At 34.3% G+C, this 63847-nt stretch overlaps 6 protein-coding genes across 9 annotated transcripts; 3 read left to right on the plus strand and 3 right to left on the minus strand.

Annotated features, from left to right (window-relative positions):
* The first annotated feature begins 5511 nt into the window (after positions 1-5511).
* Positions 5512-12715, plus strand: LOC21399357 (OTU domain-containing protein 5). Of its 3 annotated transcripts, none has more exons than XM_024169278.1 (9): positions 5512-5721; positions 6525-7505; positions 8090-8251; positions 9459-9536; positions 11020-11098; positions 11237-11382; positions 11615-11680; positions 11780-11954; positions 12252-12715. In XM_024169278.1, exons 2-9 carry the CDS (start codon positions 6837-6839, stop codon positions 12467-12469), a joined length of 1593 nt encoding a protein of 530 aa, XP_024025046.1. In that variant the 5' UTR covers positions 5512-5721; positions 6525-6836; the 3' UTR covers positions 12470-12715. The 3 variants fall into 3 exon arrangements, with proteins under 3 accessions (XP_024025046.1, XP_024025047.1, XP_024025048.1); XM_024169279.1 differs by having other exon boundaries at positions 6628-7505; XM_024169280.1 differs by having other exon boundaries at positions 6638-7505.
* A 3205-nt stretch (positions 12716-15920) lies between these two features.
* Positions 15921-20003, plus strand: LOC21399358 (cell division control protein 6 homolog B). The gene is made up of 15 exons (XM_024169301.1): positions 15921-16136; positions 16244-16331; positions 16413-16633; positions 16731-16805; positions 16878-16987; positions 17126-17232; positions 17336-17395; positions 18011-18084; positions 18293-18343; positions 18455-18504; positions 19000-19108; positions 19373-19462; positions 19574-19636; positions 19714-19809; positions 19908-20003. The coding sequence occupies exons 1-15, from the start codon at positions 15921-15923 to the stop codon at positions 20001-20003; spliced, it is 1506 nt and encodes a 501-aa protein (XP_024025069.1).
* Positions 20004-22276: 2273 nt separating this feature from the next.
* LOC112092652 (DNA-directed RNA polymerase V subunit 7) lies at positions 22277-24972 on the minus strand. The gene is made up of 2 exons (XM_024169296.1): positions 24870-24972; positions 22277-23084 (listed from the first exon to the last, which is right to left on the minus strand). The coding sequence occupies exon 2, from the start codon at positions 23061-23063 to the stop codon at positions 22524-22526; it is 540 nt and encodes a 179-aa protein (XP_024025064.1). The 5' UTR covers positions 23064-23084; positions 24870-24972; the 3' UTR covers positions 22277-22523.
* A 1154-nt stretch (positions 24973-26126) lies between these two features.
* Positions 26127-34352, minus strand: LOC21399359 (nicalin-1). The gene is made up of 14 exons (XM_024169290.1): positions 33967-34352; positions 32869-33038; positions 31499-31602; positions 30578-30644; positions 30363-30452; positions 30121-30285; positions 29874-30014; positions 29665-29742; positions 29002-29114; positions 28853-28913; positions 27986-28153; positions 27291-27392; positions 26993-27082; positions 26127-26549 (listed from the first exon to the last, which is right to left on the minus strand). The coding sequence occupies exons 1-14, from the start codon at positions 34235-34237 to the stop codon at positions 26487-26489; spliced, it is 1683 nt and encodes a 560-aa protein (XP_024025058.1). The 5' UTR covers positions 34238-34352; the 3' UTR covers positions 26127-26486.
* A 3914-nt stretch (positions 34353-38266) lies between these two features.
* LOC21399360 lies at positions 38267-44520 on the minus strand. 2 transcript variants are annotated; one of them, XM_010103716.2, is made up of 10 exons: positions 44269-44520; positions 43485-43661; positions 42095-42258; positions 41153-41257; positions 40985-41041; positions 40525-40605; positions 39836-39870; positions 39327-39416; positions 39026-39185; positions 38267-38897 (listed from the first exon to the last, which is right to left on the minus strand). In XM_010103716.2, the coding sequence occupies exons 2-10, from the start codon at positions 43627-43629 to the stop codon at positions 38793-38795; spliced, it is 942 nt and encodes a 313-aa protein (XP_010102018.1). In that variant the 5' UTR covers positions 43630-43661; positions 44269-44520; the 3' UTR covers positions 38267-38792. The 2 variants fall into 2 exon arrangements, with proteins under 2 accessions (XP_010102018.1, XP_024025062.1); XM_024169294.1 differs by having other exon boundaries at positions 43485-43671.
* Positions 44521-47759: 3239 nt separating this feature from the next.
* On the plus strand, positions 47760-52781 carry LOC21399361 (leucine-rich repeat-containing protein ODA7). Its single transcript, XM_024169291.1, has 10 exons — positions 47760-47922; positions 48008-48079; positions 48173-48265; positions 49546-49627; positions 49751-49807; positions 50633-50697; positions 50779-50874; positions 51078-51164; positions 51268-51348; positions 51439-52781. Exons 1-10 carry the CDS (start codon positions 47824-47826, stop codon positions 52204-52206), a joined length of 1500 nt encoding a protein of 499 aa, XP_024025059.1. The 5' UTR covers positions 47760-47823; the 3' UTR covers positions 52207-52781.
* The last annotated feature ends 11066 nt before the right edge of the window (positions 52782-63847 follow it).

A 63847-nucleotide genomic window follows, 5' to 3' on the forward strand; every position in this document is an offset into this window, starting at 1 on the left:
GACAGCTGGTATGGCCAATTGAAGTTACATAATTTTTGGCGACCTCAATAAAAGCAGATAATCCATTCCAATATTCATCCGACAATCGGTTCCTCAAAGAAGTCCAACTTTTGTCAATCGGCATTTCAACTATAAACGACAACAGACATAACAGTTTATTAATGTGTTCAATTAATTTTAATTTTATTCTTAATTAACACAATTAAGTTTTATTAATTAAATTGTGTTAATTAACTTATTAAAATTATGGTTTCCTAACTAAATTTCACCTAACTAAATTTCGGCAGCATAACGACTTATTTTTCACATAATCCAAAAATCAAAACCTGCAGAAAAATAACTTTGAAAGATTTCGGCATACCATAGCTGTAAGATGTGCCACCCAGAACAAGAATCATAAACATATACTAAATTTCAACATAATCATGAATTCATACAACTACTACAATTTTAAGCTAAATAAATATAAAAAACTTACAAAGTTCAAACCCACTAAACGGGGGCTGAAACTCAAACGGAGATTACGTCGGAGGAACCGTGCAAACAAGGACGAAGGCGAAAACTCAAACGCCTACATCAAATTAAAACATCAAACATAATTTTTAAACACCAAAATTAATATTTTATTAAAATCTAGAGAAACATATAGACACAATAATAAGTATAATGATTCTAAGTCATGAATATAATCTAGTCATCTAATTCTAAATTCTACTCATCTAGTTCTAAGTATAATCTAGTTATAATAACAAGTATAATGCTTAAGAAAAAAAAAACAATATTGTTAAGGAAAAAAAAAATATATATATATATATCTATCTATCCGGGCGGCGGCAGGGGGCGGCGGCGGCGGCGCCAGGAAAGGGAAAGAAGAGAGAGAAAACACGGAAGAGTGACAAGGGGAGAGAGGGAAGGGGAGGGCCGGGCGGCGGCAGGGGGCGGCGGCGGCGGCGCCAGGAAAGGGAAAGAAGAGAGAGAAAACACGGAAGAGTGACAAGGGGAGAGAGGGAAGGGGAGGGCCGGGCGGCGGCAGGGGGCGGCGGCGGCGGCGCCAGGAAAGGGAAAGAAGAGAGAGAAAACACGGAAGAGTGACAAGGGGAGAGAGGGAAGGGGAGGGCCGGGCGGCGGCAGGGGGCGGCGGCGGCGGCGCCAGGAAAGGGAAAGAAGAGAGAGAAAACACGGAAGAGTGACAAGGGGAGAGAGGGAAGGGGAGGGCCGGGCGGCGGCAGGGGGCGGCGGCGGCGGCGCCAGGAAAGGGAAAGAAGAGAGAGAAAACACGGAAGAGTGACAAGGGGAGAGAGGGAAGGGGAGGGCCGGGCGGCGGCAGGGGGCGGCGGCGGCGGCGGAAGGAGAGGGGAAGAAGAGAGAGAGAGAAATAAGGGAAGAGAGAGAAAGAAGGGAAGAGAGAGAGAAAGAAGGGAAGAGAGAAGGGAACAAAGAGAAGAACGGCCGGCAACGGGAGCGGCGGCGGCGGCGACGGTGACGGAAAGAAGAGGCGGCGAGGGATAGGAGAGAGAGAGAATCGGGAGAAAATGAAGAAGAAGAAGGCGAGGAGATTAATTTAGGGCACTTAGTCGTCGCAAATAAATTTAAAATGTCGTCGCAAATAAAAAATTATTTGCGACGACATTTTCGTCGCAAAAAACACAAACATCGTCGCAAATAAATTTTTTTTCCCGCCCATACTTGCTCGTCAACTAGATTATTTACGACGACCATGAAACAATGTCGTCGCAAATAATCTGAACTTATTTGCGACGACAAGTCGTTGCAAATATGGCCAATTGTCGTCGGTAAAACGTGGGTTACATTCGCGCCAAAAATCCGCGCCATCAAAATTTGCGCGGTAAAATTATTTGCGACGATAAATAATTTATTAGCGACGACATGTGGATTTTTTTAAATGGGAGTTATTTGCGACGACATGTCGTCGCAAATAGTCTACTTTTTGCGATGACAAATGTCGTCGCAAAAAATGTCGTCGCAAATGGGCATATTTGTTGTAGTGATCAGATCAACAAAAATCCAATGTTTTTGGAATGTGTAATGAATTTCTAAGGTGATGGAATTTACATCGAGCAATCGTGAGCTTACATTACTAGGAATGTGTTTGATAGCATCCCAATAAGGATTATTAAATAATTTATGGTTTCTTGTTATAACACATGAATTTTAAGCGATGTTAGTAAGAATAATAAATTAAATTAGATAATTTTAGTGAAATCGGTTGCCCGGGACCGTTTAGTTTGCTGATTCGAGTTGAGATATGACTGGTCCCATTCACTTCACTGATTTGAGTTTAGAATTTGAGTTTTGCTATAGTAAAAAGTTCTCAGAAACAGTCACATCTAACTTTTTTACTACAGTAAAAAGTTCTCACATAAAATCACATATCAACTCGAATTACAAACTCGAATCAGCGAAGTGAACGTTTATGTGAGAGATTTTTACTATAGCAAAATAGTTAAATATGACTGTTTTTTTATAACTTTTTACTGTAACAAAACTCAAATCGGTGAAATGAACGGGTCCCTATTTAAAGCTTAGTCTTGTTCAATAGTATGCTTCACTTACTATAAAGTGATATGGATTATTTGTGCTATTTAACATGTCCGACGTTCATTATGTTTCCAAGTTAAGATCTCAGGTTACTATGCCTCATGTGATAAGTCTGAACCTTCTCGTTGCATTTTTTTCTCTTCTAATCTATTTGAATTTTCAAGAACTTTATTGTTAATGCCTTTTTATTAAACAATGCAGATCATCATTAAATCTGAAAATTATATACTATGCAGTGCAGTAATACGTTTCCATACATCTCCTTTCTTCCAAAAAAAAAAAAAAATCAATCGACATTTCAATTAGAAGTACCTAAATTCAAGTATTGTACATAAAACTAAGTCAATTGATCACTTAATTCAAGTAAAAGATACATATTTGAAAAAATAGTTACGTTTATTTTACCGATTTGAGTTTTTAATTTCAGTTTTGTTATCGTTAAAAATTCACAAAAATTCATATCTAACTTTTTCTAAAATCACATCTTAAATTAAATTAAAAATTCAAATTAACGAACTAAATTAAGGTCTCGTTCATTTCACCGATTTAAATTTAAAATTTGAATTTTATAACAATAAAAAGTTATTAAAAATAATCATATTTAATTTTTTATTACAGTTAAAATCTTTAATATAAAATTATATTTTAACTCAAATTAAAAACTCGACGTGCGGTTGCATTATCGTTTCAGTTAAAATTCTCCGCCGCTACCTATCCATTTTCATATTATTAAAAATAGAGTAAATTACGTTAATGCCCCAAAACCGAATAAAATAACTTTCTTTCCCATCTGCAAGACTGCAACCCATCTGACCTCATCTCCACCTGTCCTTCTCTCTTAAAAATGAATCTGCTACGGCCCCCTGCTAAACACCTCGCATTTCCACAAAAAACTTGTAAAAGCTTCCCACTCCTAAAAAACTATCATTGTCAATTATTTTAATATTAAATAATAAGTAATATAAAAAACAAATGAAAATCAAGATCAAAATTATGAACGGGGTCTTAAAAACTCCGTCACCAATGTATACAAATGATAAATGTCTCCTGCCATTATGAAATCAATATCCACGTACAATCATCAACTAACTTTGAGGATGTTCTTTTATTGTTTTTGAGTCATGTGACTTGAATGTAAATTTTAAATTAAGTTTGAGTTATAATTTGAGTTAAAATTATAACTTGAGTTTGTATTTTATTGTGTACATTTGAGTTATAGTTTGAAATAAGAATCTTTTTGAGTTTGTGTTTGAGTTAGTCAAAACTTGAATTTGTATTTAGATAGTATTTTAATAAAAACTCAACGTTGATGAAAAATTTTAATAGGGTATATAGGTTGGGTTTTATTTGTCTTTTCGTTGTCAACGCATAGAAAAAAAATCATCTCAATTAGAATTAAAATGAAAAAGTTATAGCATTTTTAAGAATAGAAAAAATATTGTTCGGGCTCGTTCAGTTCGTTGATTCAAGTTTTTAATTCGAGTTGAGATGTGACTTTATGTGAGAGCTTTTTACTGTAGCAAAAAAGTTAGATGTGATTGTTTCTGAGAACTTTTTACTGTAGCAAAACTCGAATTCTAAACTCGAATCGGCGAAATGAACGAGGCCATTATTAATTTAAGTTTGAGTTTCTAAACTCGAGTTGAAAGGGAAACTGAACTCTAGTTTTAGTCTCAAACTCGAGTTCAAATTCAAGTTCAAACTTAAAAGAACATGAACTAACTCATGGGCCCGTTCACTTCACTAACTCAAATTTTATGATTCGAGTTAAAAAACTAGATTCGAGTTTCAAAAAAGTTGAGTGTAATTTGAAATTTAGAGTTTAGTGTTTAGGTGTTGACTATTTAACTTTTGAAACTTGAGTTTTGTGTTCACTTGCACAAATGCCAAACTCCAATTAATTTCAACATTGGCATGCATTTCTGTTATGTAAAAAACGTGAACATGGTGCATTTCCCACATTGGCATGCATTTCTGTTCTTCATAAGAATATATATATATATAAATGTATATATATATATATAAAACATATATATATAACAATCTGGGGAGGGCAATTATAAAGGCAACCAAGTAATACATAAAAACTAATCTATCAACGCCGGTTGTTCTCAACCAAGTAATACAGAAAAACTAATCTATCAACGCCGGTTGTTCTCATATGCAGCCCACATACTATTAGTTATTTCATCCCCAAAATGTGCATTTGTCGTCAGTGTGGACGGTTTTGATGTTGTTGGCTTCCCCGATCAGGATTGTGATTCTGATTCACATTTTGCTCTGTGTTGAGTGGATCAATTTCTGCTACCGGAATGGCGTCTCTCATGTATTGGGTTAGTAGATCATCGTTGTGGTTGTACATATGTATGAAGTTGTGTAGAATAGCACAAATAAGTGGAATATCTATTTGTGTCTGTATCGGATAGTTATTAATGCACTTAAGAATACGAAACCTGGCTTTCTAGACGCCGAATGTGCGCTCGATACAGTTTCTGAGGGAAGAATGAGTGTAATTAAATAGCTCACGTTGAGTTTGGGGCCGACTCCTCCTTGCCCGATACTCTTGAATGTGGTAATTCAATTCGAGTGGGCTGTATTTGAGTGGGATACATGAAGTGAACGGGCCCATATTCTACAAATAAATACTTACAAAAAGAAAAAAAAAATAAGGAACAAGCTTTTCTTGAAGAAAAAAATAATAATAAAAAAAGAAATCGGTAGAATGACTGGCGCGTGTAACAGTGTAGTCAGACTGGTACTCGCGGGGTTCACCACTCGCTTTACAGTCAGTACTGGCCCAATCCCATTCCCACGTGCGAGCAGCCGTGTCTGTTTGCCACGTGTAATCCAGCCGTGGCTGGTGAATTCCACGTCACGTGGCCGTCCCTCGCCCTCCCTTAAAAGCCAGCCTCCCATTTCTTCTTCTTTCTTCTTTTTCTTTCTTCTCTTTCTTCTCTTTCTCTCTCTAAAATACTCTCCTTTCTCCCCAAGTTTTTCTTCCTTCTTCTTTTCAGGTGCTTCGCTTCGCAACAATTCAAACCTGAAAAAAGACTAATTTATGTTGGTTTTATTGGGAAAATTGTTTGAATTATTCCTTTCTTGCTGCAATTTCTCTTCGGGATTTGCGGATCGAGCCTTGGGAATCTCTCTTTCTGCTTCTTGGTGAGTCGCCCAACTCGTGCTGAGTCAACTCTAGGGTTTTCGCAATTTCTTTTTGGTCTCCATGGGGTTTGGATTTTTTTATTTTTGTTTGGTTGCTGAGAATATGGTTGGAAATTGAAATTAGGAGAGAGCGAGAGTAATGCGTGCTTTTACTTGTATGTTTCATTGTTTCCTCTCTTTTCGACTTTTTCTTTTTTGGGGTCAGAAAATTACTTTCTTTGCCGACTAAGTAGATTTGATTCATCAGCTTTATTTCTTGAAAATTCTCTTTTCCCGATCGTTCTGCATTTTCTTCTTTAGGAATTAGGTTGACTAGTTGGAATTTGCAGAGAAAGTTTTGTTTTTTTCTTGGTTTTCGTCTCGTTGCGGTTTGATTTATGCTTTAATAAGATGCTGTGTGTGGAATTATTGGAGACCTTTTTTATCTATCTGATTTCTTTAGGCAAACATGGGTTCATTTTTGTTTGGTTGCTGAGAATATGGTTGGAAATTAAAGTTAGGAGAGAGGTAATGCGTGTTATTACTTTTTTTTTTCTCTCTTTTCGACGTTTTGTTTGTCAGAAAATTACATTCTTTACTAGCTAAAGAAGATTTTATTTATCAGCTATATTTCTTGAAAATCTTTTCCCGATCTTTCTGCATTTTTCCCTTTGGGAATTAGATTGGCTAATTGGAATTTTCAGAGAAATTTTTGCTCTTTTTTCTTATTTTGCTTTCGTTTTTGTGGGGGGGTATTTTTTTCCTATCAGTTTATTTTATTTTCTTTTGTTGAATTTGGTGGAAATATATGGTTTTGGTTGCAGCTTGGAATTCTGAAGGGTTATTTTGCGATTTTTTGGTAAATTAAAGTCCCTTAGAGGCTTTTATTGTTTAAGTTGGGGGTCTGGGTCTCATGAGAATTGTCAGGGGAATGCAGAGATCGTTTTGCGAGGAGCACAAGGCGCTGGGAAGGAAGAAATCTTTCAGCAAAGGGATTGGCGTGACGGTTCCTAAGGCCAGAACGCGTGACAAACTTATGAATAGGCTTTTGGGTCTCTAAGTTTGGGGTTCTGTTCTGCGACATTTGGGACCTAAGAGTTTTTGCTTGACACCGATAATAATCATCATCAAATGCAATGACTCGGATTCTGGTTCAGCGAGGTTCCTCCAGCGGTTCTTCTTCGAACCCAGGCCGTTCTGGATCTTCCTCGGCTCGTGCTGAGCCCCAGGTTAATGTTCCTCAGGTTGTTCAAGCTGTGAAAGATGAGGAAAGTGTAGAGGAAGTGCAGGAACAAGAGGCTGTGGATGAGGTCATCGAGTGTTCTTCAAGTAGCAACAGTAAGGCGGCGAAGGGTGATGATCTAAGCTGTCACGCTGATCTGAAAGATACTTCAACTGATGGGACTGTTGTTACTGAGAGAGTTGGTAATGATTATGTTGTGAGTCCAGGGGAACCGCTGAAAGGTTTGAGTGGATCGAGAATTTTGGAGAGGGGGACAGTAGAGAATGAAGACGTGGGTGGCGATTCAACACAGAATGTCAGTGTGAGGTCACAGCCACCACCTCCTCCCGTTCCACCCCCAAAGCCTTCTGCGTCAAACTCAAATCCAAGGAGATTTATCTCTGGAAGTTCGCATGCTACGCGGATTGGACCATCTAGAAGACCAATTACATGGCCTCCTGTTTCAACCAGGACCTCACCCACTGAGTCACGGCCTTCTTCTCCCAGGTCTCATGGTGAAAATGAGGGGTACAATAGTGCCGATGAACAAAACCCGTGCTATGTATCTTCTTATGATGATGTTGTAAGTTTCCTGCTTTTTTTGTGCTACAACGACAGGAATGCTTTTGGCCTTTTTTTTTTTTTTTTTTTTGTTGAATCATATGGCACGATTTCGTTTCTGGTTTAATTAATGAGTATAAAATGCAGAACAATTGGTTAACAGTAGATAGGTTTTTCTCGTTGTTATATTGAAGATCCTTCTTTAAGTCTTATCAGTTCTTTTTTAGCTTAGAAATATGTAATCGACCTTATCTTATAAACTAAGTTTTCTATCCATTTGTTCTTTTCCAGTGACATTTCTGGTCTTCTGGATAACTTCGCTTCTTCTCTTTTCCCTTTTTCTGTTCATCTTCTTGTATCTGTTCGCTTGACTTCCGGTATTCATGATCACATCCTGTTCCTTCAGTTTCAACTCGGAAGCTTTTCTAATCCGTGCTCCTTTTCTGTTTGAATATGTGTGTTCAATATTTATCTGTTTACTCCATTCTATATCTATCTAGGGTTATAATTTTTATACTCTCCTCCTGTGAATTGGCTGTCATCATGCTCTAGCTGTTGGTTAATTCGGAATGTATCATAAACTCACCATTTGCTTATCTATTTCAGGAAAGAGAGCGTCAATTTGAAATTGATATAAGACGTGCAAAAGGTTTGGAAGTAAAAAAGATGCTGGAGGATGGGAATTGTCTCTTTCGTGCTGTTGCAGATCAAGTTTATGGGGATTCTGAAGCTTACGATGTGACCAGACAGATGTGCATTGATTATATGGTAGGTCTTAATATGTGATCCTTGTCTTAGTGCTATACTATGAAATGCAAAACAAGTTGTTTCTATGCTAATCTTAGTTGTTATATGAATGCGATGCGGCAGCTTTTATTTTATGTCCTTACATTCTCTACAACTAACAATTATTTAATAAAAAAAGAAAAGAGGATCCTATTTTTTATTGCTGTTCCTTTTTTATTATGAGGTTACTGGATGGATGCCATATTGTTGCCGTACTCTGCCATGCTTCATGTTATTTATTTGGTAGAAAATTTCCATGTGGCACATGCAGTTATGAATAATTTTGAATATTTGACTGGTTGAGTGAGTGTAGGATGCTATGACCGGGGGTTACCTCAACCACTTTTGTTCTGTTTTGTGGAATCGGATGTGAGTCGGATTAGATAACTTAAGAATTAATATAAGGCTGTCCAGTAACTGAAAAACAGACAAGTGGGAGAATGTTAAAGAAAGAAATATTGGGCATTCATGTTTGAGCTATGATGAGATCATTTGTGATTTTGATCAAAAAGCTATTATGAGATCATTCAACAAAAAAAGAAAAAAAAAAACTATTATGAGATCATTTATTCAGATATTGTGTCCTACCTGGAAAATCCAAAATGGAATCTAATTATATGTACTAGATTGGAAAGTCCTATTCTTCTCTTTCTCCGTCTCTATTTCTCTCTCTCTCCACCATTCTATCTTCCCACGTTCTACATCACTTGTTGTATAGTTTCGGATACAATAATGTTTGATTTTGTTTTCTAGTCTGTAGGCAGTAACTGTTTATCAAATTCTTTTGTTCTTTTTCCCGCATACTTTTAATTTACTCTCTTTTTTATTTTTTTTCCTTGCATATTCGTACTCTTTCTACCCAAGTATACACTGAAAAAGATTTATTATGAATAATTGAGTAGTATTTTGTATGTAGATATACTTGACTGAGGTTCCACTTTCATTTTGTATCTGCACGCTTGTATTGCTAGCTTTTGGCTACTTGAACGCATTTCAAATATCACACCATTGTATCTATTGTACTACCATATTATTGTTAACATATGAAATTCTGCTTTTATTTTTCTGAAGGTCCTTATATAATTCGGGATTTTCCTGTTAACTTGAGTCTCTTGCGTTGTGATTTATTGGTGTTCCTGACTACTAATGTTGCTTGTGAATATAATACTGGAAATCTTTTTCTATCCAGGAGCAGGAGAGGGACCATTTTTCTCAATTCATAACCGAAGGCTTTATGTCTTATTGTAAGAGGAAAAGAAGAGATAAGGTATGCAGAACTGTTACCTGGAAAGCCGTTTCCTCAATTTCAATTTGAAAGGATGGAATATTATATGTGTTGCTCCTTCCATTTGATATCGTTACTGTGTATTCTTCTTGGTTTGTCATCTTTTTAGCTCAAGCTCGTTCTTTCTTTTCATCCTTCTGTCCTCCCGGTTCATATAACTACTATTATATGTTTCCTGTACTAAATTACAAGAACGAAAAAGGACCTTAATCAGGAAACTAACTATCGAGTCAGAACAAAGGAGTGAAATAGATACGGACCCCAAAATCTCGATAAAAGAGTGTTTCCAGTATATGTAAAAATCGATGAAGGTACTGACATAGACCAGGAGCGATAGGTCTGGTAATCTTGACCTTGGGAAATGTCATCTCATCGAGATGCCGGAAGTATGGCGGTTTTGTATCAGTTTTATTTTCTTGATAAGAAACAAAGAACTTCATTAATATAATAAGTTACAAATGAAGTTCTCAGATGGATGAGAAAGCCATCTGAAACAAAAAGCAAAGAAATAACAAGAGGAGAACAAATATCATTTTTATTGGTTCCAGAGGAAATGTAAATGTTTATATTTCTTAGCATATAATATTGGGATGGATTTTTTTTGTTTAATTTCCCACTTCATCTCAAATATAGTTTGCCCTCCCTCTTCGAGTGGACAATTATGTTAATTTCTTAATGTTGACAGCATGGTAAATTTCTTATCTTCATTGCTGTTAAAATATGTTGAGACTTGAGAGTTAAACTAGGGGAGTAGGGAGGCATTTGAATCAGACTAGCGTAACTCACATGATAGTCAAATAAAGACTTCACGAATAATGCCATAAAACAAAGAAAAGAAGGGGAGATCAATACTGGTCTTCAGCTGTTTTAACATTTTGGTTTGAAGAGAAATAATCTAAGGTTTCCTAGTTTAAGTACCTAGTGTTAGTCAATCAACGGAACGGTCACATTGATTCTGATCAAGGGATGGAAGGCATGGAACTTACAGATGTTAAATTATGGTCATATGGGTAAGTTCCTTATGGTAATGGTTGATCGAAGTTTATGCAGATTAATTGTGAGACGTGTGAAGGTTTAGAACTTGCAAATTAATGGACACAGAGATGATAAGAGCTGACTAATAGGAGAAGCCACCATGGTTTTTCAATGATGTGGGTGCAAGTACAGATTGAAGAACTGGCCTTTCAGTTTCCTCATGGGCCAATAAAGAGAGACTCCCACCCCCCCTCCCTCCTCTCTTTTCATTAACTTTCAATCATCTTAGGTCATATTAGCTTACTCAATAGTCAGTATTATTGTTAAACTTATTTTCAAGATTTCCGGTCTTCGAGCAGCAATATTTCCACGTACATACTTTTTTAATTGAAATTTGTTTGTGGCTGGAATTACCTAACCCTGTATGCTTTTAACATTGATTTTCTTTTTATGTGTGGATGTATTTTGATATTTGTGTCATCTGTGGCAGGTATATGGAAATAATGTGGAGATCCAAGCCTTATCTGAAATGTATAATAGGCCTATCCATATTTATTCCTATAGCACAGGTGCGGCTTTATTTACAATGAAAATTGATTTTGTTCTACTTAAGATGATTGCTGATTTGAGCATTATACCATTTTTCCTAACCATTTCCTTATATATATATATATATATATATATCTATCTATCTATCTATCATCCAGAACCTATCAACATATTCCATGGAAGCTATAACACAGACACACCTCCCATTCGGCTAAGTTATCATCAAGGAAATCACTACAACTCTCTTGTTGATCCACGTCGATTAACCATCGGTGCAGGGCTTGGGTTCAGTTGTCTTCGTGGGGTACGTTATATTTCTTTCCATCTACACTTAGTTTTGTTTATATGTTTCTTTGTCGTCTTGTGTTTGTGCATGATTTTGGGGATCCCATGAGTTGTGGGGGAGGGGCATGAGAAACATATGGGGCAAGTAGCTATCAGAGTTTAAGGACTGCCTGCTTTGTTTAATACCAAGCTAGCATTGTATTTTAGTGGTTGACTTCCAAATGACAATTTGTTTGGGGTTTTCTGTGCAGACAAATGTTGACAAGGATCAAGTCAAGGCCGCCATTAAAGCTCAGCAAGACCAACAGATTGATAATGCATGTGCTTTGAATGTTTTGCAATATGGTTTTTATGTGCATTTGACCTATTGTATTAATGGTTTTCCCCCTCTTCCCCGCGCCTTTCTTTTATGACAGGCACTTTTAGCTGAGGGCCGATTTTATTCAGATCTCGAGCTTACTGAGAAGGAAATTGAGCGCATGGTGATGGAAGCATCAAGAGCCGAGTATCTTGCAGATGATACGTTTAAGCAACAAATAGGCCGCATAGAGTCTTCTACATCCAATGCTGAGCCATCATCTTCTGGAGCTAGTGAGTATTCATTGTTTTCCACACAAGTTAAAACCATACCTATGTTGGGAAGTTCTCGTTGTTTTTAAAGACTACAGAGTTAATATTGTTGATCTAGTTTTCTCTACATAATTTTACAGGAAAGGATTTGTTTCGGAAAAATAAATTTATTGAAATTCAATCATTAGATGTTTTCTTTCTCCTGTGAATTTGAAGAAAATTGTATTGCTGTCATAAAGATGCATGGACTCTGGTCAATTTTCTGCTGCTTACTTTGCGAATTAGGATTGTCTTGCTGACGATAAGTCTAAGTAACAGGATCGTCGGGCAGCGATACAAAGGTGGAAGGAGGAAAGGACAGTGGCTTGCGGGAGTCTGTCCTTAGCAGCAGCATGCAGTTGGTTCTTTCAATGGGGTTCAGCTACCTGCAGGTGATTGAGGCATACAGTATCTTTGGGGATGATGCTGATTCTATGGTCTGTTACTTGTTAGAAACAAGCAGCAGCAGCAGGCGCAAAGGCAAGGCAACTGAATGAGCAAAGCGACGATTGTACCGAGTTCTTTGTGGCTAAACTTTGGCACAAAATGAGAAGGAAAAAAGTGACTCGTGGCTAATGGAAAGTCTATGATCCCGTGAGAGCTATAAATAAATCATAGTATACTATTAACAATTCTTGCCCGAAGTTGTATATCATTTGGTTAGTTCAATCAGCAAATGATATATCGATCTCTAGCATTTTATCATCTAAGTTTATATCTAAAAATTCATCTGGTATGATTTATGATAAATCAGACGGCTGGTTAGTATTTAGAAGTCTTCCAAGTATGTGACTATAGGTTAGGATTTAAGGGTAGGAAATTACACTAGTGCCGTCTAGTTTTTGTCAAAATTATCGACGCCTTTTGACCAATTATATATTTCCGTTAACATCCGCTGATACCAACTCCGGATAGTTATTGGCCGTGTTTGAAATTGATCCCGTTTTTATTTTTTATGTTTTTTGAAAAAGAAAAAATGAAAACGTTTTTAAAACGGCGTTTAGCGTAATAAAGATGAAAAATGAAAATGAAAATAATATTTTAATTTAGTGTCAAATGTGAAAAAAATAAAAAATAATTTTTAGTCGTTTTTTATTTTTTATTTTTATTTTTTCATCTCTTGAGAGAGAAAGAGAGACATTAATGGGTTTTTTTACACTGAAAATAATATCTTGATAAAATTGTCAAACACATTTTAAAAATGATTTATGTTTGAGATTGAAAATGTTTTTATTTTTATTTTCATATAAATAAAATTATTTTAAAACGAGCTCTAAATGCGTCCATTAATTTTCGTAGTTTTGGAAATGAAAAGACCAAAAACCAGAATATTCTACTCAATTCCAATGGATTATTACTATTTATCTAACCCTACATTGTCACTGTCAGTTAAGTTATATCTTTGTTTTAAACATTTAAATATACACCACCAAACTTTCGTTCATTCATTGATCATTCAGTTATGCAATGAATTCTTCAATATTCAAAACAGAAAATCCTCTCTCAATGTAGCAATTGTAAGAATGAGTCCCAACTTCACAAGTATATAAATAAATAATTATTAATGAAAAATGATCATTAAAATATCTATCCACTGTTTGAAAATGACCATATGAAGTAACAAATAATTTGGATTTTTTTTATTAAAGTAATTGACGATTTAATTGATGAGGACATACGTGTTTAATTTCTATAGATGAAAGGGAACATAAATATTTTAGATTAATCCGTGCCTTTAAATTTTGGGATTATTTTCACTCTACTTTTTAAATTTTAAAAACTTAGTTTGCTTCTTAATTTTGAATTTATCTCGTTTAAGCTTGTTTGTAAGAATTTCTGCTGAAATCAGATGGAAAATAAAAGGGTTAAGTGTGATCATATAATTTTTATTTATTTATTTTTAACAAAAATTCAAACACAAAGACTACGTGATTATATTACTCTTCTTTCGTATTTGTTTTTATAAAAATTACAATATAATGAGTTAAGCATGAACAATTTAAAATTTAAGAAATAAAATGAGAGTTTTAAAATTCGAATGACAAATTGAAAATGACATTAAAGTTTAAGAGCACCAACAATAATAATCCAAATATTTTTCTTTTCCTAAGGATTACAGGCAAAGAAAAGATAAAAGAATCCAGGCGATAAGCTCCGTCTGCCACGGCAGGCATAATGTATGTACACGAATTTGGAACAAAATGTACATTAAAGATGCATGAATTAAACTAGAACCATGCTGGTTACCATGCAATCTATTACCAACTCATGCAATTTGAGAAACCACCGTTCATTTTACACATTCAAGTTTAGAATTCGTGTTTTGCTACAGTAAAAATCTTTTAAAAATAATCATATTTAATTTTTTTACTACAGTAAAATACTCACATAAAGTCACATCTCAAGTCGAATTAAAAATTCTAATTAAGTATTGTTTATTTCACCGATTCGAGTTTAAGATTCTAATTTTATTACAGTAAAAAACTCTCAGAAACAATCACATCTAATTTTTTTGTTACAGTAAAAATTTTCACATAAACTCACATCTCAACTCAAATTAAAAACTCGAATCAACGAACTAAATAAACTCTTAAGGCTCGTTCACTTCGCAAATTTAAATTTTTAATTAGAACTGAAATGTGACATTTTTTAAGAGTTTTTCATTGTAGCAAAAAAAAATTTCGATGTGACATTTTCTGATAATTTTTTACTATAGAAACTTAAAATTGAAAACTCGAATCGGTGAAATGAACGAGACCTTAGTATGATTGAGAGAGAGATTGCTCTAAACTCAACAGAAAATTCAAATTACCCCAAATCAACCCTTAACACAAGAAAATCTATCTCGCTTTCTTCCTTCTCCATGTGGCACACTTCTGTCACATAATGACAACGGCTATCTCTTCATCAACAATAGGTATGGTTTACGCCGGTTGACTCTTGACGAACCGCTCGATGTCGGCGTCTAGTTTATCGCCGGCCTCAAAGCTCCATAATCTCGCTGTGCCGTAAAAAATCAAAACAAAAAAAGAAAATCGGTGGAACTGATCAGTGTTGGTTGATTCGACATTTTTTTTCCAGTTAAAGAGTGCGTTTAGGATAATCCCATAAATAAACTGGCGGAGCCATATTCGGCCTAGTGGGGGCAGCTACCCCACTGACCTAATTGGCTCATTTATATTATAACACTAAAAATATATTTTTTTACAATTTAATATACATATATTTCGAACTAGAAATACCAATTAAATAAAAAATCAATCATAAAGCGTAAACTACAAAAATTAAATTAAACTGAATTAAAATAATCATAAAGTCGTTTTAGTTGAAAGTTTTTGTTTAATTCTGGCTCCGCCACCAGGGTGGTGATAGAGGCTAATCTCATGGAGGAGAGCACGACGTTGTCCGCAAGTACGCCTTCATCGATGTTTGGCCTTTCCAGGTCTGTTTGGCTGTCGGGAAAATACCGACAACAACAAAAAATTTAGGCAACAATGATTTAAATTTAATTGATTTAGATTTGGCTTTTGTTGTTTTTTTTATTTTTCTGGAATTTTTGAATGTCTTTTGTTGATCTATTTTGTGTTTCCTTCGTTCTGGATTTGATTTCGAAGTTATTCTTTTGTTTAACGAGCTTTTCATGATTATTGTTTTTTTTAAATGAAATAAAAAGGTTAAATTAGTAGACCTTTGGTTTATAAATTCAGAATTATTTTTTATTTATGTGTATTTTTTATGTGAAAAAATATTGTATCGAACTACGAATTATAGTACGAATATATCAACCAAACAACCCATGTCTTTTTAAAAATTGGCGCGAAATGAGTTTGTCACGATTACGCTTTCCCGCTAAGAAGGTCGCGCTGTTTATCTCTTTTGCGCTCTTATTTGTTTTTCTATTCCTCGCCATCTATCACATTCCCATTTCCCTCCAAAACCTCAACAACCATGCCCGCCTTTGCCAAGCGCAAATCTTCTCCCCTCGCCGCCGGGGCGGAGCTTCGCGACTCGATGGATCTCCGTTCAGAGAACACCGGATGCTCTCCTCAGAAGCGAAAGCTGAGAACTAACTCATCACCAATGAAGGCGAGTTCGATCTCCACTCCGATGAAAAGGACGTCGCCTCGCCGATCTGCCAATGCCAACCTCAACTCTCTCGAAAACGTGAGTTCCAATGATAATCACTGGTTAATTGAATAATTGACGAAGATTAACTTAAGTGCTAATTTTTTTCGCTGTAATTGTTATTTTTTTAGGGAATTGAGAGTAAGATCTGTGAACGGCTTCCTAAGTTGCGGAAATCTCCAGTGAAGTGTTTGTTGAACGATTTTACTGCCAAGCCGAATTGGAATCCGACAGGTGAGAGTGTGTTTAATTGAGTTAATGTGTTGGCATTTGATGAAATCCGAGTAATTGATTTGACTGGAAAAAAGTTTGTAGATGCGGAGCAAATTAGGTCTGTGAAGAAGGCATTGCACGTATCTACATCACCGTTGGCTGTAGTTTGCCGCGAAGACGAGCAAAAGAAGGTGTTGGAGTTCTGCAAATCATGCATAGAACGGGAGAAGGCCGGGAGTTTATATGTCTGTGGGTGTCCTGGGACTGGAAAATCATTGTCAATGGAAAAAGTGAAACAGCTTTTGCTTGATTGGGCACAAGAGGTGAGATTTCTGTTTTTTTGCCTAAAAAATAGATCATTTTATTGTTCTGAATTTGTTTACTAATATATGGGACTCGTATTATTGTTTTCACTACCAGACTGGACTGGAAAAACCGGACGTATTAGCCATGAATTGCACCTCTCTTACAAACACTAGCGATGTTTTCAGCAAGGTACTGATGCTTATAGAAAATTATATTGCTTATTGAAAAGAGCATACACTTAGCCGCAGTTTTCCTGGGCAGATACTTGGTAAAGACCAACCGCGAAAGAGAAGTTATGGCTCTACCTCACCATTGCAGCTTCTCCAGAACTTATATTCACAGAAATCGCAATCATCTGGCAGGAAGATGATGTAACCAACTTATCCTTAGTCTGATATGATTTTTACATTCACAGTCAATGTCATCTTTATTTCATTGCAAAGAAAAATGCGATCAGTAGTGTCTCTTTGGCATATTTTAAGTGTATTGAAGCTCTTCCATTTTATCAGGATCATAATTACTGATGAGTTGGATTATTTGATTACTAAAGATCGGGCAGTGCTTCATGATCTTTTCATGCTCACAACATTGCCATTCTCTAGATGTGTACTCATAGGTACTATTTACATGACTTCCTCGTAGTAAATCTCTACTTGGATTGGATATGAAATCCTGAAGTTTTCCGATCTTTTGAGGTTCACATCATTTTCTTTTTGCAGGAATAGCAAATGCAATAGACCTAGCTGACCGCTTTCTTCCGAAACTTCAGTCATTAAATTGTGAGTGCAGTACTTGCTTTAATTGCATATGTTCTGTGCCTTGCAATACACTTTCATTGTTTTGTTCTGTGATGAAACAATTTTGATTGTCCTTTTGCCAACGCCTTTTGACGAACATAACTTTTCTTCCTAGCTGGCTGCATTCTTGAGTAAGGATTCCTATCTTTTTGTGAATTATGAACAACCATGAGTAATACAACATTTTAAGTTTCTGGATATTCTGAAATTCTTCTCCTGGTGAAAGTCTTCTCCTGGTTATGAAATCATGGCAATACAAATACGACTGTTTTAACATAAATTTGGCATTGGGCATATATCTGTTTCCTTTCTTTTGAGTGCCTACCTATAACTTGTTCTGATTTTTCCCCCCCTCGGCTAGCAAGATTTCCTGAACATGTTAGGTCTTCAACAGTAATTTCTCAGTCTTATTGCCTTGTCCTTGATTTATATGCATTTTGTTACTTTTTATCCACTTATGGGTATAGAGCTGAGGAAAGAGTACTTTCCCACCCTGGCCCCATGCTCCAAGTTTGGTTACAATTCTGTGAAAAAACAATCAGCTCCCCTCTTGGTTAAGTGTCATACTGATTCTGTAGCATCACTTTATTGTTGCAGGCAAGCCTGCAGTTATAACGTTTCGAGCATACTCCAAAGATCAGATCCTTAAGATTCTTCAAGAGCGGCTAACAGTAAGATATTTTGTTAATTCATGTTATAATGTTTTCAATTTCTAAAATGGTCACTGTCAACTTGAACGAGAGTTTTCTTTGGTTTCTTTTCCTTTCAAATACTTGAATATAGATTTCTGAGGGTGTAGATTTTAAGAAAATTTTTATATGTTGAAGATAAAGTTTCTATAATTTCTAAATCTCATTATCAGTACGTATGTTCTAGCAGGCACTACCTTACACCATCTTTCAACCGCAAGCTCTGGAGCTTTGTGCCAGAGTAAGTTTACCAAGATCTATCCCTAATTAATTGCAGTTTAACATTTTTTCACTAAGTTAGCAAATCCTAAAAGTAATTTTTTAGAGATGATTAACTATATCAAAATGGCAGAAAGTTGCTGCTGCATCTGGGGATATGCGCAAAGCTCTTTGTGTTTGCAGGTCAGTGTTGTCATAATTGTTCTTTTTTCTTTTTTCTTTTTTTGGTTTTTTGTTTTTTTTTAATCTATTGCATAGCCAGATGAATTATAGATGCAGTTAACAGAACTTAGTCTCATTATGATTTGATAAATGATGAATTAGTTTTTCGAATAAGTTTTGTATGTGATTAGAAGCCTTTTGAAGGATTTACATCGTGTAATGTCAAGAAGATCAAACCTAGGCAATTTTTGCAAATTCCAGATCCATAATAGAATCATGGCCTTGTGGACTTGTACCGTGATTTCGACGTTTCAGTCCTTTTTGCATCTAATTTAACATGTTGGACATGCCTAATCAGAGTTTGCTTCAGGCTCTATTATGGAATTTCTATAACTTAATTGTGTGACAGTATATTTAAATTGAAAAGCAGACATGAAAATTAGTAAAAAGACCTTGGAATTCAGGTCTGAAACTGCAAATCAGCGCTTTAACTTTTTTTTTTAATCCACTTTTCAGGAGCGCAATTGAGATGCTAGAGGCAGAGCTAAGAGAGTCTTCCAACAACTTCAATGGTTCATCTATAGAGACGGCGTTCTTTGAGTCGCAGATTGATCCACACGCGGCAGTCGTGAAAAAGCATGAAATTGATATCGTAAGTGTTCCCCAACTTTTTGGAACTTGATGTGCATTTTGCAGATCCTTTTTCCTCTTATAATAATCTATTAGGAGATCGTGCGAGGCAATTAGCGTGTATACTTGTAGTTTCGAATCACGAACTGGCAAAATCTTTGCTTAATTATATACCAATAGTTCAAATAGTATAACCTATACCATGCTTATTTCCATATTTTCTTTTCAATCAAAAGTCCCCGAACAATTCTTGTTGCAGGTAGGGATTGATCACATGGCTGTTGCTTTATCAAAGACATTTAAGTCACCAGTAGTGGACACCATACAGTCTCTTCCGCAACATCAGCAGGTAATTTTGCAAATAAGATTCCAGTATTACATGTTATCTACAAACATATTTGTTTTATTTCGTAAACACCATTACAGGTCTTTTCTACTCATCCTGCTTCCTTAACCACAGATCATACTATGCTCTGCTGTGAAGCTTTTCCGCGGAGGAAAGAAGGATACAACAATAGGGGAGGTAAGTTTCCTACTTATCATTTCAGGAAGCAGCTGCCGCTCTCATTACTGATTTTTGTACCTTTTGAATGCATACAGCTGAACAAGTCTTACGTGGAGTTCTGCAAATCAGCATTGATCCCACCAGTGGGAATTTTGGAACTTTCAAATATGTGCAGGGTGCTAAATGATCAGGTACTGGAATGAAGTTTGATATTTTTGTTTAATTACATTACAGTAAGCTTTGGGAAAAAAAAGAGGGTTGCTGAAGCAATATTTTCCAAGCACTGCAGGGGCTACTAAAGCTCGGTCAATCTCGAGAAGAAAAATTCAAAAGAGTGACTCTAAAAGTAGATGAAGCGGATATCAGTTTTGCATTGCAGGTATAACCGTCAAGTATAAGCCATCTATGCGTTCGGCTTTATACGTTTGTTAACACAATTTCATGTAGCCTTTTGGCCTTTTGCTTGTTTATTTATTGCTTATTTATGCTAAACAGGGAATCCGTTTCTTCCGAAACTGTCTTCAGTAAGTTTTGCAAAAAGTAGTCCTGATTCTTTTTCGCTTGATTTCGGTGGTTTCTGTTTTCAAGTTCTCCATCTGCTCCAACTACAAGGTTAGAGAATCGAAATTGCTTTACGTTTGTCCCTAAATGCTTTAACTTGCCTCTAGAATTGCATTCTTTTCTTATTCATGATTTATATAATCAAATTGTACTCAAATAAAGTGTTCTCAATGCTTTAAAAAATAGCATTGTTAGTTCTGAAAGCTATCGACCACTAGGAGGAACAATACTTCATGGCGTCTAATTGAGAAATGACTATAAAGGGCAGTAAACTAAGGACCCTAAAAATATCAATAGATTTTTTTTTCTTTGTACGCTCAATCCTACTTTTTTTTTTTTTTTTTTTTTTTTTTTTTTTTTGGGGAAAAAAAAAAAAAAAACTTTTTTAAAAATTTTTCCCTTTTTTTTTTTTTTTTTTTTTTTTTTTCTGGGGAATGAAATACAGAATGCATTTATAGAATATTTGCCAATTTAATTGTCGATTTTAATCTCCATGTATTTTTTTTGTCGCATTCTAATTTTATTATCATTTTATTATGATTGCTATCGTTTCCTAATTCCTACTTTGATGTTGTTACTTGTTTGTTCACCTTTTCCGTTGTCGTTTTCTTTTTTGTCGTTTATATGTTAGTGTGATTTTACGTCCTTATAATTTTACTGTCGTTTCCCATACTTATGTCGATTATTTATTATTGTTATTTAGCTCGTTGTCATCTTATTTTATTTTGTGGATTAACGCGTTGTTCGTCTCCTTTATTCGTCGTTTTCTGTTTGCTAGGATTGCCAGTGTGTTGTCGTTTACGTTTTATTGTCGTTTTTCTAAAGCATGTGATGTTAGACTAACTCGTGGTGTTTATTACCCTTTTTATATTCCTTCCAGGTTTCCTAGTTAACAGCTCTCGAATTTTGTTTTCAGGTATACAAGTACTTTGGCAAGAATTTATTGTCTAAAAGCTTTTATGCAGATGATAAAGGCTTAGAACCTCGCAAGGAGAATTTGCAGCGCATGGCCGTTTCCAGCAAAGTGTTGATTTCTAACATTTTTTTTTCTCTTAAAGAAACAAAAAAAAAAAAGAGAAATTAGTGTAGATCGATTCTAAAATGTAACATGGTCATAGATTTAAAAAAAAACAAAAACAAAAGAAAAAAACATATTGAGCGGATGTTTTGTACCAATAAGGAAACAATAAAGAAAAGTTGTCATCTTGGAAAAAAAATTTTTCCGCAAGTTTCCCAGGTCGTGTAGCCATTTATTTCTCAGCTAGTTATCATTTGATAATACTCTTTTCAGCTTACACTTGAGTACCCGACTGAGGATTAAAATGTGCTTCTTTGCCTAGCTAGGACAAATAGGATATATTTCCATGCCATAACTCACGGGTAAGCATCATTCAAGTTAATCCATAACCCAAGGCAAGGTATATGATTTACGCAGAATATTTGTTTGTTAATGCAGATTGAAAAAACTATTTAACTGATGGCTTGTATTTAGCATTGCGTGGGACCAGACACCTAAGGCCACTTGTCAACCATTCGGTCAAAGCATCACAATAATTCAACACTAGAAACACAAAAAGTAAATTCTAAACAAAAGCATCTAAGATGGCACGACCATGGCTACAAAATCGGAAGACTCATACAAAGATGAAAAAACCAAGCACAAAGTGCAGGCTGTGAACAATTCTCATTTTCAAAACACAAACACCGCAAATGTATTTAATTCATTTTTGGAGTTTTTAGTTTTCATACGTATTTAAAGAATTTTTTTAAAAAGAAATAAAATTATTTTAGTACTCCAGCCAAACATTTTATAATATCTTTGTGTTTTCAATAAATATTAAAACGGCATCTTTACCTTTAACGAAAGATTTTTTCAGTATCCAAAACTGATTTTTAAGACATAACGTCCAAACTGCCCTTCTTTTTAAGGACAAACTGCCCTTACCATTTTCATTAATTAAATAGAAACTAACAACTTAAAAAGATATTTTCTAAAAACATTTTTAACTTATTTTGGTTTTTTAAGTTAAATTTTCCCATCCTTGTGTTATGAAGAGAAAGGAGGTCCCAGTTAGCGTACGAACAACAAGAGGGTAAATTGAAGTCATATTGATTATGAAAACTAACAAAGCAAAAAAAAAAAAAAAAAAAAAGTTTTTGTAGTCATCAAATATTTACAGATCGACCTCACCAGGCCCGCACAATGAAATGGGACCAAGAGAATCACCTTACAAAGTGGCAAGATACTAAACTCATTCTTTACATTTCCCCAGTTCTTAAAACATCTAAACCCCAACACCATGAAACAAACTACAACACCATAAGCAAGCATAGAAGAACCATGCTAAGAAACAGGCCCAAGTACTCCAAGATAATCACCATCCAAACTGACCAATGCCTGGAATTCCCTTTCAGCTTCAAGCCACTTGGTCGCTATGACCATGACCCGAACCACGACATCTTTCTCAATAGTAGGTTGCGACTCACTATGGAAGATTGGGTTCTCACCAGCCGAATAAGTATAACCAGGCATTTTGTTGTATGAAAGATATAAATTTTCCACCGGCCCACATCTTAGGAAAACTCCATGCTTCAGCACCTTGTGAACAACACCCTCTAGTATCTCCCCCCTGAAAATCTTGAATGTAACACCACTGAAGACAACCGGGAACAACACATCCCCAGTCAGCTGCCTTACTTTTCCCTCTCCTACATTATCCAAAGTCGTGACAGCGAGAACGTATCCAAGATCTTTAGTTGCCCTTTTAGCAGCAAATTCACCCATAAGACGGATGATAATCGATTTCTGAAGCATCAATCCGTTCGTGTCCAGGCTCTCAGCAGGAATCACAACATTCCAGGGCAACTGCACTTTGAGAAACATTGTTCTTACTCTTCCAAATATCTGTCACAAAAAAAGGAACATCATTTCGAGGTAACAGTCACGAGTGAGACAATGCTAGCAATCAAAGCATCAACATTAGTTAAAGAGTACTTTTCAGCATCAAATTTGCAGTAATCAAACACAAAATGCATCCAACACTTTTAGGACGCAATGCACTGACATCTGAAGAATGAATTTTTAAAGACTCATTCTTGAGACATCAACATAGTTAGCTGTGTATCGATGTTTGCCAAAATAAGAAAGCAGAACATGCTATTGCCTACTAGCAAAGTATCGATCATTTTATTTGCAAGTTAAACCTCACAGAACTGCAATCCAAATTTACCAACCAAATTGATAAAATAAACATTCAAAACCGTCTAGTCTAACCAATTTCCCTTTTTCTTTCTTTCTTTCTTTTTCTTAACCTGTAGAGCACTATTTTTCTCGCAGAATTAAAGGGTGGAAAAATAGAACCAATATACACGCTCAAACAACATTCCCCCAGCAAAAAAAAAAAAAAATCCTCTGTTGTACAGAATACAAATATCAAACCAATTTCACAAATCTCAAAGAAATCTCAGACATTAACAATATCCAATTGAAATATAATATTATTCTTCAAAAAATTGTCAAATAATAAACAAAAAATCACAAACAGCTAAACACAAATTAATAAAAATAGCAACTTTCACCAATATCAACCAAAAATCACAATAGCAATTTTCAACAATCAAACATATTCCAAATACATCAATCAATTATCAACAAATTCCATAATAAAAAGATTCCATAAACTAACTTCCATTTCATAAATTTGTCAAAATTTCAAACACAAAACTTCAATAATCTAAGCCCAACTTCAACTTCAAACAAAAATGATGAACACAACTGAAGCTCTTTTCATTCTTATAGTCAACAACTTGATGAAAATCTCCTCCTTATCACTCTACTGTTTTCTGTTTTCCCCAAACAGACCTGTGTATTATCTCCATTGTTCCCAGTCCCACTCACTCCTCAATGTCTGCATCTCATCTATACAAGGCAACCCACTTTGAAAATTATAGCAACAATATAACCCTTATTATCCATCCAATGAGCTAAGATTTCCATTCCAAAGCAACCAACGTTGAGATTTGTAAAATCTATGAAATCTTATCATAGAAAGAAGCAAAGGGAGGGAAATGAACGATTATAACAGAAATGTTCACATCTCCTTAAAGACTTGGTTTTTCCACCACAAAATCCCAACTTCAAACAAAACTTACAAAAAGTCACAAACAGAAAACCAACTGTGAAGGAGCTTGGCTTCAGGTGGCTTGAAATCGGTTCACAAAAATGCTAGGAGGTAGAGCTCTATGGTTTTTTTTCCCCCCCCTTTTTCAAAATGCACTTAAACCAAAAAATATTTTTCTCTTATTTCTATTATTCTTATTTGTAACAGTTTAGTAGTTTTATTTCTCTGATACGGAGAATCACAATGCAAAACAAGCTCAAATATAATGTAGAAAGCATGTTTGCAAAGGGGTATGTTAATAATATTATGCCATATATCAATTAAAATGTTACACAAGATGTTTTATTTTTTAACACTTAAAACAAAATGTAATTGAGACTATATATAGGAGCTTTCTGCATGTACCATAAATAACTAATAAAACTAAAAACTCCATTGCCCATTTTATTTTTTTATTTTTCAACCAAATCTCTAATTAAAGATGCATAGAACTCCAAATCACAAGATACTTGGGATAATATAATGAATAAAAAATGAAGACATACTATACTTAAAGGTCTAAGGCTTACCCCTGAGAAGCACAACGGCGACAGCGAGGTGAGCACGGCGACGTGGGAGCAGCAGTGAAGAGAGGAGAGGGTGGCTTATAACTTCTAAGGAGGGTAGGGTTTATGAATTGTGTTTTGATTTTGATCGATAAAATTAAAATATAGGTGCTAAATACAAGATTTTTATTTTTATTTATTTATTCATTTATTTTTTGAAAAACTGAATACAGGCTCTGAACGTGTGTTAATTTTTTTTTGGGTTATTCTTTAAAATAGGGCTCTATTTTATTTTTACCCTTATAAAATTATTCATATATTTCTATTTTTAGACTAGAAGTCTAGAATTAGTTAAAAAAATAGAATTTTTTAAAAGAGATATTTTTAATAAATTAGGTATTTAATATGATAGAATTTGTAATTTTTTATTTTTTTTATTTGTGTAACTCATTTTATGACTAATTAAAAAGATTTTTTTTTTACATATAGAAAATAATTTTATTAGACAAATATTTAACAAATAAGGATTGTTATTACACGTGCCCTAAATTTTAAGGTTATTCTCAATTTACTCTTAAACGTTAAAAGCTCTCACTTTACTTCATAAATTTTAAATTGTTCCCACTAAAAAAAACTACATGATTGTTCTTTTGGAGTGTAACTTGAGTGTAATTTTTGAGTAGAATTTGAATTATAACTTGAGTTGAAATTGTAACTTGAATAAAGTTGAGTAAAGTTGAATAAAGTTAAAACTTAAAAGAACATGAACTTAAATAAAGTTAGAACTCGAGTTGTCTTTTTTTGAGTTTTTTGGACAAAAAATCATGCCCTACATTACCACACTTAACTTTCTTTTTTCCCAATTTGATTTTAATAGAAATTCTTATAAAAATACTTAAATAGACTAATAAAATTTAAGAGGCAAAGTTTGAATTTTTTAAACCCTTGTTTGTTTCAGTAATTCTAACCCAACAATTCAATTCAGATTGTTGTTTAAAGTTCAAATTGATGTTTGGTAGAAAACTAAATGAAGACAATTTAAAACATTAACAATAGTTCAAACTATTAATTTTAAAATTTAATGGCTGCTTTAATATTTATTAATCAATAAGTATAATTATTTTAACCGTAAGATATTCATCCGACAGTTAAAATAAATAAGATAGTTAACTAACAAAATTTATAATAATTAATAAAATTAAATACTTATCACACCACGTCATTAAATTTTTATATTTATATTTAATGAATAATCATAAATGTAACTATTAAAAACTCACCCCTATATATTAAATGCAAAAATATCTGTACCCATCGGAAAGGTGACAGCGCCTTTTTCACTTGTTCAACATAAAATCTTCTATCACTTGTCTGGTTAGGCGCAAATGGAATTCACTTTAAAAGCAGTCATAATCCTTGGCAGCAAGAAAACTTCCAGGATTGATACATGGTTGAAATGTGAATCGTTAACAAAATTTTTCTAGCACCTCAATAGTTCTCATCCTGACACTAATAATGAACATCTAAACAAGACAGACCGGATCATCCTTCGTGTCATGAACTAACCAAGACATCGCTTAAACTAAAAATGAACTCATGATCTGCAATTTTAATCTGAACTACATGGAAGAAACTTTGATATCAAGCTGTTTTCACTTTCCGAGAAGGAGGTCTTCGGAATATACTGATTAGATCATCAAGACCCTGTTCGAACAGCATTGTCAGTGATTTTGCATATTCAAATGTCTAGTATGTTCAATGCAGAGGAAGAATATGTTAGGATCCTGATTGAGTTCCGCATTGCTAAAGTATGGGCTTAGCATAACATACCACCACGCTTCCGACACCGACGTCCACGGCGGCCCACTCTGGATGACCCACTCTGGCATTTCCAGGTTTCCCCTCGCCAGGTCGCCCCTTCCGCAACGTGGGCCTGAGGAGGAGCATGCTCTGATACTAATTGTTATAACCTTTGGGTAGAACTCATCCCCAAAAGTTAGCTTGTAGGGAGAAGGTGCCCAAGTGGGTTATAAACTCACATGCTAAGCCCATATTTTAACAATGCGGGACTCAACCAGGATCCTAACAAAAAACTGGTAGAATGCAATAGAATAATCTATCAAATAGTAGAAAGGATAAGTGTGTACCCTAGTTGTGATGACAAGAAAACTGAATAGCACAATCAAGTACGATCCCAGGACTAGAAGCAACAGCAGGTCGAATGTCACGCTAGCAACCTGTTATAAGATGCTCGAATATATGATCATGAATTGATGATAACCATAAAACTAGAGGCGAATGACTGCCCGTAGTAAATCGGTATACAAAGTAATCTAACTCTCAAGAAAAAATGTGACAGAGAAATGGCATATTATTTTAAAAAGTAATATTAAATTGCAAAGGCCAAAGGCAAGCGCAAAATCACACAACATTGATGTTTAATACCTGATATATGTTAAGCCTAGCTTTAGATGAATCATAAAAAGTGAACATTCCATCGAGCACCTCATGTTGCAAGCTCACTTCATGAGTATGTTCTTCTAATTCCTGTCGATGAAAAACAAAATGTCATGGGTCAAAAAGGAGATACAACGCAAGGAAGAAGCAAAGACCCGATATTCAAATACGACCTTTTCCTTTCAAGAGAATATATATTACTATTTCTCCTTCGGGAATTGCTATTGAGATCTTAAAAGGAACAAAGTGCCGTTCATTGGAAAAGAAATCCTAAAACCAATAATATTTTTTTTAAAAAATGCATTCAGATTCAGAATGTACCATAGTAGTCTTGCTTTACATATTAATATCAAGAAAATAAAAGGACCATGACATATCATTTTCCAGAAACACCCAAAAAAAAGGAAAAAAAAAAAAAAAAAAAAAAAAAAAAAAAAAAAAAAAATAAAAAAATGATAAAAACATACCTATTTCCCTTTTTTCAAATAAATTCCGAAAGGACAGAGGTACTAGATGAATGGTATATATTGTAATTCGTATCGTAAATTTGAGAACCTATGTATCTTTTGATATGTACGCTACATATGTATACATTCTTGAATTGCATTCTAGACAGAAACTCAATGTACTAAAAAAAAAAAAAAAAAAATTGTACGAACATATAATCATATAGATTGTAAAACCTTTTGTAAAGCCAAGACAAGTGGATCGTTCTTCGACATGAATGGAGCCACTCGAGGTGTTCTTGACAAAAAATCCAACCACGACCTAATGTAAAAGGGATTTACAGCTAGACTACTGTTGTCTGCAAAGGTCACCGTTTCCTTTTCTTGGTGGCCATAAATATGTCTCTGCATAGAATAAAGGATAATAACAAGATTAGTTATACATATTATGACCTAGCTATGGCATATTAATAAATAGGTTTTGCATGCGTGTGTATGAAGAGAGAGAGAGAGAGATCTACTCGAAGCTAAAAACCAATAATACATTTTTACATTTGTAAGATTACAAACAAGTTCATACTAGCAGCGGCCTTGATCATAGTTAAACATTGGTAATATCTAATTTTCTTTACAAAGAGGGTACTAAACAGTAGGTTGAAGTCCACCCTTAAAATGCACCTGAAAAAAGAAAAAAAAAATGCTTCCCGAACAACATCCACCCCAGCACACATTCCAAAAAATTTGAGACACCCAATACATAAAAATTCTCAAAAATCAAGCGTGGGGAAGAAAACATCCCATGCCCATTGGTTAGAATATAAAAATATCAAAAACAAAAGAAAGGAAGGAGGAGGGAGGGAGGGAGGGAGGGAGGAATGAAAGAAAGAAAGAAAAGGGGAAAGAGGTTTCAATGAAGAGATTGTGAACAAGCTTTCAAATGTAAAACACCATTCATCCAAACCAGATCATGCATGCTCAAAATCACTGTAGTATCTTTCAAGAATTATAAACGAGAACAATGCAGCTCTCTCCAAGCCTAATAAGCTTTCAAGCTTGTTCGTTACGAAATAGAATAAAATGTCATAATCAAGGCCATAACCTTACCACAAGACTCTCGGCAATTAACTTGACACTTCTAATAATTGCAGTTTCATTTGTAAAAACCCTGGAGAAATCAAACATATTAAGAATTTTTTTTTTTATAGTAGAAGTGAACTCCCAGCAACAAGAGAAAGGAGTACAAGAAACAAAACCTGCTATCAACCAAACCCCCCGTTCTTTCTAATAACTCAGGAGCAACAGAGAGTTCAGAGATGGTAGCAGCAGTAACTCTCATCCTTGAAAATTGTTCATGCTCCCAAGCTACCTACAACAGGCCAGCAGCTTCATCACCTGGTCTCACAATAGAATATAGGAAAAATGCAAAATGCAAAAGGCAAAGGTACATAACATGATAGAAACATGCAAGATCTGTTCTCATAAAATATCAAGGTATCACAAAAAATATCAAGTGAGTAACTTCATTTTCTTTCTTCCTATTTTTCCCAGGTAAGATAAGATCGAAGAAGATTAAGATCTACTTTCAGTCGCTTTAAGTATCTGTATCAACAACATAAAAATTTAAAAAATGGTTGATTACAGATTACAGAGGAAGTTATCAAGGTTATATCAGGGATGACGACAATCGTGAAAACATTGTAATAATTTATAAACAAAATTCAGTTCTTGAAATTGTGTCAAAGTAAATGCATTTTCTTAAGTTCAAGGCCCCGTGCACATTCATTGCGCAAAAAAACGTCTCAAACCTTTATCATAAAAAACCTAGTCATAAGTTATAAGAAAACATTTCTCCTCCTGATTCACAGATTCAGAACATATTGTCACCAATATAGAAAATTTCAAGCGTGGATACTTACTCGAGGATTTGAAATATTTATTTTCTTGTGCTTCAGACCTACTTTAAAAGCCAATTCTTCAGCCACATTAGAGAAACCCTACAAAAAATTAAAAAAAAAAAAAATAGAAGAAAGAAAGAAAAGCCATCCATCAGATCAAGAGATCAGCAAATTAATTTAATTAATGACAGCAATCTTATAACAGATCTGGCAAACTTCTGTTAGCTTACTTCAAAAATTTGCTTTATGTAGGCATTTTCTGGAGGCTTAGAAACATGAATCCATAATTCATTATCCCATGAGCCAACACTATTCAAGCAAATAGCATAATCAATACTCTCGCGAAGACGTTGATCAAAGCTTCGTAGCCACTACAATTTGTAAACTCCGTAATAAGCAGACCACAAGCAAGGAAAGAATGTCGCAAAATTATGCAAAATTTTGAAGAAAGAAAAATACAGTAATACAGATCAAAACCTTATGTGTTCCATTGTAGTTGTAAGGTCCACCAGAAGTCAACCCGAAAAGTAAATTGTACCTCCCTCTTGTTTTAGGATTCGAATAGAGAAGAGAGAACAGCCTAGCAATTTCAAGAAGCGCTACGACACCACTTCCATTGCTATCACTTCCCACAGATAAAGCCTACAAATATGGATTTTCTCAGACCTTTATGAAGCTCACAGAAATTGATTTAAAAATAAATATAATGAGTTACATACTGGAGCAGCCCCAAATGTGTCATAAGATGCTACTATGGCAATAGTTGGAAGTTGATTATCTCCATCACTTTTCAATCCCGGCAACCATCCCTGTTATTGCTCAAAACAATAAAACAATTCACAAACACAATCTAGCAGACAAAATAAATTATTTCACCACGGCATAATTATTAGAAAGGTACTGATAAAAAAAAAAAAAAAATTGAAATGCTTACCTGAATATTTGTGATGGTGGGTGATGCAACCTTCCTAGGTTCTGGCACTGAAACAACAAGCTTGTATCTACATTCACCACCAAATGAAAGATCAATAACCACCACCGTACAACTTTTCTATCAATCTCAAGGAAAAAAAATACATGATCACCTTTTATGTTGAGAAAACAACTACATCGGCGTTAACATTTAAAAAGACCAAAATCACATAAAATAATACTCTCTTTCTCTCTCGTTTACTAAGACTCTTGAACCTTATGTTTTAATGTGAAAAACCTGCACAAAGATCTATGCTCAACAAAATTTTGCAGGAGAAGAAAAGGTGTACTTTTCTAGGGTGACATGAGAATTATCTATGGGGAGAGATAAATCCATAGACTTGGAGTCAAGTCCTATACAAAATTCTTCAAGTGCAACCAAGAGAAACAGATAATTAAATAAGCATACACGCAAGCAAATAACTTGCCAAGATCAGAATCTGCATCTACAGATAAAAAGATTGCAAACATATAAGCGCAAGCATCATAAATAGTCTTACACTTGCTATAACATGTAAACTTTATATCATTTTCCAAGCAAAAAATTAAACTTTATACCATTTAGTACAAAAACACAAATATTCTCTAATTATTAATTTACTTTTAACCTCCACCACAAATGGATTAAGGAGCACTATTCCTCAACCAATCTTTGAATCAGCTGAACTTACAAAACATGGTCACAATACAGTTAATACACTACAAGACAGAATGATTTTACGAAAGACATCAATGGCAACTTATTGAACCAATTTGTCAGAAATTGAAATACTTGAATAAAGCTCTAGGTATCCTCAAGAAGGGAAAAATAAAAAATAAAACTTCTAGGTTGACTCTCAAAAGAATGTCCCATTATTTGATCGCAGAAAATTAAAACATTTACCCGCCAGTGGTCGCAGTGGCAGGTTGGCCAGTGACATCATTCCTCTTAATATCAGCCAAAACAGCCTCAATATCACTATCTTCAAAAGCAAAATATACGGGATACTGTAACAGAAAGTATGAGAAAAGAAACATTCATTAGAAACAAGGCTCTGAAGTCTAAAGGGGCATTCATGCCCACATTTGGCGTTAAAAATAAAACACACGCGTATTGACAGAATGCAACTTCTATGCTAAGTTGAGGAATTCATCCAATTTTTAGTATCTTGCTACCGACCTATTATACTAAGCCATAAAGCAGATAGCAAGAAAAAATTAAGAGAGTAAGAACAGAATTTGGAGAATCAGTTTGAGCATGTGTCATCACAAAAGAGGGAACTCTCTTTAAAGCTGTTACTTTATGAGGTCAGCCATGTCAATAGTATATATGGAGTAAGGTGGAGATATGGGTGTGCATTTATGGCATGAAATGCTCGGGAAATTTGGTCAGAAAGAAAAAAGCCACTGATTCTTACAGACGATCAAGGACAGTGAGACGAACCCCACAACAAGAAAGGATGACTCGTAGAATGAGGATAATATAGGGCATGTTAATTTAAGTTGGTTCCAGATTTGCTAAAAGTCATCCTGAGATGCAACACAAATACCTAGAATTTCATGTTGGACATATCTTAAAATCAAAGCTGACAGGGAATAAATTGACGAGAATTACAAGAATTAACCAAGATTATTCTTCTATTCAGCTGAGATGTAACAAGTTAAAGAATCATATACCTCAGGCCATTAGTGACTAGTCTGTTTTCAATAAACGAAGAATTCCACTGGGGGAAAAAATGGCATAGCAAGTACAAACAAGAAGACAAGGACAATAAGTCCTTAACAAGAAAAATAAGAGGACAAAAATCTCATCAACCACAAACAATCCTCGTTGTATTAATAAGTAGCATAATTTCATTCACAAAAAGAGAAAGTTAGGCAAAGAGCCATAGTATCTTAAGACCAAGGAGAAAAAGACTAATCAGAGACAATTTTAAGCCCCTATTTGGCAAAAGGTTTGAACCACAATTCAAACATTTTTGCTAGAGTGTTTTTTTCTTAGAAAAATATGAATTTTTGCTCAAAATATATGTTCAAACCTATGAACCACACGGGCCAAAATATAACAAAATTGACAAATCAAAATAAATGAATCTGCTAGTTGTTGAGCAATAATGAAACTAAAAGCCTAAAACCTATGGAATACAGGATTACAAATCAAGATTGTATATGGACATAAATAGGTAAAAGAGCTGATAAAAATCAGAAATAAACAGCAGAACATTAAGTCATGTATGCAGAAAGCATACGAGAAGTTGAGTTTGTTTCACTTACAGGTATGTTCGAGTGTACAAGTAACTGCTCAAGTTCTGCCAGTACATTTTTTATCTGCTCACGTTCATGATCTTGATGATTCCTCCCGATCCCGTCTTTGTTCTCATAACTAAATATCTGGGGAAGCAAAAACAGCAAGCCTCCAAGAGGCTGTCTTTGAGAAATATATTCTGCAACACAATTCCCAAAAACCAATCATTACCAAACAAAGAAGAATCAAGGAGGATAATTCTTCACCCAACTCATGACAGAAACAAAGAATCCAATTAGACTTCACAAATAAATAGGACCACATCTAATTTCTTCCGTTTTTTGCTTTCTTTCTTATGGTGGAGACCATATTTTACTTAGTTGAATTCCTTAGCACCAAAAAATTGATTCAATCCAAGATCTTGATACAAGCATTTTACAAAATTGCAAATATCCCGGAAAACGTAAAATACACTTCATAATCAATTTTATTCAGAAGTGTATACCACAATCGAAAACTTGCACCCATCAATACACAGTAGACCTGTTGGAGAGCACAGGAACCACTTCAATTTAGATCGACAGATGGTAAAATCCAGATAAAAAGTGGTTACAAATTAGAAACTCTACATGTACATTGAAAATTTTTCTGAATGTTGACTTTATTGTGTACAAAGTAAAATTTTTATACCATCACATCAAAACTAGGGAGCACTAGAGGTAGGCCAGGTCTACAAAGTATCAATATCCGCATCTTGTTGTCATTAATGACCATTTATTCATTTGTGAAAGAAAACACCTCTTATAAGCACTTGCCAGAAACCACTTCCAAAGAGAAAATGAATACGAGATCAAGTACATGGCCATGAAACATTGCAGAATCCAATGCATTGGATTATCAAAAATACTAGATCAAATATGGTCACTAAAAAGCTTTCTCTTATGAGCACTTGAAAAATAAGCAGTTTAGAACTCTACTGCCTAAAAATTCCAAAATCCAATTTAAAAAAAAAAAACACTATTATATTCGATTTTACTCATAAGAGCATCATCGATCACGAATTAGATCCAAAAGGGGGGGAAAAAAGGTTAGAAATTATGAACCCTAGAAAATGAAAAGAAAGTGACCTTTGACGAAGGAGATATTGAGGTCGCGAAAAGGAATGATGAGAACTGTACGAGAGAGATCGGAGCCGGGAGGGAAGTGAGTGGAGGCGGCGTGGTGGTTGAGGGCGGCGAGGCGAGATCCGAATGGGACGCCGGCGATGTCGTACTGGATGAGGCGGTAGACGTCGACGACGGTGGCGGCGCCGCAGAGCTCGACGCAGGCAAGGATAATCACGACCAGCTCGATCACCGGGAACATCGATTCCATCACTTGCCGCTTCCCCTGAGCCATTGTTGTTGCTCTGGAAATGAAGCGAACAAAGTCGATCTGCGGAAGCTCACAAACAAACAAGAATTCCTCTCTCTAGAGAAGGTTATGTATATAAAGAGACTGTGTGTGTTCTGTGCTGAACTGATAGACTTTTGCTTGGTAAATGGCTTTTATTTTTGCTTGATCGGAGTTTTGTTTTATATATTCATAAATGGCTTTTATTTTTGCTTGATCGGAGTTTTGTTTTATATATTCAAACTCGTCTTATAGTAATTTTCTTTTATGAAAAATTTAAATTTTATATGTCAGAATTAAAAATTATAGTTTGAGTGTACTTTTTAAACGGGTCTTACACGACGGCGTTATGTTTGTTTATTATGTTGGTCTTTCTTTTGAGAGATTTTCTTGTATGTCAGTGTACCAGTAAGTTAGATTTTTCTAACGGTTGAATTTGAATTTACGTATTTTTCTTTTACGTGATTTTATGTTCATCCGCCGGTTAAAAAATTTAACTTATTAGTATGTTAGCATACAAGGTCTTTTTTTTTAAACAGTCAATTGATTTGATGATGGTAATAAAATGTTAAGTATATGTATCAAATAAGTCGTAATCCTATTAATAAATCATAGGAATTGTGTAAATTATATATTCAACATAAAAATTCAAACCAAGTATACAGTTTAGTTGTGTAAATTCATATGTAAATTCATATAATAAACGTGTCATGTTTGGATTATTTTTTTTTTGCCATTAATCAATTGGGTTGAATTTAGGTTAATGTTCATATAATAAACGGGTCAAGTTTGAATTGATACTTTCTGGCCTATTTTCCAAATGAATCGAATATAGATTAATGTTTGTATAATAAACGTGTCATGTTTGAATTCATATTTTCTGACATATTTACTAAATGGATCAAATTTGAGTTAGTTTTTTTTAGCATAGTTAATATAACAGGTTCAAATGCTACTCATTAGTTCGAATTGCAACCCCATAATTGATAGGACTTGAATAAACTAACTAATATTTGTGAATGGATTTATACAAATAAATAAATATCTTAAATATAGAAAATGTTTCTAATCCGTCAAATCTGATAAATGTAACATCTTTTATTTTTTAGTGAACATCGTTTATACATTCGTGAAACACTCATTTTATCTAGCATAACACTTAATAAAAATGTAATCTACCATCACGTTACATTAAACTTACTTTAATGTTATTTTGTTGTACCAAAAAATTACAAGTCTATACTACTAACGTTACATTTGTTGTACTGTATGACCGCGGGACTAAGGACTTTGCTCTAAAGTATATAAGGTCTATACACATATATTATATCAATCTTAAATTTTTCTTTGGAAACCATATAGATAAATGTTAATTTTTTCTTAGCAAAATTATGCATATCTATTTTTATATATTATACATATAATGCTAGTACATACGCGGTGTTTTTTGAACGGTCTTTGAATCAAATGTTTTCCATAAGGAAGGAAAGGAAAATAATGCCCTGTTTATTTAACTAATTTGAGTTTAGAATTCAAATTTTATTACAGTAAAAAATTTTCAGAAACAGTCACATTTAATTTTTTTGTTACAATAAAATTTGTTTTTATAAAGTCGCATATCAACTCAAATTAAAAACTCAAATTAACGAACTAAACGAAACTTAACTTTGTGCAGTTTTCTAAAATTAACTCCAACGAGAGAATGAGCGAAACCCAATTTTGGTGTCTCCAAGAAGCCATCGGCCGTCCTGAGCATGAGCATGTTCCTTTTGTCGTTAAAATGATTGGACTTTTCCATTAAAAAAATACAATATGATAATAATTGGACTTTTCGGAGCTGCTTTTGCAAAACAATCTAGTTATGATGCTGAAACATATCTATTTAGCAATAGAGCACTTTCATTGACCTACTTGATTATTTTGTCCAAATCACCATCTGGTCAATTCATTACATCATTTAAGCTCGAGGATTAAAAAGCATTATTGATTAATTAGTAATGTGCCAAGTTCACTTCCCCCTCGGCAACTAGAGAAAATCCACTTTAAGAGGTTTGGAATTCAAAAATACCACTTTTGTGGAAAATTGAGGAAGGCTTTGTAAAAATAACTCAATAGAAAAATTTTATTAGTAAAATAATTTTTTAAAAATTTTTATTTGTAAAATGACTTTTTCTTTTTTTCCTCTTACAAATGAGGTTTACATTTTTTATTTATTTTAACCAAATTCTCTTCTTCTTTCTTCTTCTTCGTCTTCTTCGATTGGATTTTGAGTCGTTTGAGTTTTACAGTTGGTGAGTTTGGGAAAAAGGAGCGATCGGAGATGTTGGATGGACTCTTGGGCTGAGGCTTTGCCTCTAAATGGTTTGCGCTTTGATCCCTCTTCTCTCTCCCTATCTATGTATATATCAATATATATATAGCGACCAGAGATTTTGCAGGAGTGGAGGCGCCATTGATTCCGGCGGTGAACTTTCACTTTCTCTGGAAATAAATAAAATTAAAATTAAAAAGTCATTTTCCTAATTTTACTTTTTCATTTGGTTATTTTAACCAAATTCTCAAAAATTGAGGGACTGTTCTTTTGCTCTTTTTGAGTTAGGTGACTTAAGTATAGATTTTTGAATTGAGTTTGAGTTATAACTTGAGTTGAAGTTGTAACTTGAGTTTGTGTTTGGTTGTGTATATTTGAGTTATGATTTGAGATAAGAATCTTTTTGAGTTTGTGTTTGAGTGAGTCAAAACTTGAATTTGTATTTAGATAGTATTTTAATAAAAATTCAATGTTGATGGAAAATTTTAACAGGGTATATAGGTGGGATTTTATTCATCTTTTCGTTGTCAACACATAAAAAAATCATCTCAATCAGAATTAAAAAGAAAAAGTTATAGCATTTTTAAGAATAGAAAAAATATTGTTCATTAATTTGAGTTCGAGTTTCTGAACTCGAGTTGAAGGAGAAACTTGAACTCGAGTTTTAGTCCCAAACTTGAGTTCAAACTTGAGTTCAAATTTAAAAGAACATGAACTTGAATAAAGTTATAACTAAAATTATTTTTTTTTGAATTTGTAACTCAAAAAAAGGGCTGTCGAACAACCCCTAAATCTTTACACAAATCAAAGTTGTACATCTAAATCACTAGACTTCAAAAGTGAAGTGCCCCAATTTACACAGTTATAATGGGCTAAAACATCACATTGCACTTTCTTTTATATATATATATATATATATTAATAATAATAGTTTGAATGTCATATTATTTATTTTATCAATTCGAGTTTTCAATTTCAATTTTATTATAATTAAAAGTTCTCACAAAAATATTACTTTTGTAGAAAATTGAATCTTTACATAAATCAAAGTTGTACATCTAAATCACTAGACTTCAAAAGTGAAGTGCCCTAATTTACACAGTTATAGATGGGCTAAAACATCACATTGCACTTCCTTATATATTAATAATAATAGTTTAAATGTCGCATTATTTATTTTACCAATTTGAGTTTTCAGTTTTAATTTTTCTACAGTTAAAAGCTCTCACAAAAATACCACTTTTGTTGAAAATTGAATCTTTACACAAATCAAAGTTGTACATCTAAATCACTAGACTTCAAAAGTGAAGTTCCCTAATTTACACAGTTATAGATGGGCTAAAACATCACATTTTGTTTATTTTACCAATTCGAGTTTTCAGATCCAATTTTGCTACAGTTAAAAGCTCTCATAAAAAATCACATCTAATTTTTTCTACTACAGTTAAAAACTCTTTGCATAAAATCACTTTTCAACTCGAATTGAAAACTCAAATCGGCAAACTGAACGAGGCAGCTTCATTAAACTGTCATACTCTTTTAATATGATATGATTCTAATGTGCCTAATAGTTTAGAACTTATTCTACCGGTAGTTTATTTTCTGTAATCACAAAATTCTCATAACTTTCAGGATAAGAAACGAATATCTCAAAGAATGTAAACTTTGCTGAGAAAACGAGACTCATGGGTACCTCTTACCAGCCTTTGTCTACTACTTGGGTGGAAGCATACACTCTTTAAAGCAAACCAAAAAAGAAAATGTCGAAAAGGATTTCTTAAACTTAATCAACTCTCCTCGGCTTCACCCAACTATAATCATGTTCTACAGATGGTTTAAGACTGAATACATGCTTAGACACCATGCTTGGCGGTTAAACTAACGACACGCAAAGCCAAGCGGAATCGATCTTACCATAGGGATTGGGAAGTTGCTGCTATAACTTGCAGATGTTTATTTGAATCAGCCAACAATTCGTGCATTATGTAGATTCCCTTACCTACTATTTGCCTTTACTTCAGAGACTATCTTCAAGGTAATTTTCGGATTCCATTCTACAAAAATGGTGGGACATACATACATACAAACTAATAGTGCAATCTACAGGGGCCACGCTTCTTAGAAGCATCCTGCGCGCTCGCTCCACTTATGTCTTGTTTTTTTTTTCTTTTTTTTAATAAGAAGCTGGTGCCGTGTACCTCGAATATGTGTAAAAAAATAATCAAGTAAAATATCCGGTCATTTTGAGCCTTACTCATTTTCAGGAAAGATAAATTGCAGGTCTTCATTGTCTCTATAAACTTGTACAAGAGCAGCGGCTTTATAGACAAACATTCCAAGCATTGCTGGCACCATCTGTAACGGCCGAGAAAGGTACTATGATAATGCATAAGAAAATAAAGCCCTTCTTTGCTGTGAAGAATCTAGTGTAAACAAATTTTAAAAAATTAATTCATTATAGAGGAAACACTATTGAAAGTTACCTGGAAATCAAAGAAATCATTGGATAGATATTGATGAGACAGAATCCAAAGACCATATATTGCTGCTGGGATCACAAGCCTCGGAGATGAGACAGCAATACCACTACCCTTTATCGATCTCTCAAACATATCCCTCACATCTTCACTTCTTATTCCAATTCTGGATCACGGCACAAGGTTTAATTTTTATTTTTAATATATATATATATATATATATATTGTGAAAAAAAAGGCTAGGACACTTGCTGCAAATTATAACAAAATAGATGACTATGACGAATGGAAAATGTTCTGGCTGTACTTTTTAGCCTTCTTCTGCCTAAAGATTTGTGGAACTGCGTCTCTAGATATGTTATCTGCATGTCGGTATAAGAGCTGAAGGTACAAGCAACTGCAGTATTTTAAAAGGAATAACTTAAATTTTCAGAAGAAATATAAATGGTACGTCGCATAATGAGATAAAAATATATTTTTTGTTTTCGATCCTAAAATAACAACAAAAAAACAAGGAAAAATAAATTGTAATGTGTCATCTGTTGATGGACTATCAACACTGAAAGAGATTTTTGTTATTTGATATTCAGCAGTGGAGTGTTTTTTTCTGAAGAAAAAGGATTTATTGTTTCTTTGTTAAAATTTAACTAAGAGAATAGGTAAGGCACAACTCAGGTAGTTGCTAGTGACTTTTCATAAAAGGAAAGATTGTGACGTTACGATCAAGTGGAGACGTAAAATTTGGGCAGGCTGTAAGGTGTTGCTTCAATGAAATTAACACTTCAACTTATTTACTTGAAGATGTAAAAAACCAACCTGAAAAGAACACCTGTTGCATAACTAATAGCAGCCTGTTCAGTTAAGAAGCAAGTTAGTTCTCCATGAAAAACGAAAACTACATATTCAAGACATCTTTTTCATCTCCTTAAATTTAGGAACTTATAGCAAACATCTTTAACGTAGTAAATAGCAGTTTTTTTTCTCAAACTAAATGTTTTCTAGGTGTTTGCTAGTCAAGAAATTAAAATTAGTAAAGGGACCTGTTTTTCAATTCTAGTTTTACTTGTGTCTTTGGAAATAAAATGAAACATAAGGAATTGAAGTTTTTCAGTAAGACTAGAGAACCTGTTTTCCACCTCTAACCTACGATATTAAATTCCTTCTCCTAAAGAACCTTAAATAAAATACCCTCATGTAACTTAATTATTTCCTCGACGTAAGAGTACTTTTGTCAACCAACTTATTCTTATCCCCATTCCCTAGTTTAGCAATTAGTGGAATAGGAATTCCATTCCACTAGATTGGAATCATCATGACAAGATTCCAAACGTTCATTCCTAGTCATACGAAGCAATCGAATAGAATAGACCACCAAAACATGAAAAAGCAAGTGAAGTGTCATTCTCCGCAATTTCTCGTAGAACTTGAGGAACCTTGCTTCTCATAATCTCAAACTTAAAAGGTCTTTCCCTTTTTTTTTCCCCCACTTTTTGTGGAAAGTTTACCTGGACAGATAGAACAACCAAACAGTACCCCGTGCAAGCAGTTCCAATTCCAATTGATAAAAGCCATAATTCCCTCTTGAGCTGCAGAAATAAGGACAAAGATTTTAGGATATTCAACATTATTTACCAATCGTACCCTTTGCCGACTATACAAATGAGCAATGCATTGAATTTTTTCTTTTCCCCTACTCTCCTTTTGTTAAAAAAAATGTAACTCAGCCTTTCCAATCTTGGAGAATGTTAAGGAACTCATGTAATAGGGCTCTACCCCAGAAATTTGGAAATCAAATTCATATTAACATAAAAAAAATTGAAGAAAACATAACAAGAAATTTTTAAGCATTTGAAAGTGCCAAAAAGCATCACTGCTGAAACTACTACAGGATGAAATGGCGAACATATTACTTATAATATGCATTTCTCAGAAAGGAAAAATAACCGAGAGACACAAGTATCATACAGCTTCATATTTGAGAAGATTCAGTCTCCTTCTTCTTTCTCTGTCATCCTGCAATGCCTGTTTTCACGTATGTAAAACTTTAAGAATTACATAAGCTAACGGCACCCTTCTAGAACCAAAACGACAGAAGAAATTATAGTTTGTTTGAATGACCGGTTAAAGTCATACCTTCGCACCAGCCTTTTTATTTATTGGTGCAGAGGTGTCACCTGATACCCATTCCTGGGTTCTAGTGAGTTTCAAAAACCCGCCATCGTTGTCACTCTCTATGACCTGATAACGTTACAACTTTATTATAAAAAGACATAAAAATGGAACACATTGTTTGGTCACCCTGTGGCTGAACACTTGAACAGAAATACCTCTTAAGCGCAAATGAGTAGACAGTAATCTTTAAGAAGAAATTACATGACATTAGAAAATTGAAGATTAATGCCCATATTTTACAGTTGGAAAACACTTAACAGAAAATATTGAAGCGTCTTCGCAGTCTGACGCTCTTTGAAGCTCTTCAATGATTACATAAAGTTCTCTCAGCTCTAGCATACTCAACAAAACTGTCCTATGAAAATAGCTATATTATATCCCTACCCAAATTATATAAAATTGTTCTTTGTAAACTACATGTTAGAGCAAATAAAGAAATTGTAACATATTTTAATAAAAGAGAAATCCGAATAAAAGAAAAAATAAATAAAAAGAGGGAGGGGAAGGAATGATGACAAACAATTGAAACGATTTCTCCATACTTTTAGATTTTCCCAAAGATTTCCCTATCCAGTCTACCCCACCATAACAAGAAAATCTTTCCAGCGACAAAAAGCCATTTGAAGATTGTTTCCATGACAAAGGACACCATAGACACTGAATGAACAGAACCAAAAATTAGGAGACCAAAATCTGGTCAAATTTTCCATTAGCAAGGACACACAAATATTAAGAGGAAAACCCGGTTGAATGACCATATATCTCAAACAAATTTGTGTTAACAAATAGGAATCGGTGCAGGAATTTCATTGGAGCTGTTCATTTACCATAAAGCAGTTTCCAAAAGAAAACGAGTCATAAGATTAATCTTATATAAGAAGTTACAAGAGCTTACTACAATACCTGATCTGCTTGTCGAGAAGTATCAGAAAGTGCAGCTTCAGCATCAACAAACTTCATAGCCTCTCTCTGCCAAAACATATCAGAAACTTTTGATATGAAATCTCCATTCAACTGTCTCTCTGTAAGGAATGTTTGCAAAACATCCTCCTCTGAAATTTCACCAACTGGAAATGAAGAAAAATCCCATAAACAAGACAACCATGTCAGTGTTCTTTCTAGGAAGTGTCTGGGAACTATAGAAAATCCAGCATTTTAGGACTCAAACTGACAAATACTCATGTAAATCTAGTCAAATGACAACGATTCAAAAACTTGAAACCCGTGAAAGCACCCAAAAACTGAAGGGCTTTTTGCTCTTTTGCCTCCTTAACTTTGTTTTAATTTGCAAGGTGCCCATGAACCTTTAATTCTGGAAAATTATTTCTGAATTGAATAAAATGTTGCAGTGAGCCCATCGAGGTTAACACATGAGAGGAAAAACCCTCATGCACGTGACAACAAAATGCGCTCCAATTGTCATTAGAAATTCCAACCTCTTTCTTCGAATGGCCTCGTGTAATGAAGACGAGAGTTTCCACCAAAATTTTAACAATTGTCATCAGTGAAGGGCACTCTACAATGCTTTGTTAAATTCGGGCCGGCGAATTACCAAAATTGAAGTTTAGAATTAATTTGCAATAGTAAACGATTAAGGGGGCAAATGTGGCAAATACTCAAACTTAAATTCCTCAAAGTTTATTTTCTTCTGCATTACTACAATTACATTAGCTATTCAGTATTTACCAAGTTGGAGTACAAATGGGATGCTTGTAACCATAGAACATCAAGCATTCTACGACACAAACTGAAAAGGACCCATGTAAATGACAACAATTCCGATACGAGAGAAACTTCTGGTAATTCGAGGAACCACGGCCTCCCAAGATCGTTTCGTTTGTTCGAGTGAACCAAGACCTCCATACAAACTGACATTTGATATGAAAACATTCTGCATAACTTTTTCATTAATCCATGAGGTTTAAATACAAAGAGATTACAACTTAATCATACTACATCACTAGCCGCTAAACTATCAAGAAGACAGAACATTCCCATAACAATCTATTCACATCTTCAAAATATCAGAGAAACCTAATAATTCCAATAAATAAAAGAAAAGATAAATAAAGCATAATTGACTAATGCACCAATATGACTAATAATTTCTAACTAAAATAAAACGATAAAATATGTGAATATGAAGTATCGTAACAAATTCAATACAAGTTAAGAAAAACGCCCAAGAGAATTGAAACCCATAAGTTAGTTTCCTCTATAATCGTGGGTTTTCTCGCAAACCAAACACAAAGTTCCAGAATATTCACATTTTGGAGTAGTGAATATAGCTCACCTGGGCGAAGGCTCGTTCTTGGGAGCCAGAAAGATGGTTGACTAGTTGGAGTTGGTTTCCATTGACGAGGAACTGAAAGAGGTTTTGGTAATGGAGATTTGATGATGGAAGTTGTGAAGCACCCAAACCTCTGAAGGGTGTCCATGCTGGGAAAAAAGCACCCTCACTCACGATGTGCTGAAAAAATCTTCACAGTTATTAGTTAGCTTTGATATAAAAGCCATTTTGACGTGAGAAGAACGAAATAAAATAAAATAATCCCACTTTGTCTGCGTTGGATTTTGATAAGACGGCAAAAAAAAAAAAAAGGATTTTTTATTTTTTTGCTGCGAAAAAAAAGGACGTTATCCGTTAAGTTCATAAATATCTACTTCTTATTAAATTAATAAAACAAATTATTTGTTAATTATTCCAATAATTTTAAATTATTTGTGGGACATTAATGAAAAAAAAAAACTACAATGAAATGGAATAAAGAAACCACTACAATGACTACAAACAAGAAACTTGACAAATCATTAACGTTTAAATAAATTTCATTTAGAAAGAAACAACAATAGCTAATGGAAAACAGCAACAACCAGCAAACAAACAAAAATCATACTAATGATTAAGACAAAAGCAGTGCTAATGGAAAAACTAGTTTCAGTTTTCAAATTTTCCTCTGAACCAAATTCAATTCTAATTCATTTTCTCTATTTAGAACTGATGTACTATACTGACTAAACAATTCGCACTTTAATAAATTTCATTTAAAAAAAACAAAAAGGAAAAGACCACTCACTTGAGAGTGAAAACTCGGCTTCTTCTGTAGATAGTTCGGGTGTTGCGGTGGTTGGCGGGAATGGGTGTGACGGCGTCCGACGGGAGTAGGCGGCCCGACGGAATAGGGTGGTTGTGCCCGCCGGTAGAGATAGGTAAGATGTAGAGACAACAGAAAAGAGAGGAAGAGGAGGGAAGAATTGCGGTGGTCGGCAGGAATGGGTGTGAAGTCGTCCGGTGGGAGTGGGCGGCCCGCCGGAGTAAGTGGTTGTGCTGTCAGTAGAGATGGGTGGAGGAGGATGTGAGAAAGGAAGGAAGAAAAAGAAAACGGATTTTTTGCATGACACCCCCTTAAACTTTTCATGTTTGACATATTAGTCCCTGAACTTTAATTCTTGACAATTAACCCCTTAAATTTCAAAATCGTTGCATTAGTAGTCCTTTTCAGCAACATCTGTTAAATACTTAACGGTTTTAACCATGTGGTCTGCACGTGAGCCTTCTCTTATGGGCATGTTTGGTCTTTATCTTCTAATTGGGAAAAAAAAAAGAAAAAATAATAAAACATAAATGACCAAAGCCCACGAATCACGAGGTCTTCTTCATCTTTATTTTGCAGTCCGATGAGATGTTTTTGGGGAGGGGGAAGAGGGTGCGGTGAATTCGGGATTTGGAGGGGGAGGAGGCACAACGAGCGACGCTGGAGTTTGGCGAGGAAGTGGGTGCAACAACGGGGAGATCGCGATTTAGAATGGGTTTGGCGAGGAAGTGGGTGCAACAATGGGGACATCGCGATTTAGAATGGGAGCAAGCTTGGCAACACAGTAGTTTGGCTGAGGAGTGGGCATGATGGCGACGACGACGGTGATGCTGAGATTTGCAGTGGGAGGAGGCCGCTGCGACAACGAGATCTAGCGTAATTGTGACACTGAAATTTGCTGGGTGAGTGGGTGTGATGACGGCGGGATCTTGTAGCGAAGATCGGCGCGTCGAAGTCGAGATCTAGAGCTAGTGGTGTCCGTTATCGATTCGTATCCTCTCCAAAGTCACTGCGCCTCCTTTCGGCGTCGGCATCGCAATCATCCCCACAAATCTGGCTAGCTCATCCCCTCAAAAAAAAAAAAAAGACAAAAAACAAGCTCTTTAACCTCTAAAATCTGGACCCCTATGCATTTTCCACATTTTGACCAAATATGGAAATTCATTAAATTTCCACAATTATATTGATTATTTGTTGTCAAAAATGCAAGTTCATTACCTCTAAAAAAATTTGTACAGATATAACACAAAGGAGAACTGACAGAGAGGAAAAAAGAGTTAACTATTGTGGTGTAAACCTTAGAGCAAGGACTTTTGTTAACGTCGTTGATGTTCACCATGACAGCGCCACGATGGGTAACCATCTACAACATCCGGCAACGACAACCCTACATCCCCCTCTGATGAGTTTTGTCTCTCCGGTGGATTAATTTTAGTTTTAAATTTTGTCCGGATGTATTATTTATTTGTAAATGTTCAATATTGCCCTTGACAAGTGGTGCACGTGAAGGGCATGCTATTATTCTGTTAAATTTTTTTTAACACCGTTTTCAATTGGACCACCAATGCAATGATTTTAAAATTCAAGGGGTCAATTACCAATCCACCAAAGGTGAAAATTTCAGGGGTGGTCTCATGCAGAAAGGCCAAGAAAATGAGATATTGTTCCTTTCACAATTTAAGTTGAGAACTTGAATTGTGTATATGAGAGAAAAATATTGTAGTTAAAAAAGTTGATTTTAAATTTTTATAAGAGAAAACACGACAACAATGGGGTTGTTCTTTTGTATTTTCGAGTTAGGGTGACTTGAGTGATGATCTTGAGTTGAGTTTGAGTTATAACTTGAGTTTGTGTTTGGATGTGCACATTTGAGTTATGATTTGAATTGAGAATCTTTTTGAGTTTGTGTTTGGGTGAGTCAAAATGTAAATTTGTATTTAGATAGTATTTTAATAAAAACTCAATGGTGATGAAAAATTTTAATAAGGTACATGGGTGGGGTTTTATTCGTCTTTTCGTTGTGAATGCATAGAAAAAATAATAGAAAAAAATATTGTTCATTAACTTGAGTTCGAATTTATAAACTCGAGTTGAAGAGAAAACTTGAACTCGAGTTTAGCCCCAAACTCGAGTTTAAACTCGAATTCAAACTCGAGTTCAAACTCAAATTTTACAAAAGAACATAAACTTGAATAAATTTGTAACTCGAGTTCAAATTTTTCTGAGTTTTATTACAAAAGAACAATCTCAATATAGTTATGACTTGAGTCGTGAAAAGAACAATAATGAAGTGATAGGGAGGGAAAGAAAGAGAACTGAGTTTTTTGTTGGCCTAATTGGAATTCAAAACTGATTAATACAAAGGGGTAAACTTGTAATTTTAATCACTACATCAACAATTTTCATAAACAACAAAGAAAATACTTTTTTGCGTGGGACCCTCTTAAACTTTACATATTTAGCAATTTAATCCCTAAACTAAAACTTTTGACAATTAACCTCTGAACTTATAATTTTTGGTATTGGTTTCTTCTTTGAATGAAATATGGGTTGATATTTTACGAATCCAAGTTTCAATTTTCAAACACTGGTTGGAGTCGTGGGAGAGAGAAAGTGTGTGAAGGGGCATGCTATTTTTGTTTCTTTCTTTTTTTTAGATAAAATAATAATAATTTATTAGAATCAAATTCAAGTCTTGCCCCTAATAAGTGGAACACGTGAGGAGCACATGAGTCCTTCCGTTCACATTTTTAACGGTATTATTAATTGGAGTAACAATACCAAAAATTGTAAGTTTAGGGGGTTAATTGTCAAGAATTTTAATCTAAAGACTAATTTACTAAATACGTAAAGTTCAAGGGGGTTCTATACAAAATGGGTCTTAGGAAAAGTGGTGGAAACATGATTCAGGGGAGATCTACTGGCTCTCAAAATGATGGAAACTGTAAACACATGTCCGGGAGTTCAAAGTAAAAAGATCCTCCAACTAAATATTCTCAAAAAATATTACCAATACAATATATTTTGAAATTTAAGGAGTCAATTATTAGAATTTTAAACATGTAAAGTTAAAGAGAGTCCTAAGTAAAAAAACTAAAAAGAAAATGTTTGGATACGTTTAGAATTATTTTTATTTATTTTTAAAAATATTTTTGTATATTTTTTTGACATGAAAATAAAAATAGTATGTATTTATTTAGTAAATATTTAAAAAAAAAATAAAAAAAAATAATGAGAATAAATTTTATAAAAAAATTAAAAAAGAATTAAAAAGAATTATTTTTATTTTCTAATACTTATTAATAATATTTTAATATATTAATTAATAATTATAAGTAAATACAATTTCATCCTTATATTATACTCAAGATAATTTTTTAAAAAGCTAATAAAACGTAATTTTAAAATAATGAATCTCATTTTTACTTTTGTACTAAAAAATCATTTTCAAACGTTACAAACGGACCATTTTGTTCTTTCACTTTCTGCTAGGGTTTTGCAGAAGAGAGGCCGCTCCACTCGCTCGCACCAACTCCAATGTCTCCATTGAGCTCCGATCAGGTCCTGAAGGACAACAACACTCGTGATCCTTCCGCCATTGAAGCTCTCAAACTCACCCACCGAGCTCTCTCCGATGTCCGTCGCCTTTCTTTATCTTCTTCAACTTCTACCCTCGATCGCTAAAACGCTCATATGTTGTCTTTGATTTTTATTTTCTCAGGTTTCGTTCTTGTGCGACTTCAAGAACTTGGCGAGGCTCGATCTTAGGCTCAACAAGCTCACTTCTCTTGAGGTGCTTCTCATTTTCTGCTTCGTTTGTGTTTGTTCCATTTGGAAAGGGAAAATTGGTGTTGTTAATCATGGTTAATTTGATTGTGTTTGTCAGGGTTTGAAGCTGTGCACGAATTTGAAGTGGTTATCGGTTGCGGAAAACAAATTGGAGAGTTTGAAAGGAATCGAAGCGCTTTCTAAGCTCACTGTAAATGCTCTTCTTTTTTGCTTCATTTAGCGGCTTTGCGTTTCCGCTTACTTATTTTTGAGGGAAACCTCTGTTCGCAATGAATTTCTAATTGTAGTTACAGGGGAAATGCATTGCTGCTGTTGTTATGGATTTCCGTTTCTTTACCTTGTGAATATATGTTTTGACTCTGTTTGGTAAGAGTAAGAGGGAAAGAAAAAGGGAGGCAGAGAAAACATGTGAGGGAGAGAAAATGTGAATGGGAGTTCTATCTTGTTTGGTATGATAGGAATGGAAGAAAATGAGTGACTAAGTAAATAATTATCTTACCAATTAATTAGTATTACTTAGTTCAAAAATGAGGACAAAAAAAATAATATGAATCTCTATTCAAGTTGCAAGTGTAACAACTTTTTTTTCTTTTGAAAAATAAAAAATGTTGGGACTTATGGGGTATCTCTCCACCTTTACCTCTACCAATTACCAAACATAGTGTTAATCATCATCTACTGTGGAGCTGTTGATATAAATTAAAACTAGCACGTTGATGTGGAAATCTGCATGGAAGATTCGATAGTTTACATCCAACTATGTGGGTGAAGTTTTGAGAATATTAGTGCTATATTCTTATAAATGAAAACCTAAATTACACATTTTTGTTTCTCGTAGAGTGCTATTCTTAGATCACATAGTCTTGTGCTTTCTCTTGTTTGATAATAGAGATTGCCGTCAAGGCGTTTGGTTTTGTTCCTGTAGCATGGTAGGATTTCATATTTATATTCTCCAATCCCGTTTTACCAGTTCTGGCTTTTTTTGCTCACTATAACTTTAATTTTAGTTTTGATGTACTTGTTGAGGTTTCATTACTGACTTATAAAAGTGTTTTTGTGGTCTGTGTATTTTTAATGCGCTCAGTTGTTGCAACCGTCAAGAAAATCTTCTAAATTTATTGAAGAAATCTTATCGCGTAATATTCCTCCTTTTGCCTTACAACCTAATTACATGTGCACATATTTGGATTTATTGAATCTTAAATTTTTTTGCCGATAGAATTTTCCTTTCATCTTATTGTGGTTATGTTGTATGTTCTTATCTCAAGTGGATCCTATAGCATTTCATCTCATTTAAATTTTGATTTTCAATCAAGCAAGCTTCATTTAAAGATCCATGTAAAAATATTGGTATTATAATTTATGGTGTGTGTGTGTTCTTTGCTCTAGGAGGCTCTAGTTAAGCAACCGCTAAAGTTGCTGAATTAATTTTGGTTTGTAGAGTCACTTGGTTCCATTTCTGTAAAACAGGTCTTTAATGCGGGCAAGAACAAACTTAAGTCCATGGAAGAAGTTAGATCTATTACGAGTTTATGTGCATTAATTTTAAATGGTGAGCTTTAAAATGTATTCAACTTTCTAGCGTAGAGGTTGTTTTTTGGATTCTAGAGATCTTGAGATTATTTATCTTGGTTTTCCTACCTGTCACTGATCCTTCATCCTCTTTGGCTTGTAGATAATGAGATAAGTTCAATATGCGGGCTTGATAAAATGAAACACTTGAACACTCTTGGTATGTATTCTTATTTGCACGTTGTTTAGTGATTACATGTCAACAAAGTACCAATACTTTGAATTGTAATTTAGATAGTTTGATCATGACCTATAATTTAGATAGTGTGTGGAAATAAGCATGTGCTTCAATCACATAGAGAAAGAAAGTTTCAATACCCCGAATTTAGTTGCATGTAATGCATCTAGTTGATGCGTTTAATGACATCCTCCTATGTAGTTTAAATTTAAAACCTTTGCCTTCAGGCTCATTATGACAGTACTGGTTCAATATTGATCTGACCAAATCCCACTGTTCCCACCGAAGCCTAAATACACTCGGCCTTTGTATCTTCAAATGCTTCAAAACGTCTGGTTTGACCCTTTTTTTGTGATTCAAACCTGTATCTTTAATCACATATAAACGATCTCCCAAGATGATGAGAAAATTTGACTTTATTTCTCCGCCATCCAATCTAGTTCCTTTAAAATTTAGTTTGATGGCAGATTTTACTTTCACTCATAAGGAGAATTTAAAAACACATGCAGGAGTTTTTGGAGCCAAGGGGGGTAGTATTGTTAGCAAGCTTCTCACATGTCCGCTCCCCTTCCTCTCTTCCTCCTGGGCGCATTGGACTTATCTAATGCTAGCATCAATTTATTATATCAATATCATTTTTCTGAAATTGATAGGCCTCATCTCCCCCTCTTTTCCTTTATTTCATGTAAAGCATACATTTCTCTGATATGGTGTAACACTGGGCAGAAGAATTCCTTTTTGTTTTATTTTCTTTCATAATAATTGCATGTTTAAGTCGTGTCTTTTGATTTTGGGATCCTCTTGCAGTTCTTTCCAAAAACCCAATTGGTGAAATTGGTGATTCTTTACTGAAGCTAAAATCTATCACGAAGGTAAGCATTTTACTTGTTCAGTGTTCCTTGTGGAAATTTCTTTTGAAAAATGCTAATGCCCTTGAACTTTGTTGGTTCCAGCTATCTCTTTCTTATTGTCAGCTTCAGAATATAGGCACTTCACTCAAGTCATGTGTTGAACTGAAAGAGCTCAGACTTGCTCACAATGATATCAAGGTATGTCGTCTACTGCCAGGAGTATCTTTTGCAAAACAATCTCTCCTCAAGTTTTGAATTTATGACAAGATTATTCAATTTAGTGCTTCCTACCAGTTCTGTAAAGTTTTCTTTTCGTTTATGCCTTTCTTCCTTTGCCGAAGCTTTCAACTTTGTTCATTGAGTCTTTAAACTTTTGTTGTTTTCGTGTATGATCTGTCCAGAGTCTCCCAGCTGAGTTGGTTCATAATAAGGACCTTCAAAATTTGGATTTGGGTTATAATGTGATCACAAGGTGGTCAGATCTTAAGGTTGACACGTGGAGCTGAAACTTTCCCCTTTTTCATCATTTTCATTGCTGAACAAAAAATAGATATGTTTCACCCTTAATAAAATCATGATTTATGATCACAGGTTCTTGATTCATTTGCTAATCTTAGAAGTCTAAATCTGCAAGGGAATCCTATTGCTGCAAATGAAAAATTAGTGAAAAAGGTAATAGTTATTATCATCTTTGTTCTCTTTACTTTCTCTTTTCAGCTTTGCCATCTTAATTTGATTCTTACTATTATGACTTTATTGTAGATAGGAAAAATATTGCCAAACTTGTGTGTATTCAATTCGAAACCAATAGAAAAATATGCCAAGAATGAGAAGGGTGACAAGATTGTCAATGACTCTTCACTTGGTGACAAAAACCTAGAAACTCAAACAGAACACAAGAGAGATCGCATCAAGAAAAAGGACCCCATAGATCCTGTCATGGATGAAGAAATGGATGCTAATCTTAATAGTGTTAGTGATTTTGATACGAAGAAGAAATCCAAAGGGAAAAAGCTGGGAAGTAGTGACAATGCCTTGGAAGTTCTGACCCATGAGGATGAGAAAAGAGACGAGGTCAAGAAAAAGAAATCCAAACATCATCTCCCCGATCAGAGTAAGATTGACAAGCTTGAAAATGATCCCGTTTCGGAGAAGCAACCAAAACAGAAAAGTGAAGTAAAGAATGAGAAGCTTCAAAAGAGAAAAGGTTCATTCAAGGACGAGAATGATGCTGATGCCAAAAAGAAAGCAAAGAAAATATCCACAGTGAGAAGCAGTGAACTGGATGTTATCGATGAGAGTGATGCCTTGCTTGCAGAGCTTCTTGCTGCTAACAACACAGAACGCCCCAAATATGAAGAGGAAAAGGTTATTGGCAATGCTAGCCAAGCCATGAAGTCGGCAAGTGGTGTGGTAGCCCTCTCTGGTAAGAGGAAGAAAGCTAAATCCCAAGGCTCAGGTTCTGTCCCAGAACTTCCACCCGTAGTTGAAGTTGGTTTGGGTGGTACATCAACATGGGGAGACGAGTAACTTCACATCAGAGTTCGAAAATGCTCGGCAACCGTGAAAAGCTTTTTGGCAAAGTTTTTAGATTTTCTCTTGCTGGTTTTAAGTTTGCAGACCAACTTGACAAGAAGTATCCAAAAAGTGGGATTAAGACTCTTTTTCGGAGGTCGCCGTTGAAGCTACAAGATTGCATCGTAGTTGAGCTGCCTTTGACTATGTGATTAGTAGAAAATTCACATTGTCGAATCGTTCTTGTTGACTTTGATAATATTCAAGAGCTGATAAGTCAAACAGCTAGGAATTTTTCTCCTCGAGGCTCCACTAGGATATGGTAGTTGGCATATTCATGCCAATGTCGCATGTTGAGGGACAACGCTTTGCCGCGCTCTAATTATACCTTACGGAAAATGTGATCGAAAGGGGTTTATTTTATTTTTGAAAGTTTTGGGATGTGGCACAGATGTTTATTATCGCTGCCAGTGAGGATGGAGGGAACTTTATTACTTCTTTCATTTATTTATGTATTTATTATTTGTTTTTGCGAATTCATTGGCATTATAGTTTTGTTTGTCATTTGAAGTTATGCTTCGATAGAATGATCTTCTGCTTACATCTGCCGTAACATCTCCTACCAAATATGAGCAGGATCGAAGCTATTTCCCAAGGCAGAAATGCAGTTTCATGGACCAATTTATGAGCTTATGATCTTACTGGGCAATGTTTTATAGTTTTTCATGTCTTATTGTACAAATGTAGTAAAAAATTTACTTAGCGAAACATTAATACCTTTTGTTAAAAGGTGTTTTTTAAGCCTTTTTCTAAGCAAAATAAAAGGGCAATCAAAGCGTGGCACGCTGACACACTAGGCTCGACATATTTGGCACGTAAACTACGCACATTTTATTCTATTTACTTCTTTTCTTAATTTACGAAGAATCTGTCATGTCAAATGAATCTATAATACTAAATCAGTTGATATAGTAATGGAATATATTTCACTAGAACATGTTCAAGTCTTTGTGTTAAATATTTGAGATTTTTTTTGGAACAATTTGTACATATATATATTTTTATTTGTATTTACATCATTTCTGTAATGCATATCCAGGGCAATATCAAATCAATGTACCAATTTTAAATTTTAACATTCGAGTAGGAAAATCACTCTTTTTACGACGATACTATTCTTGGTGCTCAATTCCACATATGTTAAACTTGGTTGCAATGTGAAATTTTCACATCAAGTACAACATATGTTGAATTTTAGGATTTAATTGCTATTATTTGATGTATTATTTTTTTTATTTAATTATTACAACATTGAAATTTTTTTAAAATTAAAAATTTACTTTCCCAACTTTTAAAACTTAATAATTATAACAAAATATAGTTATAGCATTTGAAACAACGTCATGCATGGAAGCACAAATCAAATATGTGATTTCCATACTTTTGTTTTCAAATATAGCATTCGCATTATGTTTTGTAATGGAGATGGTCTTAAAAGTAAGTAGAAAAAAAATAGAAAATTTACCTTTGAGAGTGTATGAGTATGGACCTTTACCCTTTACTCTTGATGAATACCCTTTTGTTAGTGTAATTATTCGACTAAAAAGGTAATGAATCAAGAGTAAATGGTAAAAATCCTGACCCATATACTTTTAAAGAATATTTGTTAAGATTACCTAAAAAACTATTATTTAACTTTGATAATTAATAAAATGGGTCGTGTGTTAAAGCGGGCTACCACAATGAAGCATGTGGGTTGACATGATATGGCACTTAAGGTGTCGGCAGTGGCGGAGCCAGCCTTTCACTTCAGTAAGGACATACTAAATTTTTTTTAACAAATTATCTTAGTGGTGATATATAAGAAAATATATTTATTTTAGTGGGAGCATATATTATTTTAGTGGAGACTTAAGTGTAAAATTTTAAAATTTTTACAAGTAATATTTTTTCCAAAAAAATTTAAATGGGAGGCGGCTGTCCCCATTCATCTTCAAGTGGCTTTGCCACTGGGCATCGGCTAATGTATCATGTCAGACTAAAGATAAGGAATTATAGGCCAGCACAACACAAATACATATAAACAGTAGGTCATGCTAAGTACAACATGATAACACGATTAAGTCTAATTTAATGGGCTGCTCCTTGCCTAACCAATTGGCGAGCTCTATCAACTTGTTAAGGGCACTTGACTAAATCAAACTGATAGCTAAAACACAAAGGAAATAATCAAATCAAAACGGAAATTAACAATTTGTAATCGCTTATAACAGTTTTCTCAATAAGTAGTCAGCCTTCTCAAATTGCAAAGTGTACAAGAAATTATTCAGGTAAGTAATTACCATTTTTTTTTTTTGTAGATACATTTAGTAATTATCATTGGTTTCATGCCTTTATTTATCTGTCTCTATCTTTATTGGTTAACCTGAAAAATCTAAATGGGCAAGAAAATCCTATTGCTACAAAAGTGAAATTGGTTAATAAGGTACTTGTCATTGTCATCTTCGTTTTATAAGCTTTCAATCTTCACTTGATTCTTGCATGCATTCAAGAAGTTGGATCACTCTTACGTTTGTGTGTCTCCATCAAAGTTAACCGATAAGATTTTAAATGAGTTTTGACGACCTAACTTTAGAAAAATCAAATTGTTCGATTTCTTTATGTCAATGTTGATCAATGGCTGCTAAATAAACGGCCAGGAGTTGCTGCTTCCTTGAGTGCTTAGTTTTGAATTTAGATAAGGTCTGGTAGTTGGCACATTATTAATTGAATTCAAATAGCCCAAGTGGTGTTCTAGACACACCAAAATAATATGGGAGAAAGAAGGAAATAAGCCAAGATTTGAGATGAATTAAAATTAATAGGCCAATAGTTTACATAAGTTAATAAATATGTCAAATTACTGTTTTTGTCCATAACTTGTCTGGTTATGAACCATAACTTGACAAGTTATTGTTCATAATTCACAATTTTTGTTCATAGTTTGTCTGGCTATGAATCATAACTTGACAAGTTTGTCCATAATTTATCTGATTATGAACCATAACTTGACAAGTTATGGCCTATTAATTTTTATAACTAAAAATTAGCCTATATACTTTCTTAAACTTTTCATATTGATCTATTTCCTACTATTAATAATAATTAATTATAAAATAATAAGTCCCAAGTTGTGATACGATACGTAATTCATCACGTAAATTGTACCACATTAAAAATGCGATTTAAGATTTTAGAAGCATGAAAGATGTTTGGTCATAGCTGTCACTATCAACAAGGATATAAACGTGTTGGGAGGATGTGGTCCTGGTTGGCCATTTCATATTAATTTGGATGTTAATTGTTTGTGATAAACATGCTTAGCACTACAAATTAACGCTGTTTTTTTTCTGGCATTCTAACTATTATCAACTTGGAAGTTGGAAACTTGCAAGTGACTTGGCGTTTAGCATCAATTTCTTCAAAGAAAGGTTACGGCGGTTAGTTTATCAATTCTCCGAAAGCTTAAACTATTAGAAGTGGACAACACTCTTTTTTACGTATGGATTGAACAAAAATAAAGTTGGATAAATAATTAAGAGAAAATTAAGTGGCATACAACAAAATTACATGTAATTATCACGTGTCAACTCGTTTAGTGTTACGATTTTTGCCACTATAATAATAATAATCATAATAATAACATAATTATAATAAACCCAAATATATTAAGACCTAATAGTTTGTATCCCCGAAATTCGAAAACATATGGCTTCCCAAAAGAAAAAAAAAAAAAGGGCATCGTCTAATTCAACTTGGTTAGGTAATAATTGACACTAGGCAAAGGATATGCAATTTCGTCAAAATATTATAGATTAAGAAAAAAAATTCAACTCACTTAAAGTCACATAAATGGTTAGGCAAGTAGTCTCCAATTGACTTGAAATTCAGATGTACGTATTCAAATGTACGCATTGTTAAATTTCAAAACAGCCCCTCTAGCGAAAGGAGGCAAAAAAAAAAAAAAAAAAAAAAAAAAAAAAAAAAAGTGTGAGATACAAGAAGTGAAGAGAAAAAGCCTTTTGGTTGGAGGATTTATTCTCTAATTCGAATCATGATTCATAGTTCGCTACAGTATTTTCTCTCACAAAAAACACACATAAATAAAAAATAATTCTAATTTCATGATTTTAATCTATGAACCAAACGAAAAGTTTCAAAAGAATTGCACTTTATTTTGAGGGGATAAAATTATTTTGAAGGCACATTGTATTTTTAATAATATTAAATAGGTGTTAAGATACTTTTAAAAATTTAAAAATCTATATATAATATTATGAAAAATACAATGATACGTTTCAAATTTGATTTTCTTTTTTGGCCAAACAAACTCTAAACAGGGACTAACTTTGGTAGTCTAGTCAGTAACTTTGACTTTTAAATACCAAATCAAATCCTATATTATTTGAATGAAAAAAGGGATATAAAAAAAATTGTTAACTGTTTGTCTATTTTTTTTTTTTTAAAAGGACTGTCTACGGTAGGGGGTATGTTATAAGAACTATCGGATTTCAATCCAACGGTAGAAAGAGATGAAGACACGCCAAATACCATGAATCAGCTACCTACCGGATTACAACATAATTTTTTTTTTGAAAAAAAAACAAAGAATAAAAACCTAGAAATATCTACTGATCTGTAGAACAAAACCACCGATAAGATTCCCATAGCAGCCTCCAACACTTTCTCTGAGCACCAACGACGGCGGTGAGCTGACAACCATCTCTACTCTCGACCCCTCCCTTTGCCCCCTTCCTCTCAACCCATCTCTAAACTCCTCCTTCGAAGCCTACGACCTTACCTAGGCCGATTCAAACAACTTCAGATTTATTCATTTGCATTTTTGAGTTAGGGTAATTTGAGTTCAGATTTTAATTTTAGTTAAAATGTATTTAAATATGATTTGAATTGAGATTATAATGTGAGTTTATGTTTGAATGTGCACATTTTGAGTTATAGTTTGAATTGAAAATCTATTTGAGTTTGTGTTTGGGTGGGTTAAAACTTAAATTTATATTTAAATAATATTGTAATAAAAACTCAATAGTGATGAAAAATTTTAATCATGTATATGGGTGTGGTTTTATTCGTCTTTTCGTTGTGAACTTATAGAAAAAAAATCATCTCAATCGGAATTAAAACGAAAAAATTATGACATTTTTAAGAATAGAAAAAATACTATTAATTAACTTGAGTTTGAGTTTAGAAACTTGAGTTGAAGGAGAAACTTAAACTCAGATTTTAGTCTCAAACTCAAATTTTACAAAGGAATATGAACTTAAATAAAATTGTAACTTAAGTTCAAATTTTTTTTAAATTTGAGTGCAAATGAACAAACCCTTCGTCTTTGTCCCCGATCGAGATATCCACTAACACCTGCGAACGCCGTGGGTCTCGGTGTCTCTGGCGCCCATTCCCTCGGTATCTGGGTTATGGACTGAAATCATTTTTTTTTTGTATTGTTTAATTAGATTGTGTTGTTGAAATTAATTTGTGTATTTGTTTTTTTGAGATTGTGTTTTGGAAATTAATTTGTGTATTATTGAAAGTTTATTCTTTTTTCTCTTTGTCAAATTGATTAATCTACTTCTGAAAAAACAAAATAATCCTCCAATTCGAATTGAATTCTCAGAATTGCCAATGATCGAATGCAATTTTTATTTGATATTTGTGTTACGATTTTGTTTTTCTTTTCAGTTTTTTAAAAATTAGAAGAAAAATCTAACATGTATTCATTGGAGATCTGTTCTGTTGTAGACATTGGAAGAAAATGTTCAAATATAAACCGAAGCTAACGAGATCAAATGCTTATTCTTTCTTTACGAACATGAAGTAAATATTGAATTCGTGAATTTGTTTTGGGAACTTGGACATTGAGCATGATTTGGACATGGAGAATGGGTTGGCAGCTCTTCCTCTGCTGAAATTCATAAAGCCGTTCGGCGATGTCCCACGACGGTGACGAAGATTACCGGAGGCTTGGCCTTGGGTAGTACCGGTGCGGCGGAGGGCTTCGCCGGCGTTTCTGTTTCAGTCGAATCTGGGTTTGGTTTAACTTCATATCTGGGTTTGAATTCAAGAGAAGATTATTTTTGGTTAATCAGGATATCAGGATACAATTTGGTGTGAGGTTGACCTTGTAGACCCACATTCAGATTTAATAATAGCATTTAAATCAATACCTTATGGGTGGGAAAAAATAAGGCACCCTACCATAGACATGCCCAAAAAAAAATATGAATTGAATTTTTTTTTTCAACGTAGCAACCAGCAAGTGGAAAACTTTGAGGAGAAAACAAAAAAAAAAAAAATCAGAACTTGAAAGCTTAAGAGTTCAGTTGAATTTGTATTTATAGTTTTTTTTTTTTAATAGATTAGGATTTCCGGTTATTCTAGTTAGCCATGACTTTTATTATATGTTTACTTATCTGTAATCAGAATGAACATCAATTGGAGTGGACAGGATTTAGAATGCGCAGGAATCGGAGTCAGAAATCGGAGTCAAAATAAGCTATTTACTTAGGTTCAGGAATCAAAATCGGAATCAATCACAATCCTATTCGTGCGTTTATTTATACTTAGAATCGGAATAAACTGTTATAAATTTATTTACCTACCATTTTAGTAGATTTTTGTGTGTTAAACTTTAAAAAAAAAATTGTATATTATGCTAACTATCTTAATATTAAAATAACTAACTAATAATTAGATATTTTTTATCACACATAATTAATCATCTAAGTTATTTTTCTCAATAAATTTTATCAACTCATTCAAAAAAAAAAAGAAGGAAATAATTAAATTAAAAAAAAAGTGGAAAACAATGAATGAAAGAAACGTTCAGCTGTTAGCTCGAGAGGTAAGGAAGTTTTACTTTTTTCGGATAAGTCTAAGACATCACGTGAACATGAGCATGCTAAAGGTGATGTCGTTAACGTGGATTTAAGGCCTCGTTTATTTTGCGGATTTGAGTTTTTAATTCGAGTTAAAATGTGATATTTTCATAGAGTTTTTCACTGTAGCAGAAAAAGTTAGATGTGACATTTTTTGATAGCCTTTTACTGTAAAAATCTAAAACTGAAAACTTAAATCGATGAAATAAACGGGTTTTTAATAATTTCTAAAAGTGGAGACAATGAGAACGAGAGACTTAAAAGATTACGTGTGGACTCACGTAAGCAATTGGGTACGTTGGTTTTGCATGGGTCATCTTTTGTACAGAACTCTATTGAGTCTAACGTGCTGGGGGGGCGACTTTATTTTCTCTGCGGGTTCGACAGTTCGTGAACCAGAAGCTTCATCTAAGGGTGGAGCCCGTTCGAATATGAAGAAGCTTGCTCGGAGGGGTGGTCGGAAGCAATCGGAGAATAGTGGGACTGAATTGACTCTGACCAAACAGAAGTTAGAGATTGGCGCTGCGGATGGAAGCGGTGAACGAAAGAGAGTGGTGTTAGGAGATGTTTCTAATTCAATGGGATCGGCGGCTGTTTTCGAGCAGCCCCACCGGGAGCAATGAGTATTTTAGTTTGGAATGCTCGGGGTTTAGGGAGTCCCGGAGCATTCGACAAACTCCGGATGCTCATTCGGAATTTCTCTCCAAGTTTGGTTCTTATTTCAGAAACCAAACTTTGTGGTCGAGTTGCCAGTTCTCTCAAGGGAAGTCTGGGATTTGAAGGAGGGCTTCATTTGGATTGTGTTGGTAAGAGTGGTTGTTTGGTGCTCATGTGGGGTAAGGAATGGGTGGTGGACATTAAAAGTTTTTCTGAAGGCCATATTGATGCTCTTATTCGGATGCCGGATGGGAAGAATCGGAGGTTTACCGATTTTTATGGCCATCCTAATATGAGTAAACAAAGCTAGTTCGTGGGAGCTGTTACGCCGTCTTCATGGCATGTTTTCCTTGTTGGAATATTTTCCTTTCCTTGGCTCGTTGTGGGGGACATGAAATTCTCCACTTGTCAGAGAAGGCGGGGGGAAGTGACAGAGTTTATAATGATATGAATTCTTTTTGGCAAGTTATTGATGATTATGAACTGGTCGATTTGGGATTTATTTTGCCATCCTTGACTTGGAATAATCGTCATGATCCTCCGGATCATATTCAAGAAAAGTTGGACCGGTGCTTAGGCTTCTCAAAGACGTAGTAAGAACACCATTATGGGGTTGGAGGATGGGAATGGGCTTTGGGTACATAAAACTGAGGAAGCGGTAGCCATTCTAGAAAACTATTTTACGGATATTTTCTCTACTTCTCTTTCGGATCATGATAGTATGGCGGCTGCAATGTGGGGGTGGAGAAGAGGTTAATGTCAGAGATGTGTCACCTTCTTGATCTCCCCTTCACGACAGAGGAAGTTAAGGAAGCGGTGTTTAATATGGGACTGTGGAAAGCTCCAGGTCCGGATGGATTTCATGCAGGCTTTTTCCAAGATAATTGGAATCTTTTAGGAGTGGATATAACAGAGCTATGCGCTTGCAGATTCTAAACGGCTCCAAATCAGTGAGGTCCCTCAATGAAACTTATATTGTGTTGATTCCTAAGATTAAAGCACCGAAGAGGGTTGCGGATTTTAGGCCAATTAGTCTTTGTAACGTGAGCTCGGGAGTTGACACTGACAGAAACAACGTCATTCTCATGATAGAATGAAGAAAAGTTAAATTTAGAATTTGTTCAGTCTGAAATTAATTTCAAGACTTGAAACAGTTCAAGATATTACGCGAGTAAAAATTTAATGTGATCTCAAAGTAGTCGAGGAATTAATATTAAACTGTAAATAAGCAGTAGAAAATGAACCGTCAGAAACTGAAATTTCCTGTCGCCTAAGTTACTTACCTACAGTCAGTATAATTTTTAGCAGTTTCATGAGAAACTTAAGAGAGTGGACAATAGTACAAGAGGTAGGATTTAATTTTCTCTCTCCCATTCTCCACTTGGCCGGCCATGTATAGTAGAAATAGAGCTAAAATTTGGCTAGTTGAGTATGCTAGAAGGTTACATGTTAAAGTGATGTGATGGCAGTGGTTGAAAGGGAAATCATAGTAAAATTTACTTCTCCTTTTCTCCTTTCATAACCGGCCAAGATTGGGGGAATTGAACCAAAAACTTGGTTGATTGAGGGAGTTGATGTGGTGTTAAAAAAATAATTTCCAATAAAGCTCTAGTTCCTTAGTACAAGAGGTAGGATTTAATTTTCTCTCTCTCATTCTCCACTTGGCCTGCCATGTATAGTAGAAATAGAGCCAAAATTTAGCTAGTTGAGTATGCTAGAAGGTTACATGTTAAGGTGATGTGATGATAGTGGTTGAAAGAAAAATCATGGCAAAATTTGCTTCTCCTTTTCTCCTTCCATAACCGGCCAAGATTGGGGGAATTGAACCAAAAACTTGGTTGATTGAAGGAGTTGATGTGGTGTTAAAAAAATAATTTCCAATAAAGCTCTAGTTCCTAAGCAAGGCTGGCGTATAGTTACATGTCTGAATTCTCTTATGGCCCTTATTCTTAAAGCAAAATACTTCCCATCCTAGCTTTCTAGACGCGCTGGTTGGATATAATCCGTCGAATGTTTGGCGCATTATAGTTTGGGGAAGGGAGTTGTTAGTTAAGGGGATTCGTCGGAAGGTTGGAGATGGGAAACTGCATAAGAATTTTTTCAGAACCGTGGATTCCACGCCCTCACACCTTTCTTCCCATTACAAGACCCACCATGGTGAACAAGGACTTAAAAGTTGTCAGATTTATTGCAGGGCTTTCGGTGGGACATGCAGATGATTGAAGAAACTTTTTGGCAGGTGGATCGGGATGTTATTCTGGAGATTCCATTGGGTTCCCATCCACGAGAAGATTGCTTGGCGTGGCACTTTGATGACAAAGGGAATTATTTCATCCGCACAAAGTTAATGGGTTTAGATTTATTATAAATAAATTTTAGTCATAATTAAGTTGACATGATTAACACGATTAATAAACTGATTGAGTTAGGGTTGATCTCCTAACACGAAGTGACACGAATTGACACGATTAACTATATGTGTTATCTGCAATCTAATTATATGTGATATAATATGAAAGTTTATATGACATATTAAATACAAATAATGAGAATTTTAATATTTATAGGTAAAATTCATTTATTTTTCTTAAATAAAAAGATAAATTGACCAATAAACATGTTAAAACTGTTTTGATTGTGTTAAATAAGTCATTATTATATTAGTTATTTATTCAATATATTAATTTAAACAAGTTATACAGGTTGACACAATTAACACGATTAATAAATAAGTTGACATTTTTGACACGTTTAATAAACATGTCGTGTTTGAGTTGATATTTTCTGACACGATTAATAAACGAATTGACACGAACATGACTTACTAATACGAATTGTCACCCTTACTTAAATGTAGTCTTGCTTACCTTCAAAAAAAAAACAAAAAAAAAAAATTAGTCTTGCTTTGGCAATATATCACGATACACATAATATGTAAATTATTTTATTGAGGATTACATCATTTATTCGGCTGGATACAAATGTCAACCATATTATCAATTTTTCTTTCGTCCTTCTTTAGCACAAGTTTCTTGTGTTATTTTTTTTTTCTTTTGATGGGATTTCTTTTATGTGCGTTGAATTATAAGGAAAATCAAAGCCACATAATTAAATAATATCCTTAAAAGAACTTGTTCAAACTAAACATAAAAATAAAATAAAATAAATATGTAATAGTAGATAAAGAGAAGCGAGAGCTAGAGGAAAAAAAAAAAGAAGCGTTTTGATCAGAGCTGTAAAAAGGAGTGTTTTGGTGTGCAACACGTTTGATGGTGTTAATAGTGTCATGTTGCGTTATTGGTTGTGTTAGCGTGTATGTTGTGCACGTGCCTTAGTATTAGATTGTAAAATAACAATTGATGAAACAATTCTTTTATGTTGCCCGCGATAAATAAATGCATTATTGAATTTTTTTTTTTTTTTTTTTTTTTTTTTTTTTTTTTTTTTTTTTTAAATGTTTAAAAAGATGAACAATAATAAGTTAGAAAAGCAAATTGAAGTACTTACATTGTTAATGTTTCTTGTGAATTTTCTCATCTGATAGTCCTCATTAAAACTCATTAGAAAATTAGTGGAAAAAAGCGTTAGTGAATTGAATTGTAAAAGAGTTCTTAGTGGATTGTTCATCATCTGGGCGTAACTCTACGAAATAGATTGTGACCGAATCGTGATATCATTTCTCTCGTGTTCTTTTATTTTACGTCTCTGTATTATTTATATTGTCTTACAAAATATTGAAAGACTCAAACCGGTACCAACAAATCCAGCTCATTATTGTGTTTTTGGGCGGTTATGGTGGCAAGGGATTCGAGATTACTAATGTCTCTAGCGAGGAAGGAAATCCGAGAGCGCCAACCCGGAAGAACTTTGCCGGAAACCTTAAGAACTCAGGTGTATTTTAGTTTATGAGGTTTTTGGGTTGTGTTTTTCTGTGTCTTTGGGAGGGATTCGAGATTACTAATGTCTCTAGCGAGGAAGGAAATCCGAGAGCGCCAACCCGGAAGAACTTTGCCGGAAACCTTAAGAACTCAGGTGTATTTTAGTTTATGAGGTTTTTGGGTTGTGTT

Source organism: Morus notabilis, unplaced genomic scaffold (assembly GCF_000414095.1).
Source record: "Morus notabilis unplaced genomic scaffold, ASM41409v2 Scaffold133, whole genome shotgun sequence".
In the NCBI taxonomy this organism is placed as follows: Eukaryota; Viridiplantae; Streptophyta; class Magnoliopsida; order Rosales; family Moraceae; genus Morus; species Morus notabilis.

What these genes read in the sequence shown, in the direction of transcription:
- LOC21399357 (XM_024169278.1), top strand. Translation starts at nt 6,837, where the DNA reads ATGACTCGGATTCTGGTTCAGCGAGGTTCCTCCAGCGGTTCTTCTTCG. An exon ending in AGAGGAAAAGAAGAGATAAG is followed by an intron (nt 9,537 to 11,019) that starts GTATGCAGAACT and finishes CATCTGTGGCAG; the next exon opens with GTATATGGAAATAATGTGGA. An exon ending in TATTTATTCCTATAGCACAG is followed by an intron (nt 11,099 to 11,236) that starts GTGCGGCTTTAT and finishes TCTATCATCCAG; the next exon opens with AACCTATCAACATATTCCAT.
- LOC21399358 (XM_024169301.1), top strand. Translation starts at nt 15,921, where the DNA reads ATGCCCGCCTTTGCCAAGCGCAAATCTTCTCCCCTCGCCGCCGGGGCG. An exon ending in GAAACTTCAGTCATTAAATT is followed by an intron (nt 17,396 to 18,010) that starts GTGAGTGCAGTA and finishes TTATTGTTGCAG; the next exon opens with GCAAGCCTGCAGTTATAACG. An exon ending in GCAGGGTGCTAAATGATCAG is followed by an intron (nt 19,810 to 19,907) that starts GTACTGGAATGA and finishes CAAGCACTGCAG; the next exon opens with GGGCTACTAAAGCTCGGTCA.
- LOC112092652 (XM_024169296.1), bottom strand. Translation starts at nt 23,063, where the DNA reads ATGTTTCTCAAAGTGCAGTTGCCCTGGAATGTTGTGATTCCTGCTGAG.
- LOC21399359 (XM_024169290.1), bottom strand. Translation starts at nt 34,237, where the DNA reads ATGGCTCAGGGGAAGCGGCAAGTGATGGAATCGATGTTCCCGGTGATC. An exon ending in ACATAAAGCAAATTTTTGAA is followed by an intron (nt 29,743 to 29,873) that starts GTAAGCTAACAG and finishes AATTTTTTGTAG; the next exon opens with GGTTTCTCTAATGTGGCTGA. An exon ending in TAAATATTTCAAATCCTCGA is followed by an intron (nt 29,115 to 29,664) that starts GTAAGTATCCAC and finishes GGCCTGTTGTAG; the next exon opens with GTAGCTTGGGAGCATGAACA.
- LOC21399360 (XM_010103716.2), bottom strand. Translation starts at nt 43,629, where the DNA reads ATGGACACCCTTCAGAGGTTTGGGTGCTTCACAACTTCCATCATCAAA. An exon ending in TGGTTGTTCTATCTGTCCAG is followed by an intron (nt 39,871 to 40,524) that starts GTAAACTTTCCA and finishes TTAACTGAACAG; the next exon opens with GCTGCTATTAGTTATGCAAC. An exon ending in ATGATTTCTTTGATTTCCAG is followed by an intron (nt 38,898 to 39,025) that starts GTAACTTTCAAT and finishes CGGCCGTTACAG; the next exon opens with ATGGTGCCAGCAATGCTTGG.
- LOC21399361 (XM_024169291.1), top strand. Translation starts at nt 47,824, where the DNA reads ATGTCTCCATTGAGCTCCGATCAGGTCCTGAAGGACAACAACACTCGT. An exon ending in CCCACCGAGCTCTCTCCGAT is followed by an intron (nt 47,923 to 48,007) that starts GTCCGTCGCCTT and finishes TTATTTTCTCAG; the next exon opens with GTTTCGTTCTTGTGCGACTT. An exon ending in ACAAGCTCACTTCTCTTGAG is followed by an intron (nt 48,080 to 48,172) that starts GTGCTTCTCATT and finishes TGTGTTTGTCAG; the next exon opens with GGTTTGAAGCTGTGCACGAA.